The sequence below is a fragment of the Juglans regia genome, chromosome 4 (genome assembly GCF_001411555.2).
Source record: "Juglans regia cultivar Chandler chromosome 4, Walnut 2.0, whole genome shotgun sequence".
NCBI lineage: Eukaryota > Viridiplantae > Streptophyta > Magnoliopsida > Fagales > Juglandaceae > Juglans > Juglans regia.
Window position 1 is genome coordinate 31,399,297 of NC_049904.1, and position 63,357 is coordinate 31,462,653.

General features: G+C 34.6%; 6 protein-coding genes, 1 non-coding gene and 1 pseudogene across 12 annotated transcripts; 3 read left to right on the forward strand and 5 right to left on the reverse strand.

The window, feature by feature from the left end:
- Positions 1-2,569: 2,569 nt before the first annotated feature.
- Positions 2,570-7,815, reverse strand: LOC109008402 (probable methyltransferase PMT7). The gene is made up of 7 exons (XM_018988484.2): positions 7,432-7,815; positions 6,134-6,548; positions 5,330-5,619; positions 4,158-4,541; positions 3,787-4,033; positions 3,513-3,651; positions 2,570-3,036 (listed from the first exon to the last, which is right to left on the reverse strand). The coding sequence occupies exons 1-7, from the start codon at positions 7,598-7,600 to the stop codon at positions 2,878-2,880; spliced, it is 1,803 nt and encodes a 600-aa protein (XP_018844029.1). The 5' UTR covers positions 7,601-7,815; the 3' UTR covers positions 2,570-2,877.
- Positions 7,816-9,425: 1,610 nt separating this feature from the next.
- Positions 9,426-12,413, reverse strand: LOC109008401 (pentatricopeptide repeat-containing protein DOT4, chloroplastic-like). The gene has a single exon (XM_018988482.2). It carries the CDS (start codon positions 12,111-12,113, stop codon positions 10,170-10,172), a length of 1,944 nt encoding a protein of 647 aa, XP_018844027.1. The 5' UTR covers positions 12,114-12,413; the 3' UTR covers positions 9,426-10,169.
- Positions 12,200-12,414, reverse strand: LOC118348341. Its single transcript, XR_004801435.1, has one exon. It is a non-coding gene; the product is annotated as a small nucleolar RNA U3 (small nucleolar RNA).
- A 6,504-nt stretch (positions 12,415-18,918) lies between these two features.
- Positions 18,919-20,114, reverse strand: LOC109008400 (probable calcium-binding protein CML36). The gene has a single exon (XM_018988481.2). The coding sequence runs from the start codon at positions 19,875-19,877 to the stop codon at positions 19,194-19,196; it is 684 nt and encodes a 227-aa protein (XP_018844026.1). The 5' UTR covers positions 19,878-20,114; the 3' UTR covers positions 18,919-19,193.
- An 8,220-nt stretch (positions 20,115-28,334) lies between these two features.
- On the reverse strand, positions 28,335-33,787 carry LOC109008399 (triacylglycerol lipase SDP1-like). Of its 3 annotated transcripts, none has more exons than XM_018988478.2 (4): positions 33,720-33,787; positions 31,351-33,273; positions 30,002-30,145; positions 28,335-29,765 (listed from the first exon to the last, which is right to left on the reverse strand). In XM_018988478.2, the coding sequence occupies exons 2-4, from the start codon at positions 32,767-32,769 to the stop codon at positions 28,776-28,778; spliced, it is 2,553 nt and encodes an 850-aa protein (XP_018844023.1). In that variant the 5' UTR covers positions 32,770-33,273; positions 33,720-33,787; the 3' UTR covers positions 28,335-28,775. The 3 variants fall into 3 exon arrangements, with proteins under 3 accessions (XP_018844023.1, XP_018844024.1, XP_018844025.1); XM_018988479.2 differs by lacking the exon at positions 33,720-33,787 and having other exon boundaries at positions 28,335-28,678; positions 28,760-29,765; positions 31,351-33,713; XM_018988480.2 differs by lacking the exon at positions 33,720-33,787 and having other exon boundaries at positions 28,335-28,683; positions 28,760-29,765; positions 31,351-33,713.
- Positions 33,788-35,938: 2,151 nt separating this feature from the next.
- Positions 35,939-41,358, forward strand: LOC109008397 (calmodulin binding protein PICBP-like). 2 transcript variants are annotated; one of them, XM_018988473.2, is made up of 4 exons: positions 35,939-35,970; positions 36,105-36,903; positions 37,001-40,643; positions 41,072-41,358. In XM_018988473.2, exons 2-3 carry the CDS (start codon positions 36,550-36,552, stop codon positions 40,580-40,582), a joined length of 3,936 nt encoding a protein of 1,311 aa, XP_018844018.2. In that variant the 5' UTR covers positions 35,939-35,970; positions 36,105-36,549; the 3' UTR covers positions 40,583-40,643; positions 41,072-41,358. The 2 variants fall into 2 exon arrangements, with proteins under 2 accessions (XP_018844018.2, XP_018844017.2); XM_018988472.2 differs by having other exon boundaries at positions 37,001-40,638.
- A 2,228-nt stretch (positions 41,359-43,586) lies between these two features.
- LOC118348260 lies at positions 43,587-44,107 on the forward strand (annotated as a pseudogene).
- Positions 44,108-49,916: 5,809 nt separating this feature from the next.
- On the forward strand, positions 49,917-56,357 carry LOC109008398 (putative pentatricopeptide repeat-containing protein At5g40405). Of its 3 annotated transcripts, XM_018988474.2 has the most exons (4): positions 49,917-50,191; positions 50,455-50,512; positions 52,818-53,029; positions 54,049-56,357. In XM_018988474.2, the coding sequence occupies exon 4, from the start codon at positions 54,158-54,160 to the stop codon at positions 56,006-56,008; it is 1,851 nt and encodes a 616-aa protein (XP_018844019.2). In that variant the 5' UTR covers positions 49,917-50,191; positions 50,455-50,512; positions 52,818-53,029; positions 54,049-54,157; the 3' UTR covers positions 56,009-56,357. The 3 variants fall into 3 exon arrangements, with proteins under 3 accessions (XP_018844019.2, XP_018844020.2, XP_018844021.2); XM_018988475.2 differs by lacking the exon at positions 50,455-50,512; XM_018988476.2 differs by lacking the exons at positions 50,455-50,512; positions 52,818-53,029.
- Positions 56,358-63,357: the final 7,000 nt, after the last annotated feature.

Consider the following 63,357-nt stretch of genomic DNA (forward strand, 5'->3'; position numbering starts at 1 on the left):
AATAAGCTGAGAAAAAAGGGGAGAGTAATTCTTTATCGTGAATTGACCTTTTTTTTTTTTTTTCGAAATTCCGAAAATTCAAATGCATGCTAAATCCCATGACACTATAAAAGAAAATACAAATATTTGTGACAGATTATTTGCAATGAGAATGATTATTTGTGACGAAAATAGACTCGTTTTAATAAGAAATAATCATTTTTATAAGAAATAACTGACTACAAATAAACAGTATTTTCACACTTATATATATAGTATATATCAAATTTGAATATATATGCATCCACTTTTGAGAAGTAAATAGACCATTAATTAGGGTATAAAGATCAGTGTATATAGTGATCAGAATCCTTTGATTATCATTAGTTTCACATAAATGTATAGATGAGATGGTTTTCACCTAAAAAAAATTATTCTCCTAATCACTATTTACTATCCTACACTCCACATTCTATAAAAAATATTCCTATATCCTATGAAAAATACTCTCATATCCTATGAAAAAGTTATAAATATATAAGGTGAAAATTGACATCAAACTAGGCTGTCCAAAATTGCCTTGAATTGAAAATGAAGAAATCAGAGAAAAATGCACGAAGAGAAACTTTGTACATATATACAAGTTGTGTGTATATATATATACACACACAACTCATGTAATAATATGTTAGAAAAAATAAAGAAGAGGGAAGAAGAAAACTCTCCGACACATCGGATCACAAAATCTTCACAAATACCAAAAAAATTATACGTGGGGCCTTCCACGCCAAACAACTTTTATTTCTTTGTTTGGTCCAAGCCTAGCCAGACAATTGGTTGTACGGATTGTGGATTTATAGATATCCTAAGCTTGCTGTCTATGCCTCAAATGGAAGTTAATGCATTGCCTTTTGAGTTAATTAAAGAAGAAAAACGACAATTAGACAACATATAAACCAAATTGGCAAGTGGAAGATTAGCTAGCGGGCATGCATTTCATCATCATGTTAAGATCAGTTAGACAAACTTTTTGCGACACCATATTATTCTTTTACTCGATGGTTAAAGGGCAGAAGTGATACGAGAGTTATCAGCATCATTAATCCTCTTTTTAACTTTGAACCTAAAAACATCATGACCAGACAGGCTCTCTCTCTTTTTGTTGTTATGGCCGTCAAAACAGTACTGTATGCAGGTTCTTATCTTATATTTTGATGATTAATTTCTTTTATAAGCATCTTAATTATTTCCTTTAAAAAGGAAACCCAAAAGCTATAATATTTATATATATCTAGATCAGTAATGTTATATACAGTCGTGTAACACGCAAGCGCCGTGCAGTCGTTTTAAAAAAGAGTGGAATCTACTATTAAAAAATTAATTTTTTTTTCATGTAAATCTCGTATTTATTCATTTTTTTTTAAATAATTGCGTAACGTTTACACACTCACGACTATAACTATCATTTCACATATATCTAACCTCGTCATGTAATATGCTTCAAGATGCAATGGTTTCATGGATATTTTCCTCATCCCAAAAAAGTTAATACCATTTATTATATTTTGTCTTGCATGTTTGCAAATATAGGCAGGAATCAAGCAAAATTCTTAATAATATGTTATAATTAACTCCCCAAACCAAAAAGTAAAGTAATGCGCTGAAATTGCTCGCATGCACCAATCGCAAAAGTGTGTACGTACTACTTGATCTTAGTTTAGAAGACTCAGAAAGGCATTAATCAATTATATATATATATATATATAATTAAAAAAAAAGGTCATGTACTTGTTTGAGTAGATCATGCATTGGCAGCCCGAAAATTAACGAAGTGTGAGGTCAGTATGTCTCCAAGAACTGTGACAACATGTATCGATCAGAATACAATTGAAGCAATACATGAGTTTAATTTGAAGAAAATTGGGACTGAGGAGAGGGGTACTGGAAGAGCTAGGCGAATGGGGTAAAAAAACAGAGCAAAGATGCAGCAGCACCAGCAAATGAAACAGTAGGTAAATATATATATATATATATATATGTTTATATATAAAAGAAGGGGGGGAGGGGCAAGGGAGACAAGTGGGGTGTGTGAAATGTCTAGTCAAATCAAACTTAATTTAGTGGGTTGCCTTCTCTTTTGACATATTCAACCCCTTCTCTTCAGTCTGTGGGCATCTGATCTTTCTTTCTTTTACTCTTTTAACTCTCCCTCCTATCTTAATTGTGCATGTCCCGGGCTTGTCGGGACTCAAAACCTTCATACATCTCTCTCTCTCAAAGAGAAGACTTTTCTTTTTCCCCTTAGTTTTTAAATCGATTGATTCGTTTAGTTTTCTTAGGGCGTTTCGTTGATCAATGCAGTAAACTAGTAAGTTATAGCATCCAATGAATCCAGGCCCACCCATCCATAGATGGGCCTTTTGAGAATTTGGCCGAATAATTACTGAGCTTAACGCACAGGAAAAACTAATTGGTGGGCCACCAGAATATGCTGTTTTATGAATCGGGAACTGGAAGAAATGAAAATTTGTATTGTAGAACTGCCAAAATATATAGGCGCAAGTCTCTCAATATAATGTACACCAGAATCGATTGCTAAGCAATAAACAGTGTATACGTTACCTCGCTTCCTTCTAAAAGCAGATACAAAGAAATGAATTGAGTCATCGTACAGAAAACCTACACATTTGTTAATGAGTTCTGCTACGTACAATCACTTTTACATACTCCTTACGCACTTCACTGATGTGATTGGCCAAAATAATTATTTTATATTAAAAGAAAATGACGCAGACAATCACATTAATAGAGCATGCAAAGAGTACGCAAAAGTGATTACACGTAAAATTTTTGTTTGCTGTTAATTTGTAATGGCAAATCTCTGCAGGCAGCTACATCCTAGATGATTGCCCAAAAGATCTTTCTGCAAATTAACACAGTTTCCATCTTCTTTTCTTTGTTTTCTGCTGGATGCGATTTAACCTCCCATAGAAATTTGGGAGCTACATTCCGGATCCTTGATATCATAGCTTCCTCATCTCTAATAATAATAAACCCCTGCACATTGACATTGTCAATAAATTGAACACCAAATGCCAAAGATATTTTTCGATTCAAACCTCGACTAGAGACATCCCAAAATGAATGTACATGTCAACCAACTAGACCACAGCTGAATCATTTTGTACAAAACTAACTGTTGTTCAATTCCAATAAACTAGACACTGTTTTTATGCAAATTTATTCACGAGACCAGGCCAATAAAATATAGTATAGCAAGAGTAAATTGGAACTATATCTAGGTCAAAACATTTTCATTTTCATTAGCTTGGAATGACAATGACTTAATTTGTAATGCATACAAATGGATGCAAGTAAATTGGCACAGGTATCTAAGTCGAAGAAGCAGGATGTCAATTGGCTATATTATCTATACCCACTTTTTCACTCCAATGACTTTGAAGGCTTTTTTATTTTTAAGTTCAGTTTAGAATCTCTGTTTCAAACAAGCAAGATGGTTACAGCATTATTACCTGGGGTCGGATTATACGGTCCATCTCCAGCATGATATCCTCCAATAAGCAGTCTTCTCCACGGTTTTTATAGTGAGAGAAGAGATGGTCGGCATGCAACAGATCGTATGTGCGGGGATAAGTTGAGAATGGTTCACACCTGATATAATTATATGTATCAGCTAGCAATAACTACTAACCTGAATAGAATGAGATAATATAGCAATATTAGCTCATTTTGTTTGTAAAATATTAACATCTAGCGGCACTATGTAATGGATTGAAAATGTTTTACCAATCATGGAAAGCACCACTAAGTCCTCGGTCATAAATAGCCGACAAGGTATTCTTCATGCTTATTGGAACTATGTTCATTACCCAAACAGGCATGGTATTCAAAGCCACAGCAAATCCACCACAGAAAGCATTCATGTCCATTATATTTCGTACATCTGTCTTACTGATATTCATTAAGCGCCAGTAGCGGCGAACTTGATCTTGCCAAAACAGAGTGTCTGAAGTAAATTCCTTTTCACTAATATCTGTTGTGAAGACATTAATCATCTCATCAGACTGAATATTACTGATTTTACTAAATAACAAGAAGGTTAATATATAACTAAAAGAGTAGCTTCTTTAAAGTTCTGCAAAGGCTAGCGGATGGACCTATTCTACTGAGACTCTCTGAATATACCGAAAGACGATCTGCCCTAGTCTGGAGTGTCTGAAATTTTTTTTGTGCACTTCTTTCTTGTATACAGTTCCTCAGGGGCGTATTCCATGATGGTTTAGTATCATCATCGGCATCGCATATGTCCAACCGCTTCTGCTCTGCATTTTCCAGAAGGCATGTCTGATTTTCTGGTTTAATCCAGATTGCTGTCTGAACTTTTTGGGCAATGAGTCTCCAGCACATTGCCGAAGTCAGATTTACCAATTTATTCCAGATCAATGGATAATCTTTATCCTTTCTATATGCAGGTGGAGCCGAATAGACAAAGTACCCATTAGATCGCAGAAGGCGATTCACTTCTTTGAGTAAAATACCATCTGCAAGTAACAAGAGCGGGAAACAAGAATAAGCACTTCACATTGGACAAGCAAAAAACTCAACCTATGGAATCCAAACTGGGTAGTTTTTTAATCCCACTGAAGTGGAAAGCATGCTTCACGTAATCTATTATATATGCATTATCATATCTATCATTCTATTATAAGAAGCTTAGGATATATTCCTTTTTCTTTTGTTTTGATAAGTAAGAAGCTTATGGAGTGAACACACACACACACACACACATTAGAACTTTGTTTTTTTTTTTTTTAAGTGAGTGTATTGAGGTAAAGAATACTTCAAACCATTCAGGCATACAATGTTCACACACACCCAAGAACTTTACTCCCAGAGAGCCATTTTGATAACTCTTCCGTGCTCACACACTCGGCATTCATGATGAGTTCTGTGTGATTATAACAGGAAAGCATCTCCAAAATGATTCGATTTTAGGTGCAGCAGAGGCATATGGGCTCCTACTAGTTGCAACATTGTTGATACAGATTGCAGATATGTATATATATATATATATATATATATATATTCACAATTCAAAATGCATGCAGCCAACAGTTACAAACACATTACAAAAATATATTTGGTAACAAAGCTACCTAAAAACATGTTTCATCCCTGATCACTATATGAAAAATCATTTTTTTGGATACTTCCTCCCATTCCATATAATTTATATAGTTAAATTCATATGTTATTTAGTGTTTTGTTAGTTGCTATTTACGCCAACTTTCCATTTCAATAAAAACTAAATCTTTAGGAAGCAAAGTACCATTCTCATGCCAATCAACACGACACCTTGAACAGTGAACCATCTCAAAGGAGCTACTGGGATATGGTAGTTGTGTTGTGGCTAAAGCAGAAATCATTGCACTAATTCCTCTCTCTAATGCAAATTGTATCTGATTCTCATGCCCGTCTTTTGGAGCAAAAGACATTGTTTGTATATCCAAGGGAAGGAGATAAGCAGAAAAGCTAGCAACCCCACAACCAACATCCAAAACTTGAACAACCCCTGCCGAACGAAGATCACCTGCCTTGTTTGTAATCATATTTCCTAACCTGTAATTGCACCAAACACAGTCAACTTTGAAAATATATGGTGTAAATCAAACCCAAACACTCTGATCCAGACAAAAATATGAAAAGCGTATAATGAACATATCTACAGGTATATACATGGGTAATGAGCTTTCTACCCAAGCCGCCGGTACAAGTGATACAATGATATGTAAATACATATACAGTGGTAATGAGCTTTCTTTTTTCTTTTTCTTTTTTGATTGGTAAGTAATGAGCTTTCTACCCAAGCTTGCGTTACAAGTTAAAACATTGATGAGGCTTCATCAACAGTTTGGATGGAGTTTTCACAGCATGAAACAAAAGGATTAATGGAGAAAAAGGGACAAGATCATCTTAAACTAATGACAGAAGGGAGATTAAATCATTTGAGCAATCTTCTTACAATGCTTGATTTAGAAAAAAAAAAATTGTCAAACGTTAACTCCATGGCTAGTCGGGGAGCTATGAAAAAAAATAAAAAAACTGTTTAAAAAGATTATGAAAACAGGTTCACCTTTGAATATACTCAGCGGCTCCGTGTTTGAAATGCGTACCACCACCTGGGAACCACCAGAGCTGATTCTTCTCATGCACCCAATTTTGTCCTCCCTTGACTTCCGCAAGATGTGTATGATTCACATTGCTTCGCCAGACATAATCCCTGCTGGTTGGCCATTTTATTGATAACTTATAATCTTCTGGTGGTGGAATCAAGCAAAACAATCGATTCTCAGGTGGAGGGCAGTGCCTCTCTAGCTCTTCTTTCCTAGAAACATCCAGGTTAGGGAGCAAATTCCTCACATAAGAAACATCATGGCAGGGAATATACTCATTGAACGTCAATGGGCACACATTCATCCCAGTTTCAGGGATCAAAAGTGGTGTTTTTCTATTAGTTAGAGCAACTATGTTCGTAAATTCAGAAATACCTGCAAGTGCAAAGTACAAAAATGTCATTCACAATGATTCAATGCAGTAAAGTTCAGTAATATACCAGATTGAAAGGCACACCGTATTGAAGTTCATCCACTAAGGCTGACCCCAAGGCACAAATTAAGAATGTACATCACAAAGTTTAATCACAGCTTAAGACTTTCCTCCCACTTTACAATGTGCATGTAGGCAATATAGTTCCTGACTTGGATGGCACTTACGGATAAGTTTCACTAATGCATTTGCAGATTACTAAAGATTTAGAACATTCCGAGATATGACCATAAAATCATCTGCACGCGTATCCGCCAGAATAAGGCTCGGTTCGGATTGAAAAACACTCTCAACCCATCCGATCTCATCTCATCTTATCTTATTATTACAACTTTCACAAATTCTCATATAAAATATAATAAACAATTCAACTTTATCAAATCTCAAAACAATAATAATATTAAAAAATAATATTTTAATAATATTTTATTTAACTTTCAACTTTTATCTCAACTCATCTCATCTCAACTCACTATCCAAACCTAACCTAAAGAGATAATCAGGAAATCATCTAACTCAAAGGGTATGCAGGCATCCATAATTTTCTCTCAAATCAAATCTACCTCTATTACACCACAATGTTAAATTATTTTTAATGAATTCCGATTAAGTTACAAAAACCCAAAGAATATCTATAAACAAGACTTATCAACCAATAGGATAATTCATCTTCTTCCTGTAACCTATCAATCCTAACTCTGACCACACCATGCGTAACTGTTCATATTGTCCAGTTTACCAAACCTACAGCACGTATCTCAACAGAGAAAAAGAAAAAGTTGGAGACCCAAGAAAGTTTGAGAGAGAGAGAGCGGTTACCCATACCAGTGGATGATGAAGAAGAAGACTTGGCCGGGAGCTGGGAGACGTAAACAGATGCATTATTACCGAAGAGGGTGCCAGCGTAGAAGGAGCCCAACATTAATAGCAGAGCCACCATGATCATTCGCCCCGATCTCGAATCGAACGCCGAGCCCAGCGCATACCCACCCATTTCTCAGCCTCGCTTCCTTGTTTTTGCCTTGTCTACTGTGCTAATTGGATCTCTATCTCAACTGGGTTTCTCGTATACAGAAGGATTCAGTCGGACGGTACCGACATATTAGAAATCTGAGAAAGATCCCGAGGGCCAGAGCTGAATCAACTCCACTACTGAGCAGTAATCACCACCCCCGTCTGTTTTATTTTTGTTTTTGTTTACACCGTCATAATTGCACGAGCGATGCACCTGACACACAGATATAAGAATCTTAATTTTTCTTTTCAGATTAATGCTTCGAATAACTGCGTAATGTATAAGAAAAATTATATTCCTAAGCCTCATACACCACGTACCAATTTTTTTATAATTTTTTTAATTTTATTCTCTTACTAAATAAATGGTATATGGATTATGAGTAGAATAATTCAATTATTTTAAGAATACTAAAACTAAAAAAAACTTTAAAAAAATTTTAGTGTATAGTGTATGAGCTTATGAATAGCAATGCTCATACTACATAATAGTTTAAAAAATAGTAAAATTTAGAAAAATTTTATTTGCAGTCCTCAAGTGGAGACTGCATGTGCAGGCATATTATTAAATAAGAGAAAACATCATTTTATGAGGGATAATTTTGTAATTTTAAAAAATTTTAAAGTTAAAATAGTCTAGGCTTGCATTGCAATTCCCATTTGGAGACTGTACCTAGCATTGCTTTAAAATTTATTATTAAAAAATTATTATTTTTTCATTTTACTATCTTATTCTCACTTTTACTCAAAAGAATTGTATTGTGCTTGAATCTATAACTGTAAATATCATTTTTCTTTTTTCTAATACTAATTTTTTTTTTTTTTTATAGATCCATCTTTATACAATGAATAATGTTAAGTATAAGTCTTAAATAAATAATTGAATCTCTCATACTCTTCCATGGTGAGATCCATTTTTTTATAAAAAGGCCTGCACCTAGCTTGTACATTTTGAACTTGTATATATCATTTATCTTTTATGATACGATGGCTATCTCTTAACTTCAAAAAGCTTAGGTCCCTTTTAGTTTCATATATGGTCTCAACATATCTCATTCTATTTTAACTCATCTCAATATCTAAATATTTTTCAATTTTAAATTTCAGTTGTGCTATGTAGCACAAGACCAGTCTCGAGACGAACAAAAGTGTTTATTTTATTTTTTTCATTCATTTTTTTATTTTCTTAAATATTGTTTTTTTAAAATCACATCATCATTAAAAAATACTTCTTTAATCACTAAATAAAAAAAACATATTCGAGACCCAATGTCGGTGACTAGCATTTTTCTTTAAATTTATAACTTCTCAATTTTTTTCATTTAATAATTACCTAATTATTACAATTTTTCAAACTTCTAAACAAAACACAAAAAATAATTCAAATTTTTCAAATTTTAAAACAAAAATTATATTAAAAAATTATATTCTAACAATATTTTAACTTTATAATTCTTTATTCAATTTTTTCTCACATTTCCCAAAACCCCATCAAATATATTCACTAAAACTATTTCACTACTATTCACATATTTTTTATCTTATCTGTATAACCAAACAAGACCTTAATATACGGCCATTTGGCCTATTATAAAAGAAAAAATCTACTAATCATCTTTACATTACACACTATATATAATTTTTTATTTTTTTTTCTTTACTAAATATATAATGTATGGATGATAAGTAGAATAACTTAACTAATTTAGTAACAATAAAATAAAATAAAATAATATTAAAACATATGTGATCTGTAGTGTAAGATGATGTCTAGTAAAACCTGTTATAAAAGGGTCTTTCGGACAGTCACACAAAGTGTTCAATAACATTTTCCTTTTATTTCACGAGCCAACTATTAATCACAATATTACTCTCGTCATTTTTCCTGCAAGTCATTGTGAATCACACACTTTCCATATTGTTGATATGGTGGAATTTGATTTAAAAAAATATAAAATTAAATTTTTTTAGCAAATCAAATCATATCATGCCGCAAAATGAAGGATATGTTGTCCACGCCAATTTGTTAAGTATAATTTTTCTTCTGGGAAATACCGACGCAGAAAGAGCTTCACCCATAAATCATTGTCGACCCACATGAGAAAACTCCAATATCATAACATCTTCCTATCCTATGTTTGGTGAATCCACGGACCTTGGAGTCTTGGACCATTGATGAGCGGAGGATCCTTCCCGGCCAATATAAACTGGTTGGGATTTTCACACGGCTGTCTGACAGACTTACCATTACCATTCTATTTGTAAGTCTATTGATCTTCATTTGCTTCTAGGCCGTAAGGTAATTTGAATAGGTTCTGGCTGCCACAAACTAGAGATTTTTTGTCTTTTCAAGCATCCAACTTACTCCCTACTTCATCCACTAAATGAACACTTGGACATCAGTCCATCTTCTTTTAGCATCAACCTTGCTTTCTGACGACTGCACATCGGCATTAAGCCTGATCTCGTTTCAGCCCCCTCCAGTCTCACCATCCAGACACAAACAAGACTAGGATTATGTCTATGCCTCAGAAATTTCAAAGCATACCTCAGGGAATCAAATCAACCAAAGAATAATTTCCAAATTCCTGAATCATCCTACCTAAACACCCCAATACCTCATAAATCTCATCCACTTGATGGTGTGATCTATCAGCGGATACAAATCCATGAATAATCCCTTTTGCCTCGATACAACTCCACCCTGGTTTCTTCTTCATATACTCCTCGTTCACAACTCTCCTAACTTCTTCAACTTCTTCCCACTGTCCCACACTGGCTTGTACATTACTCAACAGAGTATGATACCCAACATTATCAGGTTCCAGTTCCAAAAGCCTTTCTGCTGTATATTCCCCAAGTTTTATGTCGCCGTGAATTTTGGAAGCTGCAAGAAGAGCACCCCAAATCCGACTATCCGGAGAAATAACCAGTTTCACTATAATGGCTAAGGCCTCTTTAAGATTTCCGTGTCGACCCAAAAGATCCACCATGCAAGTGTAGTGATCCAACTCAGGCTCGATACCATGGATCCATTTCATGAAAAAATAAACTTCACAGCCTTCTCTGATAAGACCAGAGTGACTACAAGCAGACAATAAGCTCAAGAAGGTGACACTGTTTGGTTTTATTCCTTTTTTCAGCATCAGACCAAAAAGTTCTAGGGCTTTAAAACCTTGCCCATGAGTCCCAAAGCCTTCAATCATAGTGGTCCATGTTACTAGATCTTTGACCAATATATCATCAAAACATACCCTAGCTGAAGAAATGCTTCCACATTTTATGTACATGTTTAAGATAGAGGTCTCGAGGTGTGTAGTTTCTTTCTTGGAACTGTTCAACAAGTTTCTTATAAAGTAACAATGAACTGTTTTGCCCAATTGCAGAGCTCCCAGATGTGTATATGCATCAAGAATGATTCTCAAAATTTCTACCCCAGGTTCAACATTTGCAGCTTGCATTTGACGGAACAAATCTATGGCATCCTTAATATAACCATTTTGAATTAAGCCCGACATCATAGCACCACATGTAACAGTATTTTGAAAAGGAATTTCTCTGAACAACTGTGCCGATGTCTCTATTTTCCCACACTTGGCGTAAAAACCCAATAAAGAAGTCAGCAACACATCATCCAGTAAACCAGTTTTTATAGCTAAACAATGCATCCACTCACCTTGAAAAATATCTCTAGACTTCGCAAATGCTGAAATTAGTAATGTTAAAGTCTCAACGCTGAGTGCTGCTAGACCCTGCATTTTACTGAACGTACTGACCAATTTTTCAAAGTCTCTTTCCATGGAATAAAAGCATATCAAAGTATTCCAGGAAACATCATCCCTTTGTTCAACCTCCCTGAAAAACCTTTCAACTTCTTCAACACTGCCTGTCTTGGTATACATTCTCAAAATTGAATTTTGTACAGATCCATCTATTACTAACCCGACCTTGATCGCATAACCATGAAGTTGCCTCCCTTTGGTCAAGCTTTCACCGGCACAACACGCCTGCAACATTACGATCAAAGTCACTGAATTGGGCTCAAGCTCTACCCTCAGTTGCTGAAACAAATCAAAAGCACCACTAATGTTTCCTTCTCCAGCATAGCCTGCAATTATCGAAGTCCAAGAAACCAAGTCTCTATAAGACATCTCATCAAACAATTTACGAGCATAACCTAGACGCCCGCATTTCACATAGACCTCGATCATCGTATTAGAGAAGTATACATCAAATCCAAACCCCATTTTCGTCGAAACACAATGCACCATCTTTCCATAAATGACATCTCTCTGGAGCGATGAAACAGCTCGGTTTACTATCGGAAACGTAAAGCTATCATGGGCAACACCCAATCCTCTCATTTCCTTGTACAACAGAAAAGCCGAATAAAAAAAACCCGAGTCGACGTGGGATTTGATGGCTGAATTCCATGCCAAACTGCGATGCAGTTCTAAGGAATTAACCACCCGAAACGATGCTCTCAAGGTCATAGACCTTCTCACATGCAAAACTCATGCAGCACGCGTTCTATTAAAACGAAAAATCAAACAGAGCGCAAAATAAGATAAAATTTGGAAGTCTGTCAGACAACCGTGCGACCATCGCAGCCATTCGGAAGAGTAGCTGAGAACGATCCTCTACTGATAGAACGGTCCAAAGACCGCGAATCTGTTATTCACGCTCTGATCGCACGGTCATGGCTCATCAACCAGACTTGGATTCCTGTCTTCCTTAGAACTCAAGGAAACAGAAGTACAACCTATAGAACAGATCCTGTTCAAGTAAGGTCGTGCCCTCTTCAGCTGCACTCTCGCACTATAAACCTTTCTTTTACTTCTTAAGTTCCCAATGTGGGATTGTCAGCTGCAGACAAAATAGAAAATAGAGGATTCTATCATTGTGGGCTGATGTTCTTCAAGTAGTCTGTGCTACTCCTTATGAAGCCCAATAGCGTGGCAAAAATATTTTTTTCTGGAGGAAGACAAGTTTGTGGGGGGAATGGTAAATTAGGATTCATTAACATTCAAAATTCCGATCATATATTAGTTTTCTGGATAATTTTCATTTTTTTCTAATAATTTAATCTATCCTTTCGATAGCACTTTTCCGAAATCGATCGCAAAATTTTATTTTATTTTATTTTATTTTTATTTAAATATATTTACACCACATATTACCTACATAAATTTATACTATTTAAAATTTTAAAATTTATATTACAAATAAAATTATATTGCTGAAATTAAAAATTTTTAATAAAATTATTATTATTATTTTTTATGTTTAAACAAAGAGTAATGCTAGGCAGTCACCTAGCAGTGACTGTTAGGGGTGGGCAGCGGGGCCTCGCACCTATCTGCCCCGTCCCACATATAGCGCCCCTAGAGAGGATGGGGCAGGTTTAGGCCCTCCCTGCCCTCCGCCCCCACTTACATGTTTATATATATTTGTTTATATTATATATATATATAAACATAAGTATATATTTATATTTTACAAATTGTGTATATATAAATATATATTACAATTTGTTAGACTTATTCAAAAAGTATGCACTAGCAAATTTAAAAATTATAGTCATATTTACAAAATTTAAATTTACAATTTGGGTTTAAAAATATATTTTTAATCACTTTTGAATCTAGAAATAATTTTTAAATCTAGTAAAATGTAGTCTATTTTTTAAGTAAAGATGAGGCGAGACGGATTCCCAATCCGCCCTGCACCCCGCCACCTGGATGCAGGGGCAGGGGATGGGGGTGAAAACCCCACGGGGCTGGGGGCGGGGTGGGGGCTACCCCGGTGCGGGTAGCACCCCTAGTGATTGCTAGGCGTGCCACCTCGGCAAAACTCATGTATTTTCTTTTTTTATTTTTATTTTCCCATTTTTTTAACATCTTTAAACATTTTAAAAAATATATATATATATATATCAATATATTGATAGTTATTTCTTTAATTAGTAAATAAGAAAATTAAATACATAAACAATCAAAATAAATGATCAAAATGAGAGAGTAAAGTAGATTATTCTTAAGAGCAATTCTACTTTGCCGTCTAAGTAATACTACTCTATTTGACCGTTAGGTCAAATTGATCTATTTTATTTTTTTCAAATTTTTTTATTTATATTTTTTTATCATTTTAAAATATTTTTATAAAATATAAAAAAATATCAATATACTAATAATCAATTCTTTAACTATTAAATAAAGTAAAAAAAAACACATGAAGTACAAAAATAAAGAAAAAACTTGAGATGAGCTGAGATGAGTTGAGATAAGTTGTGAATAGTAATGAAATGGGTTGTGAATAGTAATGAGATGAGTTGTGAATAGTAGTGAGATTTGTGAGTTAAAGTTAATGAATAGTAATGAATAGTAGTGAGATGAGCTGAGATGACTTGCGAATCCAAACATTTCCTAAAGGTAACAAAGTAGCATTTTTCTATTCTTAAATAAAATCTTCGGAGGGTACAATGAATGAGCAGGCAAAAATCCAAATCAACTGTCTTGTCGCAAACATAGAATTCCAGGCAAGATTTTTCAGTCCATAACTGACGGGGAAATGTAAGGGAAATTTCTGGAAAAGTCGAGATGCAGGAAAAGGTGACAAAAATGACGGCCAAAATATTGGAAAAAAACACCATCTTAATGTAAAATTTTCCTTTTGTCCAAACAAGACTATTTCTCAATCCTAATCAATTAAATAAGAGCAATTATTAACATGAATTTTTTAACGACCAAATTTGTAGGGATATATCATATATGCAATTTCCTGTACATGCATCCTCCTTTTTTTCCGGCACACCCGCACACTCCATGCCAAAAACCGCCCATATTCCTCGACTTTTATATGTTAAACTATACATGGGCTGTTGGATTATTTAAGTTTTGTAATCCGTGACTAATCAAATAAAAAAATTATTTTATTTTCAAACTGATGTGTAAAGCATATCATTCATAAAATCATATCACATAAATAATGAGATTTAATTTGTAACATTCAAATTCATAGTAATGATGTGAAAAATATAAAGATATGACAGTACTAATTTTTTATGATTATAATGAACCTCACAACATATAATGTATTAATACGTCAAACCGGTTCATGTTCAACCTCCAATCCACTTCCAAATTCATCCGTTCTTCCCCTAACTCATTTCCCTCTCTCACAAATCTTGAATTCTTGCCTCACTCTCACCCTCACCATCTCTTGCCTCTCTCTCCCCGACACTCCCTCTCTCGCCTCTCCATCCCTAAATCAACTTTTTCCTCTCTCAAGACTTTGACTACCACTACCACGAAGGCAACTCGACGGAGCTCGACTCCCAAAATTGTGACAACGGACTGAGCTTGACCTCGAGAGAAGCTTCCTACCGCTGTTAGATAATTTTTTCAAATGTCGTGTAATTTTTTGAGTGATTGTATCTTTTTATTATGGTGATTGTAGTCTAGACTATGGAAAGATGTGGGGATATGGATTGATAACGCCACTTTGAGAAATGAATAGCAAATGTTTGTAATAACAATTCAAAGAAAATATTTTGCCCCAATACTCACGGACGTTGAATGTAGAGGTGAAGACTCATGGATGCAAGCTGATGTCGGCGATGGGTCCGTCATCACTAGGTTGGTTATGTTAAATGCACGTTTAATATTAAAAAAAATGCTACATCATAATTCGTATGGAGTATGAGAAAAAGTGGTAGGTGTATAGAAGAACTCATAAAAATATCCTATGGCCATTCTAGAAACCATTACCAAAGTCGTGCAAATAGCAACGCATCATGGTATAAAGAGGAATGCACCTTTATTTTTTTGTTTAAGGAAAAATATCAGTCTTACTTGCATTTTCTACACACGATTTGATTACTTGGCAACATGGTTATTTTTATTTTTTATTTTTTATAGAAAATTGACTTCTTCTATTTATGAGAGAAAAATTACATCTATAATCAGATACATATAGAAAAATTCTCAAATCACAAGTCAATTACTGCATTTGGAATTTCACCAGTACACAAATTACTTTGTGTCTGATATAGTCTTGACTACTGTTGTTGCTCTTCACAGATAAATTATCTAAGAGATAACACTCTACCTAAAATAGAGACTCATACCCCATCATTCATAGTTAATTGGTTACTAGCATTAATGTCTTGTCCACGTGGATTATATATATATATATATATATCATGCTTAGCATTACTCATACATATGCATCGTGCATGGCACTTTCCCATCTGTTCATTCGTCGCACAAATCACGCCACAAACGTAGATATATATATTGTAGCAGATGGAATGTCGTGTTTCATGGCATTTTTGTATCATAAATAAGATAATGTTTTAAGTAGTTTTGTATGATTAATAATCCGTTGACAATATGTTAAAAGAAATATTATTTTTTTAATCTTAAATTTTATTTATTTTTTCATTTAGTTCAGTTACCTAAAATATATCACATTAATTAAAGTGATAGGATGTAAAATAACATTATTTATACAATAATTATCCTCAGATTAATGAGGAATCTGACCTGTCCCAACTTAATTTGATAACTATTATGCCCAGACTCACCATCTAAATACATGTCACTAGTTAGGAAAGATAATATTTTCCATTTTTTCTTCATAAAATACGGAATTGACTTATTGATCTAAAAATTAAAAATATTAAATGAAAGTCACGCTTTCTTGTACCATACTTCTATATATAAGACGTGTTAGATAGGGTATATATGCCGTGTTTTTCATCATATAATCCAGTCATGCGGTTCATACCTGAATATAAAGAATAATGTTAGATACAATTATAAGTTGTACAACCATCACACATAACTTTTGAAAAAGAGTGAAATATATCATTTAAAAATTAAATTCTTTTCATATAGATCTCATATTTATTCAGGAGTGTGAGACGCTTGCGCACTCTATAACTGCGAATATTATTTCTCAAATCATCTTCACAAATTAGTGCAGTACCAATAAAAAGTGAAAAAAAATATATTTAGATCTGGTTTGTTTTAAAAAATAATCTCATATCATCTAATCATTACAACTTTTTTAAACTTCTAAACAAAATACAAAAAAAAAATCAAAATTTTCAAATTCTAAAACAAAAATTATATTAAAAAATTATATTCTAATAATATTTTATTCAACTTTTATCTCATTTCAACCAAACGACATCTTTATATAAATACATAAATACACCACCCACAAAATTAATGAGATATTCTCTTTTCTATAGAAAAATTATACTCACTCACACCACATACCACACATAATTTTTTTTTTTACCAAATGTGTGATGTATGAATTATGAGTAGAATAAATCAGTTAGTTTAAAAAGAATAAAACAAAAAATAAATAAAAATAAGTATGGTATGTATGAATGATGAGTAACAAATCTCTTTCCCATATAAACAGCAATATTGACAATATTTTTCACTCTCGAAACCCGCCCCTTGACTCGGTATATTCGTCGCCTCCCTCCTTCGCATCTACTTTCATCCTTTCCTCTCATTGCATATATAGAATTCATTCACATAGAATTTTTTATTTTTATAATTTATCTTTCTATAATGAAATAGCTTATTTATCACCATTGAGTCACCTCCAAATAACACGCATCATACCATCATTCTCATGCCTCCAATTTACAACGTACCTCCATTGTAGATTTTCTTTTAGATATGTAACAGTTCATTAACAAAGATAATAAGAAAAGTTATTCCTTTAATCCCAACTTCCCCTCCTTATAATTTGTTTTTATATTTTTTGATTGTTCAATACTTAGGTCAAAATGTTTTGGAGAAGAGTCCCCAACCCCCCCACCTACTCTAGCTTTATACATCAATCGTTGCCCAAACTAAACACCCATACAAACCGTCCCATATATACGTCTCCAACAATTGATCTCTAGGTATTAGCTAGGAAGAATTGTTGTCAAATGACCAATGTGTGAAACTAACATATCACCTTAAACCACGTTTGGACTTCACGCGCTGTCACTTATTCACGCTTCTAATGTCGATACACATGACATTGATGTACTCATCATCTTTTAAATTAGACTCACCCATCTTCAACCTCCAACGTGTAGACTCCACACGCTGATATAGTTGTAGCTTTCTCTAATTATGAGTGTCTCCAATCAATATCGATTGGTTTCATCTCATTCTATCTATCCATTTGTAGCATTCTCTAATTATAAATTCTGAGGAAGAGGAAGTAGAAAGTAGAAAGAGAAAGCAAAAATCTGCATTAGCTAGGCCAACACAACGAAATACAAAAATTACAAAAAATTAATACAACAATAGGCTTTAAAACCACGCACAAGGGAGGCTTGCCCCTGAATCTTTCAAGAATTGTTGGATAAAGAGAAATTATATTTACAATTCTAAAATGTGTAAATCTCGCGCACCCTATTTAAAAATAATAATTAAATTTAAAATTCACATGAAAAATTTATTTTTTAATAATAGATCCTATTTTTTCAAAAAAAAAAAAACCTGAAACATTATATTTTTTTAAGTACTAATTCCTTCCCCTAAGGTTGTATAAGAAATCGATCTAGAAAAATTCAGATCAGCCGCCAGAGCTCAAAACCGGCCATAACTAATGGAGAATCAGTCGGCATGCGACAAAAAATAGAGAGAATCAAAATCGGCAGGTTCAACGTCGGTTCGAACCTGGTTTAAACACTAAACCGGCCAATTAAAGAAATTATATATATATATATTTTATTTATTTTGTACTCAAACTAATGCCGTTTTACTTAAATTTAAGTGAAACAATATCGTTTTAAACTTGTAATTATGTTTTAAACAGAACTAAAATGACGCATCATTTTATTCATAATATATTAAAAAAAAGTAAGTAGAACGTCACCATTTAGTTTAAACAAAATAGCTATCTCCTCTGCAATACTTTCTCTCTACTCTCTCAAACAAAGTTCACCGATAAATCAATCGAGAACTGCCGATGTCAAGACGACCGATGTTTGTCCTCCCCCATCGACCTGTTTCGATCAGTTTTCTCCCCCAAAAGACACGCCGATGGGTCAGTTTTCACTCTTAGGTTGTGTTTAGATGTTGAAGTGAGTTGAGTTGAATTGAGTTGAGATGATAAAATATTGTTAGAATATTATTTTTTAATATTATTATTATTTTAAGATTTGAAAAAATTGAATTATTTATTATATTTTGTGTTGAGATTTGAAAAAGTTGTAATGATGAGTTGAGAGGAGTTAAGGAATCAAACGAAGCCTTAATATCCCCCATTCAATTATTAAAATGCTAGCTGAAAAAATTTATTATATATTTTCTCATAGTATATGTACGTAAAAGTAGAACACAACTCCTCAAACTTAAAGTTCGACCAACCAAAGCCGTCCTATTCGACCGTCTTCAAGATCTCGATACCCTTGACTGATCTCACCACAAGAAATACAACAAAATTCCCCATCCCACCCCCAACCAAATAGGAAATACCCAAATCAAAATACAAAAGAACTGTGGATTTATCCTTAACATCAGGAGCCACGTGACATGATGATATGATCATCTCTGCAGCTCCATCATACGCGAGAAGTCCTCGAAGCACACGAACCCGTCGCCGTTCTTGTCCACACCGGCTATCATGCGCCTGCAATCCTCTATCGTGCACCTTTCGTCCCCTATAGCCGTAAAAAATCCCAACAGCTCCTCCGCCGTGATCATCCCGTCGTGATCCGTGTCGAAGAAATCGAACGTCTCGCGCAGTTCCGAGTCGCAAGCCGGCTCGCTAGCCGAACCCACGCTACTCAGCAGCGCCTGCAGGCTTATGCACCCGTCGCCGTCCCGATCCACCTCGCTCAGCATCATCGTCAGCTCCTCCTCGCTCGGTGGCTCGGCTCCCATCCTACTCAGCAGCGCCTCCAGCTCTTTCCTTGACACTCTGCCGTCGTGGTAATTGTCCATGAACTTGAACGTTTGCACGAGTTCCGCATGCATATCGGCCGAGGAATCGGACCAGTTACCCGATATCTCGGGCAGGACGCTCTTGGGGGTCCCAAGATCGGCGATGCCGACGCCAGAACCGGGCTTATGGATCGACGTGGAGGCGTCGGAACCCGAGGACGACGAAGTTCCGGATCCAAACGAAAAAGGGTCGGACCCGGACACGGAGGACCGGTCCTTCTTGGACCGAAAGAAGCGCTTGGGGCTGACAATGAGGTTCTTCGGGTTGATCTTGATGAGCTTCATGGCAAAATGATAGACCCAAACAAGCAGAGGAAGGGGGGGAGAGAGAAAGTGGAGAGGGGAAGAAGAGTGGTTTGAGTGGAAGGAGGTAGGAAGGACGGAGGGTTAAATGCTTGCGATGAGAGCAGTGCCATGGCAGCTTCGAGGAAGCTTCCTTTCAGCTTTTCAAGTGGGTGTATATATACGTGACTCATATTACTGCTATATCAGTATAGCCGTGGAAAAACATATCATCTTCAAATATTATATTTATATTTTAATAGTATAATGCACGTTATACTATTAGAGTAATGCTACGTACAGTCGTGGAATGCGCAAACGTCGTGCAGTCGCTTTGAAAAAGAGTGAGGTCCACTATTAAAAAATTAATTTCTTTTCAGGTGGGTCCCTTATTTATTCACTTTTTTCAAAGCGACTGCACGGCGACTGCACGCTCACGACTGCAAGTATCATTTCTCATACTATTATACATTCTTTCTGAATAAATTTTTTTTAAATAATACTACTCTTACCAATTAGTTTTACCAATAATTTTTACCGCTCTACTTTTTTTTATTTTTTTATTATTATTTCTTTTTACTTGATGATTAAGTAAATATTTTTTAATAATATTATAAATTTTTTTATTTTTTAAAAAATATTAAAAAAATACAAAAAAAAAATAAAAATCACAAAATCATTAACGGTGGCTCCCAGCGGTAGCTGGGAGCGGTGGCTCTAGCGCCGCTCATTTTTTTTATAATAAAATCTAAAAAATTAGTTTTTTTTTTTTTTATTTTTTCGGATAGAGTTCATTTATAAAATGTCTGCACCAAATTTAGATATGCCTGACATAAGCAGCTTAAGGGTGAGTTTGAATGTTGAAGTGAGTTGAATTGAGTTGAGTTGAGATGATAAAATATTATTAGAATATTATTATTTTTTATTATTATTATTTTGAGATTTAAAAAAGTTGAATTGTTTATTATATTTTATGTTGGGATTTTAAAAAAATTATAATAATGAATTGAGATGAGTTCAACTTTCAAACGAAGCCTAAGTTTGGGTGTAAGGAATTCTCAAGTATTATTTACTTTTTCATTAGTTTGAGTAGCGAGTAATCATCACTATTATTTATTATTTTATTAATATTTTTTGTTATTATTAACTGTTATTTAATATATATTTTTTATTATTTACAGAATATTTTAAAATACCTACAATCCAAACGGCAAATGTAACTAATTTAAGACTTGTATAGATCACTATTCAAAATTACTATGAGGGGCAATTTGAATTTAAAAAAAAAAAAAATACTAAAATCTTAGCCATAATATTGACCGGAATCTAAGGAAAATCCATATTCGACGTTAAACCCAAATACATATAGAGTATTGAACTACAGCTCTTGACTTTATGCTCTTATCATACATGCTAAATTGTTTGAAATGTTATATCGAGTACAATTAAACTTTATTAAGACCTATACAATATATTTATTATTTACATCATTAAATTCAATTTAAATAATAGAAAAGTTGTGAAAATTAACTGAAAATAAACGTTGAAATCAGTGAAAATGACTCATTACGTGAAAAATTAATAATGTTATTATGTAATCATTTTATGATCAATTTCACAATTAATTAATATAAGTATAAAATTATAGAATATTTAAATCTTAAAACTTTGGATAGTGCTACATCCACGGCTCTCAGCGGGTTAGATATAATTGTATTTTTTTACATATATTTTTTATACTTTTAAATATTTTTTTAAAAAAATAAGAAAATCACAATATTAATAAAAAAAATATTTTCTTAATCACTAAGTAAAAAGATTAATTAAAAAATAAAATAAAAAATTTCAACAATAATATCGAGCTGTAAGAATTAGTGGTGAGAATATCATTTTCCTTGTTCCCACTAGTTATTTTCATGTTTTTTTTTTTTGCTTTTTTTTACATATATTTTTTAATACTTTTAATATATTTTTTTAAAAAAAATTTATAACATCATTAAAAAATATTTTCTTAATTATAAAGTATAAATAAAAATAAACAAAAAATAAATAAAAAAAGAATGTAAACGGTAGCTCCCAACATGAGCTGAGAGCGGGACGCTTAGCATTTTTCTAAAACTTTATACACCTGCCTTACAATTAAAATTAGTTTATAAAAAGAATTTGAGAGAATTATGAATATATTATCAATCAAAATAAATTAATAACAAAAAAGTATATTGAATAATATTTAATTGAGTTATTATATTCTCAAGCCGGTATGCAGAGTACATGATCATTCAAATTATAAGATTTAAGTTTTAAAATTTATATTTCAAATCAAACGATATAATGTAAGCACTTTACTATGCGTATGCTCTACACATAGACATAATAATAAAATTTTGTCAAAAAAAGATTAAATATGATTTAAGAACTATGGAAGATATTATATTTATAAAATGTGATACAAAAAATGAGATAAAAACGTGATATGCCGTACTTGAATAAAAAAAATTGTGTATTGTAGATAACGGTACCTAAGAAAAGATTTTTTAATGGGTGAGACACTGTAGGTGACTATAGTCTATAGCCACTTTGTTTGGTCGTCGTGTATTTGGTGGGGCTCCTTTGAGTTTGATGTTGTTGGGGGTAGCGACTACCAGAGCGAGCGATGCCAATAAAAATCTGTTCAATAAAATTAAAAGTTGCGTTTAAAATTAATCAATTAAGTTGATATCAACGTGGCATGCTTTTAAGGTTATAAATAAAATATAATAAATAATTTTTAATTATTTAATATCACGTTATGAAATAATAATAAAATAATAAAAATTATGATGAAGTGTATAATTAATCATTAATTAAAGGTTCTGTTTTTAAAAATGTGCAGGCCGCTGCTGGAGAATCTTTGATTATTTACCCAATTAGGAGATAATAATCGAATCTGAAGCCAATCGGCATTCGGCTAATTCCCTCAAGTAAGCTTTAATATATATATATATATATATATTTATCTTTAATGGCTAGTCTGTTATTACTTGTTCAAACGGCTATTATGGAATTTAGTAAAATGTAATTCTCTTTGAAATATATTGATAAGACATTGATGGACCAAGACAACTACTGACTAGAGTTGTCTAGAAGATTCATTCATGCACTACTACAATGGACATGCCGAAATTTCGATTAAGTGAATTTATAAAAATAAATCTATAAATTTATAATGTAATTTGATATAATATGTTAAATTATAAAATTATTTTTATTATAAAATAAATCTAATATATTATACGAAATCACGTCAATTTAAGAATTTATTTTTATAAAATTTATGCTATAATACTTCTCACGTAATAATAATCACTTGTAAGTAATTTATAAGTAAAAAACAAAACTATGTTCATGTCCATTGCGAGTCTTGCGACATGCAGGCTATGTTGTATGCCAATGCCATCTTTGTAGAACTCTGTGGGTTAAGTTAAATATGTGTTAAATATATATATATATATATATATATATATATATTTATATATAATCTAACCTCAAGCCTCTCTGCTTCCTTAATTTATATACAAAGGACATGATGAACAAAGGCAATGATGAGGGGAGAATAAGGTTGGTCTGGCATGTGGACTATTTAATCATTGGTAGGTATCATGGGTACCACCACGCCGATAACAACATTCACGTATAGCCCCACTATATAATTATGGAAAATGATTTAAATAATTATGCAATATATTATATAATGTATTGTATATATATTATTATTCTATAATTATAAAATTTTAACTTCATTTAGATTTAAAAAGTGCTTCGTCATATTTTATATAATTATTATAATTTTTTTAAATTTATATATAAAATATAATAAATAATTTAATTTTTTAAAATTTTAAAAATATAATATTATTAAAATATAATATTTTTTTTAACTTTTATTTTTTATCTAAAACTACATTCATCTCAATCAATGGCTGGTCAAAGTGCAGCTCCAACACGTAGCCTACTAGCCGAAAAACCCAGTTTTTGTCTCTCTCGAAACGGACAAACATTTACAAATGATAACTCATTTTGATTACTACCAACAAATAATTTGTAGTTTTGTACCAATAAATCCATACAAGAAAGCTTGGTTGTAATAAAAAATAAAAAAATAAAATTGGAAGGAAAATGTGTTCCCATTTATCACAAAACTCTAGTTTATTTTGAAAAAATATCTCACCTCATTTTATCTAATTATTATAATTTTTTAATTTTTAATATAAAATAAAATAAATAATTCAACTTTTTCAAATATCAAAATAAAAATAATATTAAAAAATATACTCTAATAATATTTTATTTAATTTTTTAACTTTAATCTCATCTCATCTCATCTTCGAAAACAAACGAGGCCTTACAGTTTGATAGATAGATGAGATGTGATAATTTTAAATAAAAATTAAAAATTAAATAAAATATTATTAAAATATTATTTTTTAATATAATTATTATTTAAAAATTTAAAAAATTTAAATTATTTATTATATTTTATATAAAAATTTAAATAATGAAATACTTTTACAATTAAGGAAACCTAAGTTGGGTTGGATATTAACAGAAGAGTGGGCTATCATGCCGCCCCACTCTTACCGTAAGGCGTATTGTCTAATATATATATATTTTTATATTTTTTAATATATTTAAATATTTTTAAAAAATAAAAAAAAAATATCAGTACACTTAAAAATCACTTTTTTAATCACTAAATAATAATAAAAAAAATTTAACCAACTATCAAATATATCTGTCAATATAGAGAGGCAAAATAGTTTTATTCATTAACAGAATATTCCATCAACACCATGAATATGCATTAAAGTTGCATGGACCAGAACGAGGGTCGGGTCGTACGATGATTCCCTCAATTTCAACTTCAATTCATATTCGTTTGCAAACATCTCTCAACTCATCTCAACTCATCATTACAATTTTTTTAAATTTTAAAATAAAATATAATAAACAATTCAATTTTTTTAAATTCTAAAATAATAATAATATTAACAAATAATATTCTAACAATATTTTATCATCTCAACTCAACTCAACTCAATTCACTTTAACATCCAAACGCAACCTAATTTCCGTTTAGTTTAACACGATGAAATATTTAAATTATTTCAAACTTGAAATGAAATGACTAAAATATCTATTATTTTACATTAAATGGATATTATATAATATATATAGACCTCATTCCGCTACAATCTAGTAAAACCTAATTGTCATGTGCAGGGAAATTGCTATAGATTTAACAACTAGTTAGGAATTAGTTTAAATGATACATAAAAAAAATAAAATTAAAAAATAATATGACTTAATGTAATATGTCAAATTGTAAAATAATTTGTATCTTAAAATAATAAATCTAACAAATTATATAAAACCAAATCAATTTATAAACTTTTTAATTAGAATACCAGTCTTCCAAGTAAAAGGTTAGAAGGCTGTTTTTTAAGTATAAATTCAGTGGGAACTTGTTGAATAATGCATAATTTTAAAAAAATTTTAAAAATTCGTTTGTTTTTTTAGATGAATTAAGATTAAAGTTAAAAAGTTGAATAAAGTATTATTAGAATATATTTTTTAATATTATTTTTGTTTTAAGATTTGAAAAAGTTGAATTGTTTATTTTATTTTGTATTAAAAGTTGAAAAAATTGTAACGATTAGATGAGATGAGATTTATCTCTCCTCTAAATTTCTTTTCATACTATTCGAAAATTATCATATTTTCATTTCAGTCATTCTCTCTCATTTGATGGCGTAATACTTAACATTTCATGACACCACTGTAAAATAAAATCATGCACCTTTGAGTGTAGCTACATTATATGACTAGCATTTTTTTTCTTATTTAGATGAGAATGTGGGTATACAATAGAAGGGTTGTTTTGTGTATTGTATTTTCTATTTTCATAATATATTTTGAAAATATTATCATAAATATAATTTTTTTATTTATTTTTTGAATCAATTTATATTTTAATTTAACTTATAAATTTAGATTAATTTAAAATAAAATAAAATTATATGATATTGTATATGAAGAGATATTTTAAATATCAAAATATATTATTTATAATTAGAGAAAATATTTAAAAAAATAAAAAAATAAAAAAAATAAAAAAATGATATAATAATAATATATTTTAAAAGATTGGAGAAAGAAACTGTGAATGCGGAAAAGGCAGAGAGGCAAAGGACCGATTCGCCGAAAAGTCTGACCTTTTTGGTTATTCTGCAAAGCTGGAGTCAGCATTCATATCTATCAATCTATAGACTATGGCGCCGACAGAATGCGGCACGCTGTAAAGGTTGAGCACGCGGAAATTTCTACTCAGAAATTGCATTGCATTGCATTGCACAAAGTTCAAACACGCACGCCACACGTATTTGGATCCTACTTCTCCTGTTTACAGGTCAGGTCAGGTCTTGCACATTGTATAGTTATTGCGGATAACATCCGTTATAATAAATTATTTTTAAATACCAGCCTTTTTATTAGACTAATACCGTATTTGGTACGTCAACAAGCACTCTTATAAATATAAATCGCTTAAAATATTATAAGAATAAAATAAGATAAATGAAGGTATATTTTACGCATCGATTTTAAAATAAAATAACTCAAATTTGAAAGTAAATTTTATTGAAGTGTTATGTATATCTTTTTTTATTATAAATTAGGAAGGAAATTCAAAGAGATTTTATGTCGACATATACAAAACACAGCTGGACATTCACTTCATCTGTCACAGAGGTTTTTAAAGTGACAGCCCACTCCAAAATATTCCCCCAACTCAGTGGGCATTAATGTTGCACCTCCTAGCTACACCACATATCATATATATATATATGCAATTTGTTTGATGTAATTTTAACAAGCATAAAGGGAAATGATGTTTGACTCCAATGTTTTTTATGTGCCATTTAATTCCTTGCCTAACAGCCAAAGAAACTTTTGCCACTTGGCTGACTCTGTAGATTATATACCAAATCACCAATCCATACTTATCATCTATTTTTTTATTATCTCGTGACGTAGTATTAAATCATTAGATATTATTTATTATGTTTTATTTATAAATTTTTTATTTAATATCACATTATGTAATGATAAAAAGTTTTATTCAAACCCAAGTCGGGGGGCTGCATAAATGGATTGGGGCAGAAATAGTGCAAAATTTTGAGACGCAAGGATAGGTAACTATTTTTGACCAATAATAAACTAAAAAAGAGTTGGTATTTTGTTTACCATGAAATAAACTAATAATTGTATCCATTCAGACTCTGAAAAGTGATCGTTGTGCAAAAGCTTCTCTTCTCTCTTAGTACAAGTAACTTAATGGTCATTTTAAGAAAAAATAAGTTTTATTATTAAAAATTATTATTATTTTATATAAATTATATATTTATTTTTTTTAAATAATTATACGACACTTACATATTTATGATTATAATTATAATTTATTAAATATTTAATACTAGATGGTTTACCTACTCCTGGACGCAATTGTTTATTGCCGTACTTGACGAGTATTAGTGACGAAAACTTTCGGCTGACTAGTTTGGTCATGAACAGGTTAATTTTTAATCAATTTCTTTTAACAAATGTTGTGTGCAAAGATAAGAGGCATGTGAAGTCGATCATAAATGCTGACATTTTTCTTTCTTCCTTTTGTCCCTCTTTAGTCGGCTTAAAAATATAAAAAATAAAGAGTAGAAAGAATAATTCCTGTACGTCATACACTATTCAATATTCATTATATAATTTAATTTAAATTTAAAAATTTAAAATTTAAATCTAAAAAATTAAATTATACAATATAAATAATGTGTTGCGTAAAAACATTCAAATATCACTGCTAACAAGATAATCCTGAATTTCTGGGAAAGAAAGGAAGAATCTTCCCAAAAGACAAGCTCCCCCCGTGTACGTTCTGCATGTTGACCAGGAACATGAACTTCTTAATGTTGAAGGACATCGAAATTATTCAAATCGTCCACATATGCAACAACAAAAAATTAACAGGTGAACTGCACTTTTGAGCGGCAGATAACAATATCATGGGGAAAAGGATCCCATGTTTCCTCTGGGTGGGTTATTGGGTCACCACTCACCAGAATTTTCGCAATAATAGATAACAATAACATTGCCTAATATTAATATTGGTTATGGAGATCGACACTGTGCAAGCGATAGAACCTGATGCTCCATTTAATTTGGTATTATAATATGGGGCATAAAAAGAAATAAACCACTAATTTCTTTAATTTTCTTTTTCGCTTGAATGCTTTTTAGGCAGTAAGCATACGTAGAAAGAGGAGCATTTCACACTATAGACACCTGGGAACATCTACTTTTAAGTTTTCCATGTATATATATAATGAGATTCAATATAATTTTCACACAATAGACACGAAAACTTGAGCATTAATACTAATTATGTATTATATATAGAAGAGAAATCAAGAACTTGTCAGTTGATCTTTGCTCAGCTATGCTTTTTGTACAGTTTGTGAAGGATAAAAGATAACAACATAAAAACGAAGAGAAGTTTGTTGCTGCCATTCGAAGTAGATAATCATGTGCTCTACATCATTTGTTGATATATAAGAATGACAGTATCAACTATGGTGTTTACTTGCCTGGTTGTATCACACATTCATCGCCTGATGTTTGCAGAATCAAGAATCAAGAGACTTCCTTGCCAAATGACTGGGGACTGGGGAGGAATGAAGCGCATTTGTAGCCTAGCCCTTTTAGAAGTCATGGTCCTGCACTTCAATGGCAACAGAAGAGCTTCAAATTTGTATAATCTAGTACTGATCAACTGTAAAATATAGAATTGTCGATACCAAGTTATTGTCAAAATCAGCTATCCACAACATGCTGACTGCTGCCACCATCTATGCCAGAATGATCCCTAGAAGTAGATTCTGGAATATTAAGACTGTTTGTTGTAGTGACATTATCGTCACCATATTCAGATGCAGAGCTAGCATCAATCTCTTTTTCAAGACAGTCAAGTTGCACACATTCAGGAACGTCACTGTCGTAACTTTCCGCATCATGACTCCTAGTTGATACTGTTAAATCTTCTTTCTTAACAATATTAAACACAATGCCGTCGTGGGTCGTCTCTGGCTGCAAAAGATCACCTTCCGCCACCGTTAAGCTGGAACTATTACTGGAAACTCTATTGAAAAGATCCCTCTGATCAAACTCTGCGCTTTTTGGGCTTCTATCCGGTGTTGTTACCCTTGAGCTATGATAATATTGATTGTTGCCTGCTATTTGAAGTGCAGCTGAGTTGCGATTAGCTATTAAACCTCTATTTCGTTCAGCATCAATATCCATATTTTGGACAAAATGAATAAACATTTCAGCTGAAGTAGTCCTCATCAAGGGCCCACCTGATCTTGTCCAAGAATTTAGATCGACACTGTCGGACTCACTATCACTTCCATCATGCATGTTCCGGTGTGCTCGTAAATTTTTACTAGAAGGTCCCCCGCCTGTGGATCCACCAACTCCTTGAAGAAATGAGGCAGAAACATCTGCAAGAAGGTCTTCTTCAAGGGAGCCAGTGGAATTCTCCCGTGCAATGCAGTTCCAAGAAGGAATCCTTTTGGAAGCATTGAATTTGGCTGTGCCAGCTAGGCCATGAGAAGAAGCAGCAGCTCTCTCAGCACTCCTTTTGAGTCTTCGCATGTGGTTGAGAATTGCAACACACTCATCAAGAGCGAGCTCAATCCCACAGTTTGCTTTTATTGCCGAAAGCTTCTCCCAAGTGCACCTTCTCCCTTGGTTTGCTGCCTTTTGAAGCTCCACGGATGATGGGTTTTGTAAAATTTTTGAGTACTGGAACAAGAATAAGTGGGAGAAAAAAATTGCTAGTCAATCGGTGTCATCAACAATTTTCCAATTGATGAAAACAAATACGAATTTGAAGCTAGGCTTCCGATGCCCAACTTTCAAGTATTCAACAACTTTCATTTTAAACATTTGAGTGTTTAATTAAACAAACTTCTGAGAAAGTTTAGGTCATTCGGATGGAAAATACCGATCTGCAATTTAAACCTTTTCTTTGCACATACCTGAGCAAGAGTGGCAGGCATAACAACGGTGACATCACCCTCCCAATCTTGAGCAAAGAGCTTGGCAAGTCCACCTAAAGGGAAACCAAGTTCCAGTACCTGGTTGCATCTGTGTTTCACCTCCATCTCGGTGAGATGGGCAAGCTACACCATCAAACATTAAGAATATTACTTTCATTTTACAAAAATGATAGAATAAATTAAAAATAAAAACAAAAACAGATTAAATGACTGAAATCAATAACCACTAGGAGGTAGATCAATGAGCCCATAATTCTGACAAAGTTTTCCCATGCTCCAAATCAGGTGCAGCACAATGAAACAAAATAACACACTGCTACAAATTATCAAGACTTTTGGAAAACGTATTTGAGCTGGAGTGCATTTAAGATGTGGTTTGACATTCAGTGATCCAAATCAACAACAATGTTTTCTGCTGTTACATTAAGACCGTGCCATGATATTCCACTCAAGTGGAGGTGCTATGACATTCCAACTGAGTGTAACTACCCCATGTATCACATATAAATAAAATAAAATAAAATCTCTCCGACCTTTATCAACTATTTGTGCCTCAACCTAACCATTTGGACACAAATTTTCTTCTTAAGACTATATAATGTAACCCTTGCACATCAACTCTCAATTCAAACACCAAGTTATAAACTTTTAAAATAACGCCCCAATAAAAAACAATTAAATGAAGAAAAACGAAATGGAAAGAAAGGTTGCCACCCTAGTACAAGGAAGAACAAAAACAAAATGCCTAAAGAAGAAAGTGAAACTCTACGATATATTAAAACAGGGGAAGAAAACTGGAAAGGGAGAAAGAAAATGTGGATTGTAATCATTTCGGAGAACCAACCAGTCACAATCAATCTCCTTGTACCTATGAGATGGTTTGGAGGGGAGGAAAAACTATGATTACCTAAACAAAATGTCAGCCATGCAACTCCAGAAAGCTTTATTCTACTAGTACCAAGTAGCAATGACTCATTAAATGCATCTATAATCATAGAAACAGAGAACCAGTCCTGATAACGTTTACAGGAGATCAGATAGCTATGTGTTGAATGGTCAAATAGGAAACTTTATTCCAAACTCAAGCACATTGTTTGTTACTCTCATTTCTTTAGTTTTTTCACAAAGTATTATTAAACACCACAAAAAAAGGGGTTGGGGTTGGGGATAAGGGACGAAGTAAAAGTAGAATTGAGAATGGAGGAGTCGAGGACCATTTTTATGAGGACTTTAAGTTGGCGATGAACACTATAATCCAGAATATCATCGACGTATGCAGAAACATCAGCCAGAAAAAATAGAGATACACCTGATTGATATTTATATACCTTGGCAGCAAAGTTGCCTCCGTAGGCTCTCACAAATTCCTTCATCCTCAATAATGGTGCTATATGAGGATTTGCCTGACTGACAATAAAATGATTCACATTGAACAGTTCTTTCAATTGCATCATAGGTAAATCTATCTCTAGGCTACCATCCCTCCAGCGACGCACATGAGTGCCAGAGCCCTCCTCAGGATTCAGATGGAATGGTGGATGATAAGGAACAATCTCTCCGCTTCTATCCTTAGCCATCAGCTCCTGGGCCTCGAAGAGGCCAGGGAAGGCACAAGAAGCAGTCACTGCACTCCATATGACAACATGAGGTGAAGTCAAGTAGTTAAGGCATCTAGGCGGTTCATGCTTCCTTGGGGAGCAAACCGTTATACCAAGAATTTGACCTGTCATGTCATAAGCTTCTTGAAATGTAAGGTTACTTGTTAGATGCCTCAGCATCATTTGCAACTTCCTAATTTCATGAACAACCCCTTGTGTCATGACCCTCTTCACTACAGTAAAAATCCCACCCATCTGATCAAAAAACTGCAATGAGTGCAGAGAATCCTCAAAAAAACTTTGCAGCTCAGGCCACGATCTAGTGGCAACCACAGCGCACACAATGGATCCTACACTAGAGCCAGCAATTATCCGGGGCAAAAGCTTATGCTCAACCAGTGTTCTAACCACGCCAACATGAAAAGCTCCTAGGGAAGCACCCCCACTCAAAAGTAAAGCTGTCCTCCCAAAGGCATGCCTTGTTTCATGCATGAAAGCAAGCTTCTCTTCTAATAATAGCTCCTCTGAATCCGAATCACAAACCATTCTCAATTGAGTTGAGACCTCAACGATGTATTCCTTTATGAGTTTGGGCACTTGAAGCCTTTCTTTGTGAAGCTCGGGGTTGCACATATTGCCAAGATTTCTGATAAGGTCGGCTCGCATGCAAAAGATTATATCTCTCAGAGATCCTTCTTGGCGACGATGGCGGAGCTCTTGAAGCTTGTTCCTCATCAATTCTTCATCATATAGGTCAGATTCATTCATCCTTGGGGTCTCTTTATCTAGCATCTTCGCAGCATGAGCCCATTCCTCATAGGTCAATGCAGTTCCCATCATATTTCTCCAAAAATTTCTCCGATAAGCCATTTCAGCTCTCTGTTTTACATTTGTGTATCGTTTCAGCAAAAAGGCAATTATTGTCACCATTGCCAATATCCCTTGCGGGTTCCGGGGATGCAACCATGCTAACATGGGTGCCACAAAGTCCCTGAATCTATAGAAAAAATTCAACAACACGCGAAGTATTTGATGTCTCGTATGTGAGATTGACTTGCAGAACAAAATTCTAAAAGCTATTGTCCGACCAACAATGGTTGAAGGTCCTATTGAAAAAGGATCAACAGTGGCCTCGTTACTAATATCCATTTCTTGGTTAATATTACAGGTCTGTGTCTAAATGAGTGGTTGTGTCACGACTCAATCTGCTCAATGTAAAGAAAACAAATTACAGTAGTTCTAATAATTGCGCAGAAGGACACCTGGCAAGAGACTGAAGTAGAGCTCGCCAAAAAGAGCGATTAACTCTGTTTCTTTGATTGCGGAATGAGGAATGCCTCTCTCGGTTTGTCTGGTCTTGCCCCGAACCCACAGACAAGAGTGGTATTTTTAGTTGTGGAGTGAATGATTCTGTTAAGGATCAAACTTTTGGTATCCGCAGCTTCGATGAAGGTTCTTCTCCGGTCAGGTACCTTGGTGTCCCTTTGGCTTTTGATATTCTTTAGGCTAAATAAAAGTCTGGTTGCAAGAGGAAAGGAGCTGGCTTGTGTAGCGTACAGGCCGTGTTTGGCAGTGAAAATTAATGAAACATGAGCGAGGTAATAATGCTAATCGGTTTGATTCTGCAAACTCGTATTGGATATCTCCCAAGAACTAAAAACCAAATTAACAAGAAAACACTTTCAACCTCAAACTCAAGAATTATGAAAAATAAATATAAAAACTAAAGTTGTACGTTGCAAATTTATACAAATCAGAAATCGGAAAAGAACTCAACAAAATCAACAAAAAGAAGCCTAACTGCACATTTGATTCGGAACCAAATGCCAAAGCATACGATTTGACCCCAACCACACCCCTCGGTAACTCAACAGACAATTAGATCCCATATCAGAGGCCCCGAAATTGTCATGATCGTTGGAACCTAAAAGCTCCAGAGATCAGATTCCCCAATTCACAGCCTAATGGGTTTCCAAATCAGAACAGAGGACCCACAATACCTACCCAAAAAACCCAGAAATGAAATCCCAGCGAAACACAGAAGGGCTACAATTATAGGAGGAGTCAATAGAGAGGAACGTGAGAGAAACTGATATTACCAGAAAAATGCAATTATGTGAAGCATTGGGATCCGGGAAGAGATAAAGATACAGATAGGGTGACGCCGAATTTGGAGAGAGGATTCGGATAAAGCATGCGATGGCGTAATGATTACAAAGGTCGAAGAAGAGGAGGAAGAGGAGGAGGAGAATGATGATACGGAACACATTGGCGCGCTTCTGGACAAACTTGTTAAGTCGTCGGAACTTCTGTTTATAGAAAGTGACAAACAAAAACACGGGGGGAAATGACATTATTGGGAGATGCATCATATGGGGGTGGCCTCTTCCCTCTTTCATGGATAATAGGATTATAGGCTATTGAGCTTTCTAAGAATCAAGATACTCTGTCTGTTTCTCAGCAATCTTGATCCGAAGCTAATTGACGAGCTTCGGCCCCCGGCACAACCTTTCGGGCTACGGCCCACGGCACAAGGGATTTAAATTTGGTTTGGTTTGGTTTGGTTATAGAGTTTTTTTTTTTTTTATATAATTATTATAATTTTTTTTAAGAGAAATGCTTTATAACAGTCGGTCTGCTATTGACCTATAAACATTCTCTAATTAAATTTTGACACATCACTTATTTTATATTAAGTCAATGGAGTGCATCACACTAGATTATTCATTCGTATGATCTCAGACCCCTCATGTTCCATATTCTCAGTCCTTTCGTCTTCTCTTGTCGTCGTCGCAAGCATCTTCGCCATTGGCCATCTCTATTGCCGATCTCTCCCATCTCTGTCGATCATCTCCATCTTCTCGCCATCTCCTCTACAAAATCAACCCACAATCAAACCAAAATCAACCCGTTCTTGCAATCCTAATAGTACATATTGCATTCACTCTTGTGGAAATCTACATGTAACTTGCATTGAACAAAAAAATTCTCACTGAGTAGAGGCTTCAGCCATGGCGGCCGCCTATTGTCGTCGTGGTCAGGGCCTCCAGCACCCAATTCAAGAAAAACCTAAAAACAAAATAAGAAAACCAATCTTTCACTTACCTTTTAGTGTGTTAATTCAACCATTAGATATAATCAAAAGAAAATAATCAAATTTTGAAGAGAAAGAAAGGAATATAAGCAAATTCGTGCTACTATAAACGAATTAGGGCATACCAGAGAGGGACCACGTCGATGTTGTCCTGTCCTCTGAGTGTCATGGCATTAACAAATACTCGACAGTGGCGGCTTTGAACGAGTGAGGAGGGTCAGGTCTAGTCTCAGAGGAGGGTGGGTTTCATGCGAGAGGATGGAAGATGGGGGAGGGGGGAGAGTACTTCGGCGGGTTCTGTGGGTTTTGATGTAGGGCCGGCGGCGTTGGCAGCGGCTTTCATGCGAGAGGATGAGACGGGGGGAGAGGGGAGAGGATGAGTTCGTGGGTGTAAGTTTTTACATGGAATGCAGGCGCATCAAAATTAAAATGGAGGGTCTACTTGTCAACAACCCATTAAAATGCTGTTATTTGAGAATTATTAGACCATCAATCTAAAGTTATTCTCTATTTTTAAATTTTAATACAAAAAATTAAATTCTATTTAACTTTTATTTTATCTTATCTCATCTCAACTCAATCCAACTTATCAGATAAAAATAGTTATACATCTGGTATCTCCAGATATGTTCTTGGACTAAGCTACTGCCCCCACGTGAAATTCCATTTAGTAGGACACAATACATCAACCAAACACCGAAACTTGTGAGTATTTATGTTGGGGGGCTGTGCTGCGCATTAGCTGGAAGCCGCAGCACACCGCCCAAATTTTTTTTTTTTTTTCACTCAATGCATTAGGTGTGTGCCGGCTTCCATAAACAGTAGGCTTACGTTTATATTTTCTCTTATGTTGGGTCCCACGAAAATGCGATGGCTTTTTTTTTTTTAAAAGATGATGGTATATAGGAGGAGGAAAGGAGGTCCGTCCGATCCCCGGTAATTGCGCTTGGAATAATTTTGGGTCCCAGAGCCAGCAAGCTTTTGTTGGCCCTACAGCTTTATTTCTGACTTTCTTTTGCTTGTCCCAAGGATTACCAATGTCAACGCGTTTTGTGCTCACCTCCTGTCTCCATTGTTATGATCTATTGTTATGATCTTTTATTACTCACAGATCACAACGATCCTAATAAATGCACTTGCCTCCGGCTCGTGACAGTGGATTATCGTCGCAAGATTGAGATATATTTTTCTTTAGAAAAGAAGAGAACCCTAATCTATTAAGATAGGTTTACTTGGTGTTGGACTCAGTACTGCAGGTTTGACATAAAAAATTGGCCTTTAAAAACACTGGTTTCATATAATTTATTGTTTATTAATTAATTTCAAGTTTTTATATTAATTGTGCATTTAATGTGTCAACAAATTCATATAATCCATGTGAATGTTACAGGAAAATGCAATCTTGTGGGAGTGAGGTTCAAGAGCTGAGCATTGGTCATGAACTTTCCAGAAAACAACGAGAGTAGTTTACACAAAGGCATATTACTGGTCGGTCATATCTAAGGATTTTTCTTGACCTCTTTCTCAGAAAATGATATGATCTATGTGGAGAAGAATGATCTGATTTTGTCTTAGTTATTTGATATATGTAAAGTCGTTATCACTCTTTCTTTTGTACAAGTCAAGGCATCTTCGTTATGGAAGTTAAGAAGAAGAAGACCAGTCACCATGTCCAAGCACGGGCTCTAGAACAACTGGTTTCTTAGTCATAAGAATACCTTCTTGGCAAATACTTCGAGGGAGGGAGTCCAACCTCCATTACTTTGACATTACCATATTCAAACCTCTTCTTTTCACTTCAAATATCCAAACCCCTCTGTGTAAAGATTCGAATAATGATTCATAACAAGCTCGAGGCTGGAGTTCATTACAATAGTGTTGGTTCTGCAGAACCTGAGATGCAGTCCCTAACCAAGGAATCATCTTGTTATCGGATTCAGGACAGTGGTGGCAGGGGAGAAACAGAGCCAAAGAAGAAGCCAAAGAAACTGTGGTCAATCAAGCTCTCAAGATTACCAAGCTTAAGATCATCCACGAGACGAGCCAAATCCCGACATGATCCCCTTCCCATTGTCTTGAATGCTAATCCATCAAGCCCACCACCGCCAACTCCAATTGAGATGTCAGATGCGCCACCGTGTTATACCAAGGCCACGAGGAGTTCAGATGCAAGGAGGGAAAGTTTGCAGGCAAGTTTTTGAAATTTTTTAATCTAGTTTTGGTGGCAATGATTCAAGTAAAGAATATTTAATTTGTCTGATACCAAATATTACTTATTCTGGGCAGAAATCAGCGATTACACCAACAAGAAGATCGATTTTAAAGCCTGGAAAGAGTTTGGCAAGAATGTCTAGTTTGAAAATCAAGAGGACTTTGATGAGTAAAAGCTATGGAGGGACCGAGGTGCAGGGGAAAGTGAAGAGGTCGAGATCAATAAAGCAGGCAAATTTCGAGTGGTCGAGTACACATGCAAGAACATTAGAACCCCGGTATCAGGCAAGCCTCCGTAATTCTGAATCTAGTTTTATTAGCAAAAAATTAAGTGGTTCAAAGCCAAAATCTGCTTTGTCTGGTAACAAATCTGTGAGAGTTACAATAACAAGAACATCAAGTTTGAAACCTGTGAAAGTCTTGACAAACATGGGTACCTTCAAATTAAAGAAGCCCTCTATGGGGAAATGTTATGAAATATGTCAATCTCCCGACTCAAGCATACATAAAGCTACCTGTTCTTCAATTCTCAAAGATTCAAAATTCCCTGATTCCTTGGAGCTCGAGCTTCAGCCTGGTGAATGTGAATCTGAAGGAAAATCAGTCATGAAGGTTTGCCGATATACTTATTGCTCCCTTCATGGCCGTAACCATAACAAAGCTCCTCCATTGAAACGCTTTGTATCTATGAAGCGGAGATTCTTGAAGACCCAGAAGAGCATGAAACGGGAGAATCAACTTCATAAAGGCAAACGTTATAGAAAAATGAAGAAAGGAATTCAGTCAAGCAAAAAACTCCATAATGGAGATCCTGCAGTTGATAATGCGAGTAATATAGCTATCTCTCCTGTCAAACAAAAAGCAGGACGGGACTTGCTTGCAAATTCCCATGCTGAAGAACCAAATGGCACAGCAAATGGAGTTGGCAGTTCAGGTAGAGAAGATGAAGACCTCAGCGATTTTGAATATGAGGCTGAGTGGCTGCCTAGTGAAACTCTATACAATCATCCATCAGAAGCCGCTGATGAAGACAGAAAGCAAGAGAAAAGTGCTGTATATAACCATAAAGTTGGGGAGGCTAATTCCATTCTCATTGAGGTCTCGTACAATGGTGACTCCACATCATTTGGAAAAAATTTAAGGGTCAATTTTCCAAATGGAGAAACACCAGATAAAATTAGAAGACCATCTGATGATGAATTTGTGGAATCAACAGGAAGTAACAGCATGGTCTCTTCTGATTTTGATATTGAGCCACTGGAGAATCAAATTACAGGCCATGAAGGAAAGAAAGGAAATTTGAAGCCGCACCATGGACTTTTTCAAGGGTCCCCTACCCACAGGGACTCTGAGCTCATCATGACCAATCATGTAGAACACAAAACACAGTTTAAAAATCAAAAGTATATCAGAATGTGGCACTTGATATATAAGCATGCAGTGGTAGGTGTTTTTAGAAAAGTTGGAAACCAGGTTCCACTAGATGGATTGGATGAAGAACAGGTGGAAGATACAAGCACCTTGCTTGGTACTAATGACGGCGGTTCTTCTGAGGGCTTTTCTGAAATTGGCAAGGACATGGTCAAGGAAAATCATGATGCAAACCGCCAAAAGAATGAGCTCAGCCAGATTGATGCCATTCAGCTGGTACAAAAAGCATTTGATGATATCCTTCTGCAAGAATTTCAAGACCACTCAATGGAGGATAAATCAATTGCTAGTAGCATCAGTTCAGACCACGACCTCTTAGAAAAGAGTCATGGTGAGGGCCAGGAATGGAGCATCTCAGCTTACAGTGAGCCTGCTAGAGACAGTATGGTACAGGATCCAGAAGAAACATGGCTCAAAGCTGATAGTAATAGCACTCCCACAGAAGAGAGAACAGCATCAAATGTGAAAAGTGAATCTGACCAGAAAATGCCCAAGAGCTGGAGCTATTTGAAAAAGTTGATCATCCTCAAGAAATTTATGAAGGCATTGGAGAAGGTGGGAGATTTCAACCCCCGGGGGCCACGATATCTGTCCTTGAAGCCTGACCCAGAAGCAGAAAAAGTCCATCTAAGGCACCAAACAACAGACAAGAGAAAAAACAACAAGGAATGGATGCTTGATAATGCACTTCAACAGGTCATTTCTAGACTAGCTCCAGCTCAAAAACAAAAAGTAGCGCTGCTTGTAGAAGCTTTTGAGACGGTTCTTCCACTGTCAGAAATCGAAATTAGCCAGAGCTCCAATGCAGCAATTTGTACTCGAGCAAATCCTGTTCACGCCAGTAATGGTTCTTCAACTCAAAGCACAGGAGGAGCAGGTCAAGAAAGTAATTATGAAGAGTCAGCTGAAATATTCCAAGGTTATCCAGACCAAGTCAGTGATTTTCTCACGAACAAACAGCTACCTGCAATGAAATTTTCTGAGCTCACAGAAACTACTTTGGAATGTTGTTCCATTAAAGCAGAACAACACATAACAGCCTGTCAAGACACTGGTAAAGACTGGAAGGAAAAGCAAATTGTTGCCATCAATATTGATATGGTCGACAGCAAATTACTTCTCACTGAAGATCAACCCGATTCCATCATTAGTTGTTCATCAGAGATCAAAGATCCCAGCTCATGTAATAAATTCTCCTTGAAGCCAGAGAACATTGTAAGCACCTGTCATGAAGAAGTTGGAGAGAATGGAAAAGCCTCCAAAGTAATTACTCCAAGTTCAGAACTCTCAAACAGTACATCTGAAACAGAAGGCGAAGATTTAGAGACAAATCCAGGGTTTTCTCCATGTGAAGAATATAAGCCTGAGGGCACCATTGATGTAGCAAATGAGGCCCGATCGGAAAAACGGAAAAACAGGAGACTGTGGTACTTAGTGTATAAGCACATGGTATCAGGTATTGCAGCAAAAGATAGAGCCAAGCCATACCTCAATGAAGCAGATAAAGAAGAACCAGTGGATGATGCCAACTCATTGCCAGAAATGGGCATTTCCAGTTTAAGTCAAAACTTCTCAGAAATGAATCAAGACATGGACGGGGATAATGAGGCAGATGAGCAAAAGGTTGATCTCCACCGTACTGAAGCCATTAAGCTGGTAGAAGAAGCGATTGATGAAATCCTTCTTCCAGAAATTCAGGACCACTCAACTAATGATGAATTTAGCACTAGTGAGATGATTCAAGACAAGGGACTCTCAGAAGAGAAAGTAGGTGAGGGAGGAAAACCATTCATCTCAAATTGCAAGAACAGTGTCATGGAATCCCACAGAACAGCTCCAGGAGAAAAATGGCTTACATCTGGTAATATCAGTACCCAAGAAAAAGAGAAAACCGAGTTGAATGTGGGAAAGAAATCAAACAGGGAAATGCCAAGTAGCTGGAGCACTCTGAAAAAGTGGATCTTGCTTAAAAGATTCATCAAGGCATTGGAAAAAATAAGGGAATTTAATCCAAAGGGGCCTCGTTATCTGCCTTTGGTGCCAGACCCTGAAGGTGAAAAAGTTCATTTAAGGCATCAAGAGATGGATCAGAGAAAAAATTCTGAGGAATGGATGCTTGATTATGCACTTCAACGGGTTGTTGCAAAACTAACTCCTGCCCGGAAAAGAAAAGTGGAACTTCTTGTTCAAGCTTTCGAAACAGTCATTCCAACTATAGGATGTTGAAAGGCACGATGCAGCAGCTTCCAATCATGCAAACTCTGTTCAAGCCAAATATTCAAGTAAGGTTAAAGCAAAGAGCTTCAATTTTCCTTTTCACTTACATAAGGAAAGACAATAAGCCACACAACATACAAAGGGAAGTATGACAATGGCAAAAAGGAGCTCACAAAGCATCATCAAAGTAATCTAAAGACGTTGGACAGAAGAATCTAATTATAATGGGGAAAGATCGTCCACTCAATGCCCCTGTTCTTATTTGAATCAATATCCATCGGATTCCACATAAGAAGATCATTTCCTCAATGTAAAAAGTATTAGAGAAACCCAAACAATTTTTTTTTTTCTTTTGCTGAATAAACTTTCGAGAAACCCAAACAAAATATAAATGGTAAACAAAAGAAATGCCCAATTGACATGTTTTTTAAGTGACATTTTGTAATCATAATGCATTTATCTTCTTGGAGTCTCATTCTTCTTTTTAAAAATGTGCAGGTAAGGCAACAAAAAGCAACTATTTGGTAATGATCACTGGAGATGGCTCTGTAGCATCAGTCAGAGGAAATGTTCTCAGAGATGACCTTTTAGCTGAATAACTAACTGTTGTTCATGCCGTCACTTAGGACGCAGCAGTATACAATGTAGATGCAAGTTGTAAGTCTAAGATTGTAGGTTCATACCTTACTTTCTTTTGTGATTAAGGCTTCTTGAAGTCATTAGAAGTTATGATGTATGAATAGATATTATTCCATGAATAGATCTTATTCTTATTCATTTGAACCTGGAGATGCATTATTTCCAATCCTAAAAAGTTTCAGCTGGTTTTAAATGGTATATATTATCCCAAAAACTGCAGATAATTTGCTTGCGTCTCAATACAGACCGTCTCTTACCGATGACTGCGGATGTAATATTCTTCTAGAAACGAAAATGTTTCTTCTACAATAACATATATCAAGAACAATGAACAGATAACCATGCAGGTGGTTTTTTACTCTTGCAAATAAAAGAAGATTGTCATATCAAGGCGTCTCAATTTAGCGGGTTTAATTTTCCAATTTTACAAAACTAAACAGAGAAACATTTAAAAATACAACTCTACTTCTACCTGTAAACATCTCTCATCATTTTTCTAACTTCTTTTCATATAAATGGCACGCCGCACGCCTTTTATTAGGTGGGAACCGGATCCTTTGGCAACTCCATACTGGGAAGTCAAATCGAATATCGTCTTTTTGTATTTTACAACTTAATTGAATATCCCAAGAAATACTTTCCTTTTTTTCTATCTAGTCTTTAAATTCTCCTTCTTTAATTTAAATTCTCCTTGTCAGAGACAGAAGGAGAGAGAGCAATGCAAATTAGGTAAAATCGAAGGAGCACAGCTCAAACCTCAAAAGTCAAAACTGTATGTAAAATATATGAGCCGGAGGACACTCTGAGGCAACATAGAAAAGTGAGAAAAATAAACAATTTAATAAACAAATGAAGTTCAGGTTTTATTATTATTATTTTTTTAAATGGGCGGAGAAAGAATTCAGATGCTGAACATAGCAAAACCAACCGTACCTCCTCCTCTATATAAGTAGACGTGAAGTTGTGAGAGGCATATCAATAAGACAGATTAGGTGCGTTTTCTCCTCTTCTCAGTCGGTGCTTTCTTAACTCCTAAACATTTTACATCGACTTGGGAAACTATCAGAAATGGCTGGCCTTCAGTACAACTTCTTCCCCACTGATTTCTTTTACCCTCGTCCACAGTCTGCAGCCTCAGACGCCACTCGCAAAGCGGTTCTTCCCATCCAGCAGCAGAAAGACGTGACCACCAATGATTCTGAAGGACCCAAAACTTTGGTTCACAAGAACCTTGTCAAGTTTCAACCTTTAGTGCAGAAGCAACATGATCATGGCCAAAGTCTCCATCTTTTGCCGAATCAGCCGCTTTCTTGGTTGCAGTGGACTCCACAAGAGCCTACCGAGACCGGGGTTGTTTAGTTTTGAATTTTGTTCAGTGCATACATCAAGCGGAGCTTGAGTTCTTATTTTGCTTTGGAGTTGTGATAAACAAAATTCTCACTCTCTGAGGGTAAAAAAATAAAATAAAATTAAAATATGAAATTTGAGAATAAAAAAATAAAATTATATATTTTTAAATAGTATGTAAAATGTGAAATTTATGTTCAAAATATTTTGTTTTGGGAAGAGAAATTTTGTGGTAACAAGCTGTTCCTGTAACTGTGTAACATACAAGTACTAAAACAAATCAATCTCAGCATGTACAATTTCCATTTGCAAATTATTTTTACTTCTTTTCTGTATGGTAATTGATGAACAATTTGAGAAGTGTGCAATTGAAACGCCTTATGCCATGTAAGATAACCTGAAATTTACCAACTAAAATTGCGGTGTAAATAAGAGTAGGGGTGAACAAAAAGACCGAATACCCGACTCGACTCGAATTACCCGACCCGCTATTGTTTTAAATCGGAAACGGAATACCCGTTACCCGATTCATTTTTAAACGGGTAATACCCGTTTACCCGTTGCGTCTAATATCACCGAAAACCCGCTTGACATTCTCTCCCTCGCAGCCGCTCTCGTCCTCGCAACCGCTCCGCTCTCCTCCTCGCAAGCCCACTCTCTCCATCGCAACTCTCTCCATCGCAACTCTCACTCTCTCCATCGCAACTCAGAATCAAGGTTAGTGGGTTTGTGGTTTGGTTTATGGGTGTTTGGATGGTTGGAAAACAGACTCAAGCTGTGGGTTTATGGGTTTTAGTGGGTTTGTCGTTTGATCACTTTTATTCATAGCATAATTTGCATGCCTTGAGTCAAGGAATTTTCTTAGTTTGGAATAGAGGAAAATGGTGGGTTGGAGAGAAAATAAACGGAATAGAGGAAAAAACTAGGTATTGTTGGTTATGTCACATTGTTTTTTGTTCTACTTGATGTTGTATGCAATGCATTTGCTGTAATTGGGTTTTCACTTGATCTGATTGTCTATGCTGCTATGATGGTTGGGCTTGTTTTCTCTATTATTTTTGCCAATGCAATCATTATTTGCAACATTGCTATTGTGATCTCAGTGTTGGAGGATGTTTCGGGACCGCAGGCAATGCTGCGGTCCAGTGTGTTGATTAAGGGCCAGACTCAAGTTGGGATTTCTTGGATCCACAATTGGGATGGCCTTTATTGAGGGGTTGTTTGAGCACAGAGTGAAGACCCTGAGCTATGGGGATGGGTCTTCGAGGATATGGGAAGGGCCTCTTTTAGTGATCATGTATTCCTTTGTGGTGCTCATTGATTCTATGATGAGTGCAGTTTTCTACTTCAGTTGTAGATCTTCCAACATGGAAGCTTTGGACGGTGAAGGGCACTCAATACTAGAAACAATGGCTGTTTCTGCTGAAAGGATGGTCATTCACTGATGTTTACAAATCTCAGTAGAATACTTTTGATTGAATAACATGATGATGGGAGCACCAAGAAACAATTAGGATTTGCATGATCTCACCAGTGATGAGGAACAATATATTGACTTCAAATGTATAATGGATATACTTCTGTCATTGTTGATGATACATAATTGTCTTCAAAATCATTTCAACTTCATTTGTAGAGACTACATATTCTTTTAGTATTCATTTGTAGAGTCTGCACACTGAAATTCTATTAACCAAATAGATTGTATTAGATTAATATCATCAAAGAATTAGGGAGGATGGGCATTAATGATTAAACAAAGCTCACTTCTTTATACCCTGTTAGATTAACATTTTCTGTTTTATGCTTATTGGGCTTTATATAATCTTCTTCTATCTATAACTCCTAAAGATTGAATTAACCCTATCCCGAGTGGGGAATGGATAAATCTCTTCAGTGCAATGGGGGATTCTTTTTCATGAATGGATACTGGAAAGTTTTTTTTTTTTTTTGGGTATGATCCACAGCTTTTGTATTGTGGTTGGAAGTCTTCTTCAAAACACCCTTTTAAATGGCAACAACTCTTACCTCTTTGGGCATTTGACTTATCTACCGGTTACCCTTCTTTGTTATTCCCTCAAGTGAGAAATTTCTCTACTAACAGTAAATTTCTCAGCAAAACCAACTCTCAACTCCTCATCTAAAATCTATATGCACTTCATTTTTGCTACATTAAACGATAAGCACTACTAACAGTCAAGTTCTTGATTATTATTATTAAATAATAATTGTTCTATAAACAAAGATTTTAAGACTCACAGATTTGTAAATTATATTTTGAGGTCTGAGACTCTGAGGTTAGGCCCATCAGTAGCCCAACAAGAAGATATCGTATTCTAAATTCCTAATTTCAGACTTAGACATGATCAGTACCTAAGCCCAAAGCGCATGCATAATCATATTCTAAATTAGTAATTTTACTCTTTGCCTTTTATCTTGTTTGAACTACATGAGCTACATTGTTTAGCTAATAATTTAGTTTAAATTATTCCTCAATTTAATGCAGGATTTCATTCCTCAATTTGTTGACTAATGGATGAATCTATTAATAGTTTAGTTTAAATTTAACAATTTTCTTTTTATTCAAAACACATACAGCTTAAGTCTCTCTTTGCATCCTTTTAAGGGAATATGTTTTATTTAATTTGCAGGTATCTTACTCTATTTTTTTTTTAATTTGCAGGGAATATGCCTTCATCTGGGTCTGAATCAATGCCCAATGTGATTCATTTGGATAGTACTCAGCCTCCAACTTTGGATAGCTCTCTCCCAACAACTAGTCCTCAAGTTCGCCCTCCTATCACAAGAAAACGGGGAAGATCAGATGTATGGCAACACTTTACGAGGATTGAGAATGTCGAGGATCCCAATGAGCCCAAAGCCACGTGCGATTATTGTGGTAAGGTTTTGTTATGTTATCCTAAAAAACAAGGTACTTCATATTTGAAGTACCATCATCAAACATGTAAAGTCTTTAATGCTAGTGGAGTTGGAAGGGATAACCCCCAATAAAAAATGATCGGGACTAGGAAGACGGGGGTGGATGGTACAACTAGCAGTCCTAGTGTTGGACTTGCTAAGTACAATGAACAGAAAATACGATCGGCGGTAGCTAAAATGATAATCATGGATGAGCTACCGTTTAGATTTGTAGAAAAACAAGGTTTTAAAGACTTTATGGCCGTAGTTGAGCCTAGATTTCCAATCCCCTCTCGCATTACTATTATGCGAGATTGTATGAAGATGTACATGTTAGAAAAAGATAAGTTGAAGAACATGTTCATGGCATCTGATTATAAGATTTGCATCACTACTGACATGTGGACATCAATTCAAAATCTTAACTATATGTGCATAACAGTCCATTTTATTGATGATGATTGGATCTTGCATAAGAGGATTATAGATTTTAAGAAAGTTCCTGATCACAAAGGAATAACAATAGGAAAAGAGATTGAGTCATCTGTACTTGGATGGGGCATAAAGAATATATTTACAATCACAGTCGACAATGCATCCTCTAATACTACGGCCATTGATTATTTGAGGAAAATTGCCAAACTTAGGGATTGTATGGTATTAGAGAATGAACTTATGCATATAAGATGTTGTGCATATATTTTGAATCTCATTGTTCAAGATGGATTGAAAGAAGTTGATAAATCAATTGTCAAGATTCGAAATGCAGTAAAATATGTGAAATCTTCCCCTGCAAGACTTAATAAGTTCAAGTCATGCGTAGAGAAGCAAAATATTTTGGGTGGTGGGCTTCTTTGTCTTGATGTTCCAACTAGGTGGAACTCAACATATTTAATGTTGAGTGCGGCTCTCAAATATTATGCGGCATTTGAGGTGATGCAAGATGAAGACAATGAGTTTGGCCCATATTTACGTGAGATTGGACAAGGAATACCAACTTTACATGATTGGGAAACCATTAAGGTTTTTGTAAAATTTTTGAAACTTTTTTATGATACGACTTTGCGGGTTTCAGGCTCAATTTATGCAACTTCGAATTTGTTCATTAGAGAAGTATTTACAGTCTATAATTATTTGAACAAATTTTCTATGAGTGAGAGTAATATGCTGAAAACCATGTCGGAGATGATGTTGTTGAAATATGACAAGTATTGGGGGGATTTTGAGAAATTGAACAAAATGTTGTTTATTGCATCTATGCTTGATCCGCGCTTCAAGTTAGAAGTTTTGGAATTTTGTTTTAGAAATTTTCTTGGGAATGAGCGAGCGTCTGAACTTGTTGATTGGTTAAGGAGGATCATTGAGCGGATGTATAAGCAATATTCAAAATCTAGTGTAGGTTCAAGTAGGAGCCAATCAAGTATTGGTGAGACCCAAAGTAATACTTCTTATGATAATGTGGATGATATATTAAGTATGTTTGAACAATATCAAGCATCAAAGGGTGTGGTAGAGTCTAAATCAGAATTGGATAAGTATTTCATGGAAAGTGTTGAAGGATCGACACCCGACTTTGATATTCTACTATGGTGGAAAGTGAACTCAATCAGATATCCGATCCTTGCCAATATGGCTCGAGATGTGTTAGCTATTCCCATATCTACTGTTGCTTCTGAGTCGGCATTTAGCGTTGGAGGTCGTGTCTTAGATTCATTTCGTAGCTCATTGGCCCCAACAACAGTTGAATCTCTTATTTGCACACAAAACTGGTTAATGGCTCCCTCTATTAATTATGACTCCCAAGATGTAATGGAAGATGCTGAAAGCTACAAGTTAGAAACCGGTAAGATTTACATTTGAACTTTATTTTCATATAGTCTTTTCAATTAATTATATGTTTAACATAATTTTTTTTCATGTAGAGATAATTTTGAAGAATATTTTAAATGAGATCGATTGAAGATTACTTGAAGTACTTTTAGACCAAAACTAGCTAATCCAAGAGTAAGACCATTTTTTCTTTTTCTTTTGTTTTGTTTTGTTTTTTTTTTTGTTTGTGGGCATGTTCTTCAATCTTCACTTTCTTTCTTAGCAATAGAGGATGTCCAATTTTAGTATCATTATCCAATTTTTTGTGGGCATGCAGATTAGCTAGTTTTGAAGACAGGAGGAAGATTCATGAACACGCATGGATAGGATTCATGTGGACATCAATTTTTTGTGGGCATGCAGATTACTTGAAGTACTTTTTTGTGGGTCCGGTTTAATTGATATGTATGCCAAGTGTGTTTGTGTTGGAAGTGCTCGCTAAGTGTTTAATAGGATTAAAGTAAGAGATGTGTTATGGAAGTACTTTTTTGTGGGTCCGGTTTAATTTTTTTAGTTTTTTTTTTATGTGGATATTTACAAACATATTTTTTGTAATTCTTGGAGTCAGAAGATTAAGAGACTAACATATACCTATTTTCCAAAAAAAAAAAAAAAAGGATAATCGGGTATTCCGAAAACACTGTGCGGGTCGGGCAATCGGGTATCGGGTAATTCGGGTAATCGGGTAACGGAATGGGCTTGGGTTCGGGTCGGGTCGGAACAATGAATTTCAGGTCGGGTCGGGTCGGGTGAACAGTGCTAAATAAGAGTATTGTTTAGAACTTTTCAATATAGGGGAGAGACTTGCAGTCCGAGCACTGATATTAAACTAGTTAAATGTTAGTGAAGTTTAAATTTTGACTAAATTTTCTCAAAATTAATTGTAATAGACTAGTCAAATCATTTCAAGTCAAGTTATGAACTAGTAATAGGAGTGTAAAATAAATTGGGAAAACCGGTCCAGTCTGTTCTAAGCTTTTTAGGCCCGGACCGGTTATATTTAATATGTATTTTAAATTATTTTTTAAATATTATATATAATATTTTTTATATTATATATAATTTTTATATATAATATATATAATAATATAAATTATAATTATATATAAGATAATATTATTATAATTTATAAAATACAAGTTTGATCTTAAACATTAAAATTTAATTGATCATATGCTTTGAACATAATATATATATATATATATATATTAATAACATTTTATCTTAAATTAATTTAAAAATAAATTGAAATTGTAAAACTTTAAACTGAAATTGATAAATCACATCAATATTTTGTTTGCACTTAAAATCAGTTTAAAATTGGAAAACAAATCCTAAATATCAAAAGATTTGATATTTATAATATACTAAAGTTGTAAATAAGATTACTAAAATATTATTTACCAAAAAATAAAGAAAATCACTCAAATATCATTACCAAATTTGTATGGTCTAATAAAATATTAATATATTCTTTTTGATAAGTATATAATATATTAATAATTTAGTAATACTAATATACATTACTACATTAGTATATAATGTATATTAATTACAATTTACATTTTATGGCCTGATACTAATAGTCTAATACTATATTACTATTAGTAGTATGCTTTAAGTCTATATATAAATTAGTATATAAATCACTATACTAAATAATTACATATGAAATAATGATATAGTAATATTGATACTATTTGTAATTTAGCATTAGTATACTAATACTGTCACTATAGTGTATCAATAATGTAGTTACAATAAATTAAACTCACTATAACAAATATTAATATATAGTTATTCTAATATATTATATAGCTATTAACAAATACTAATAGTCTAATATAGACTATAGTTATAGTTATACTAATATAGTTATACTAAATCACTATAACTAATACTAATATATAGCTATACTAATAGTCTAATATATTATATAGTTATAACTAATATTAATATATAGTTATTCTAATATTAATAGTCTAATATAGACTATAGTTATAGTTATACTAGTATGATTATACTAAATTACTATAACTAATACTAATATATAGCTATGCTATTATTCTAATATGAATACTATTATATAATCTAATATATTATATAGCAATAACTAATACTAGTTATTCTAATATTTTTTTGTTTTGTTAAGTCTGAATGTAAAAGTTAATAATCTAATATATACTATAATTATATTTATACTAATAAAGTTATACTAAATTATCATAACTAATACAAATATATAGTTATACTAATAATATAATAATATAATTATTATATAATATATTAGACTATAGTATATTACCAATATAATATTAGACTACTAGTAAATTCTGAGGATTAGCTCAGCAAGTTTAGTTTTGGATTTACTTTCCAATAGTCACCAATTTGAGTCTTTTTAGGGCCACTGAAGATTTACCATCGTTAACTTCAGAATTTCCTGGAATTAATTAAGTGCACGTAAGTTGATCTGGACACTCGCGGTTATAAAGAAAAAAAATATATATTAGAAAACGGCGCCGTTTCCTCTCCAGTATCCCAAATTCCCAATTGAAAAAACCGTCTAAGACCCGCCCCTCTTCCTCACTCTCTCACTCTGCCCGTCGACCCTTCAGCCTGAGTCCCCTCCCTCTCGCCGTCCTAAAAAACATAGACCCGCTCTCTCGCCGTTGCACCTCCCCTCACGGCCTCACCTCTCGAGCCGTTCCCATCGCACACACAGCCCCTCGGCCCCTCTCTCAACGCTGCTCTGCCCTCTCTGTATCTCACCGTCTCACTCTCACGCAGCCCTCCCTTCTCTGACGCAGCCAGCAGCCCCTCTCTCACGTCTCTCTGTCTTTGACGGTAATTTTTCACACTTATTTTTATTTTTTCATTTTCCTTATTTAAGTTATTTGAAATTACTTTGAAATCTGGCATGAATCATATGAACAAGCTTTGGACCAATCTCTGATGTGTATATCTCATACCATAATCAGACTTTATATATAGCTAGTGATCTGTAATTTCTGTATACGTATGTGTATATATATATATATGTAAGTGTTAGTTGTTTTTCATGAACTTGGATGCAACTTTTTATAAATGTTTGTGTTCATCCGATGTAGTTTGCATGGTAGCCCTTCAAATTTTCAGATTGCAGGCTGCCTATATTTAATTATAGAGGTAAGTTATTTTGCTATAACTCTTTTTACAACCCTGTTCCAAATGGAGGGTAGTTATGTAAAATTTGAATTTAAATAAATTTGAATTTTAAAGTTTTTAATGAAATGAAAGTATCACATTAAGTTGTAAAATAATTATATGAATATTATTCTTATTACTTATAATATGTTAGTAGCAATGCACAACATTTTGAGGTTGCTAGGAATTAATTTCTACAAGTTCTAAGGTTCAAGTAGCAAATGTTAAACCATAAACATGAATGTTGGATTTAGTTAACTGATAGAGAGAAGATCTATGTACAGTGCAGATTGCAACATAACACTTATTCCATTCCCTCCATCCATTTTCATGCACAACACAGGCCTCAACAGTCTCAACAAGTCTTGGTCTTCAAACCAATTCATAGAGAGGATCTGGCTAACATGTTTTATTGCATAGAGAGGATCAATTCATTTGGATTTATCAGGATAAGCTAACATGTTTTAATATAAATGAAAGGACCCTCTAATTAATAGTAAAATAATTAGTTTAATCTCTTAAAAGTGATGATCGTCTCTATAAAGTCAAAAACAGAACGAAGAAATTCTTGATAACATGTCATAACAGACATGGTGACTCTGAAAGTCATTTATTTATGAATTTATTTCTGTTGTTGAACATGAAAAAGGCATTAAACTATTCAGCTGTTGATTGCAATAACACACCCAAAGCCATGAATGAGGCAAGTTGCCAACTTCAGATGGAAATAGACAGCTCGCTAAATGCCACTCGTGTCATTTTTAGTAGAAACCGCGTTCCATCGAATACGTTTCAAATCTACAGTACACCAGAAAAGTAAGTAGGTGCTGAAACCTAACAAAAATATATGAATATGGTTCTGAAAAATATCCATTGAAGTCACGAGAGATGGACAACTTGGGGAGTGGGGGGTGAGTTTTTTAACTTGGGGGCTCTGACCCTGCATGCACAAGTTAGCTAGGGCCAGGCAAACAGCCATTTCCCAGGTTGGGTATTCCCCTAACAATTAAAACCTGCAGCTTGCTTATATATATATATATATGTATGTATGTATGTTTAGACAACATATGATATATTAGATTTGACTTTTTGTACTGGTCATGCATTTATATTGCAATTCTTTTCTTGTCATTTATATTGCAATCTTCTGAGTTCTTTTAAACATCAATCTTCTGAGTTTTTTGTACCGATCAGATTTTGGAATAAAAGTATAAAACAGATTTTTTTAAAATAGTTTTTTTTTAAAAAAAAATTTATAAACTGATTTTTTTTTTACAAATTTACATTTTATTAAAATTGGAAAACTGGACCGAACTGGTAAAACCGGAAGTACCGGTTTAGTGCGGTAACTGGTGCGTAATCGGTTTTTGAAAATGCAAAACCGGTACATACCGGTTCAGTCTTAAATTTTGTTCAAAGTCAGACCAGACCGGTTATACCCCTATGAGCTACAGTTAATGGAAAAATCAAGTCATATTTGGTGAGTTACTATTCACCAACCAAAATAATATTTTATTAAAAAGTATTCCCTTTCTCTTCCTTTCTTCTTCATGTTAAATAATTTGTTTGGACAGTAAAAGTTAAATTATTAATTAATATATGGAGTGTATTTATAAAATATAAACAAAAAATTATTAAAATATATAATATTATATTATTATTTTGATTTTAAAATGGCTAGTCTAATGTGGATTAACCTTTTCAAAGATTTTAATTTTAACCAAAATTTTAAATTTTAGTCAAAATTTAAACTTGACAATACCAATTTAATAAAAAATGACTAGGCATTGCTAATGTTATACTGCAGACATGGTTGAAGAGGCCATTACAAAACAAAACAATAGACAAAGTCAGTACATCAATCATGCATGTATACTGCAGACATGCATCGTGCTTGTGTCATGACACTTTGTCCGATTCTAATTTAAAAAAGAAAACACAAATTTATTATTAATATTTTTTTTAAGATATAGTTGAAGAGGCTAAACTAGCATTTTGCTCCTTTTTTTTAGTAATACTACTATGTCGCTTCATTTTATCTCCTCATTTTAATTGTTTATATATTTAATTTATTTCTATTTTTTTTTACTTACTAATTAAAGAAGTGATTATTAATATATTACTATATATATATATATTTTTATTTTTTAAAAACATTTAAATATGTAAAAAAAATGTAAAGAAAAAAAAAGTGAGATTTGTATTAGTTGACACGCACAATGGTCGGCACACTAGCACTGCTCTTTCTTTTTTCAAACTCTTTCCCCGTTTTCTCTCTTGTTTCCAGAGAGCATATTTTTCAACCTTCACAGTAGGCAAGAGCTGCGGCAGACTCGCAGAGCGCAGCTTTTGGAGGTGCTTTATATGGGGCCGCCCGCCCTATATAAAAGTCCGACCCCTCACGCTCAATGCTCAGCTCACGCGGCACATGTATCGTTCATTCAACGGTAACTCAACGAAGAGTGCGTGAAGAGAGCTTCGATTTTCTTCGATCTCGAGGTAATAATAATAAAAATGCTTTCTTCCAGTTTCCAATCTTTCCGAACGAATAAATTTGCGATTTGCATGCATTTTCATTCATCTGTGTGATAGAATATGATGAATTTTGACGGTCTGTTTGGTTGCTGACAAAGCAAAGGAAAATAAAGGGGAAATGACTTTTTTTTTTGTTTTTTAAAAAAATTAATAAAATCTTGCTGCAATTTCTCATAGATCATACGAACCTCGACGGTTTGAACCAATTCTCTAGGTAGGGAAATTGAACCTGATAACATACTGCAGATTCAACTGGATTATTCTTGGTTACTGATTTTGTTTGGATTTCTAATTTCAAATATGTTTTCAAAATTAAAATTACTTCTTTTCGGTGTATATATCATTTGCTGTATGATCCGATGGAAATAATGTAGGCTTTTTTGTAACAATATCTGATATAACAGCTACGGAAGATTTTTTCAACATGTTTGATGTTATATTGATGTGAAAAGAAATTTTAATGTTCGGTGCTAGTGGTACCTGATTGTGAGATTCTCAAAGTTCATTTTGATATTTTTCCTGATGAATAAATCCTTGATGCTTTTGCTTTTGCTACCCTGAACTTATTGCTGATTTATGATTTCAGTTTTGGTGAAAATGATTTGAGAGTGTGAGGTAATGGTACCGGAATAACTATTGATGGGATTTAAGTTTCTGGTCTTGTGTTTTTCATTGCATGATTAAAAATGGTCCCCCTTTCTTCGTCTTATAGTGGTTTTATCATTAGGAAACAGCTTATCCGTTCACCAAATGGGTTTATATCTTAGGTTGGTTTGAGACTTTTAACCTTTTTCTAATATTAACAAAAGATAATTACATGAATCAGGCCAACTTGATTTCAGGTCGCATATGATTCAACTCCAACTTAATTTATTTAATTTTAATGAATTAGGCCTCTAACTTTAATCTGATTATTTCTCGTTGGAGTTGCAATTTGTGTTAAGAATTATTAACACAAAATTATGAACTTTTACCTTTGGCAGATCCTGTAATTTCAAAGAAAATGCCGGGAAAGAAAAACAGAAAAATGGTTTCAAAGCCGAGCCAACCGACTACAAGTGCCTGCTCTTTGTCAGCTCTGATTAGCAGGTCATGAACTCCGTAAGACTCATTACGAAGCAACACCCCATCATTTCTCTGATAGAATCAGACTCCACCTTCAAAGAGCTCAAGCAAATCCACTCCCAACTGCTACTCAACGGTCTTCATCACTACCCTCACCTCCTGGGCCAATTTGTAGCCACCGTAGCTCTCAAGAACCCCATCAATCTTGATTATTCTCACCAAGTCCTCGACCAATGTGGGAACCCTACCCTCTTCCCCTTAAACTCTATGATCAGAGCCTACTCCAAGAGCCCAACCCCTCAAAAGAGTTTTCACTTCTTCAACAGAATTCTCCAATCCACTCACAATGTCTCTCCTGATAGCTATACCTTCAATTTCTTGGTTCGTGCGTGTGCGCAGCTCTTGGCACGCGAGACCGGTCCGGCGGTGCATGGTGCCCTTATTAAACACGGGTTTGAGCACGACCCACATATTCAGAGTGGGTTGATTTTCATGTATGCTGAATTAGATTGCTTGAGTTCATGCCACCGGGTGTTTGAGGAAATTTGTGAGCCAGATTTAGTGTGTCAGACTGCTATGATCAGTGCTTGTGCGAAACACGGTGACGTTGGTTTTGCAAGGGAGTTGTTTGATATAATGACTGTGAGGGACCCCATTGCGTGGAATGCGATGATTGCAGGGTATGCACAGTGTGGAAAGTCTAGGGAGGCACTAAATTTATTTCATTTTATGCAGATGGAGGGTGTGAGGGTCGATGAGGTGTCTATGGTTTCGGTCTTATCTGCATGTACCCACTTGGGTGCATTGGATCAAGGGAGATGGGCGCATGCATATATAGAGAGAAACAAGTTAAGGGTGACGGTGACGCTGGGAACAGCACTGATTGACATGTATGCAAAATGTGGAAACATGAATAAGGCGATGGAAGTTTTCTGGAGAATGAAAGAAAAGAATGTGTATACTTGGACTAGTGCCATGGGTGGGCTAGCTATGAATGGATTTGGTGAGAAATGTCTTGAACTTTTTTCTCTCATGAAACAAGATGGGGTTCTACCAAATGCGGTCACGTTTGTCTCGGTTCTTAGAGGTTGTACTGTGGTTGGACTGGTTGAAGAAGGTCATGAGCATTTTGAATCAATGAGCAGAGTGTATGGTATTGAGCCTCAGCTCGAGCACTATGGGTGTATGGTGGATTTATACGGTCGGGCTGGCCGGTTAGATGAAGCCCTAAACTTCATCAATAGCATGCCTGTGAAGCCTCATTCGGGTGCTTGGGGAGCTTTTCTTAATGCTTGTAGAATGTATAAGAATACAGAACTGGGTGAACTTGCCTCAAGAAAGATAGTGGAGCTGGAGGCCAAGAATCATGGTGCTTTTGTAGCCTTGTCAAATATGTATGCTGATTCCAAGAATTGGGAAAAGGTTAGTAGTGTGCGAGATATTATGAAGGCTAAAGGTGTGAGAAAGCTCCCTGGTTGTAGTGTTATAGAGGTAGATGGTGAAGTTCATGAGTTCTTTGTTGGGGATAAGTCCCACCCAAGGTATGATGAAATTGAGATGAAGTTGGCAGAGATCTCAAAGCGGCTAAAACTATCAGGTTATGTGGCTATCACCAACCCTGTGTTGTTTGATATAGAAGAGGAAGAGAAAGAGGATGCTTTGTGTAAACATAGTGAGAAGATAGCCATTGCTTTTGGCTTGATCTCTTTGAAGGAAGGTGTACCCATTAGGATCGTAAAGAACCTCAGGGTTTGTTGGGATTGTCATGAAGTAACAAAAATGATATCTAAGACTTTTAACCGAGAGATTGTCATGAGAGACAGGAATAGGTTTCACCATTTTCAAGATGGCGACTGTTCTTGTAAGGGTTATTGGTGAAATAACTCGACGTTTTCAGCTTTCCATTAATTTATTCAAGGCGAGTTTATTTATTCTCTGACTGTGATATCATTTGTAATTTTTTTGGCTCTTAATCATAAATAAAAAAGATAGATAATATACTTAATTTCCTGAGTTTCCTCTCGTTGTCTGTGTGGTGTATGCCATTGGAGCCCATTCTTGTACAGTGTAATGTATTTGGACATTTAAGAGGATTTTAAAGAGCGAGCTGGGGGTTAAAACATTCCACATGTCAAATAATTGCCTCACATGTTGTACATTGATCTAGATTCTGAAAAGTTATTTGATGTACTGCAAGTGCAATCGAAGATCAGACTGAATTCTTGAAGATGCATGTACGCTGTCCTGCATTAAGATACAAACCACCTCTTGCCTGCACAGTCACTTCAGTCTCCTCCTTTGTTGAGTTGCATTAACCAAGTAAGCTGAACACTACTAGCTGTGTTTGGATGTTGAGGTAATTTTAGATGATTTGTGTTGATCTGTACATAGTAATATTTTGTAGGTTCTATTGAGATGTGTTTGAATATATGAAATGGATTGAAATAAATTTTAACTTCTTATGAGAAGTTGAAAAAGTAGTGGATCCCATCAATAATTGATTTAAGATGAATGAGGTGATTTCATCTTCCAAACATGGAATCAAATTCTTTCATTTCCAATCCAGGTGTAATTAATTTTCTCCTAGGTGGTTTATCTTGAAAGACCTTCTACTCAGAAGTTGGTTTGAGTACACATTCAATATCGACATAGTTTGATTTGTAATAAAAGTTTAAAATTGAATTCACATATGAATCAATTTCTATCGTGTTAACGGTGTGAAGGATCGAATATGTGTTTTCCACACCAACTTACAAGTATAATTTTTCTTACTTAGATTCTGCAGATTTATTTAATCTATTACAATTGCAATCAAAGATGAGAGTGTTTACTTGAAGATGGATGTATGTACTGTTACATTAAGATTTAAATCAATTCACATAAAACTGCTCATCCAAGTTGGATTTTTTCCCGATTCTAGATGCGGTTTTTGGCCAGGGTGACACCCAGGCCGGAAAGTAGATCGCCACACCCGGCTTGGATACGGTTATAGAACTCAATATCCGGTTTATATTTAAAAAAAAAATTTATCTAAGTATTAAAACCACCTCATTTCATATAAAATTATTACTAATGATTTATAAATTATATAAAAAACATTTATACATATCATAATATGCAACACCAGGAAGAAAAGAGGCCTTGATAATTCCTTTCACATGGTACATGTCTCTCATGTACTCTATTCCTTGAATGTCAGTAGTTCTTCAATTTAATTTTGGTAAGTTGCTTCTCTGATGCTTTGATAAGTTGTTTCTCTGATGTCTTCACTTGTATTGTTTTTTTGCTGTCAATTTTATTTATCGTATCAGGACGCTTTGATTATCAAAGATTCTAAACTGATCCGTGACAGAAAGGAAATAGCCCCCCCTACATTTATGGATCACGAATATATACATCTAGCCAGCCAAGAATATTTATCAAAATACCCCCTCCTTCCCCAATCTTTGTGCATTTAAATTTTTTTTACGTGCCCCACCCAGTTGCCGTCCTCACCACCCAGTTATCCATCAGATTGCACATAAGAAGATCATTTCCTCAATGTAAAAAGTATTAGAGAAACCCAAACAATTTTTTTTTTCTTCTGCTGAATAAAATTTCGAGAAACACAAACAAAATATCAATGATAAACAAAAGAAATGCCAATTGACATGGTTTTTAAGTGACAGCTTGATATCATAATGCATTTATCTTCTTGGAGTCTCATTCTTCTTATTGAAAATGTGCAGGTAAGGCAACAAAAAGCAACTATTAGGTAATGATCACTGGAGATGGCTCTGTAGCATCAGTCAGAGGAAATGTTCTCAGGATGACCTTTTAGCTGAATAACTAACTGTTGTTCATGCTGTCACTTAGGACGCAGCAGTATACCATGTAGATGCAAGTTGTAAGTCTAAGATTGTAGGTTCATACCTTACTTTCTTTTGTGATTAAGGCTTCTTGAAGTCATTAGAAGTTGTGATTGTAGGTCATTACATGAACAGATGACCATACAGGTGGTTTTTTCTTGCAAATAAAAGAAGATTGTCATACCAAACCGTCTCAATTTCGAGACATATATTAGTAATCATCAGGAAGACAGCTTTACAAAATTATAACTCCACTTCTACCCGTAAACATCTCTCAACGATTTTTCTAACTTCATTTCATATAAATGGCACGGTGCGACCTTTTGTTAGGTGGGAACCGGATCCTTTGGCAACTCCACACCGGGAAGTCAAATCGCATATACCCTTTTTGTACTTTAAGTATCCCAAGATATACTTTCCTTTTTATCTTTCTAGTCTTTAAAAGTTCTCCTTGTCAGAGTAGAAGGAGAGCAATGCAAATTAGGAAAAATCGAAGGAACACAGCTCAACCTCAAAAGTCAAAACTGTACGTAAAATATATGAGCCCGAGAACTCCTTGAGGTAACATAGAAAAGAGAGAAATATATACAATTTAATAAACAAATGAAGTTCAGGTTTTATTAATTATTTTTATTTTTCTTTTATGGGCAGAATTCACGTGCTGAACATAGCAAAGCCAACGGTCCCTCCTCTTCTAATTTAAAGTAGATGTGAAAAAAGTAGATGTGAAGTTGTGAGAGGCGTATACGAAAGACATTTTTAGGTGCATTTTCTCTCCTCTTCTCAGTCGGTGCTTTCTTTAAATCTTCTCTTCATTTTACATCGACTTGGGAAACTTTCAGAAATGGCTGGCCTTCAATACAACTTCTTCCCCACTGATTTCTTTTACCCTCGTCCACAGTCTGCAGCCTCAGACGCCACTCGCAAAGCGGTTCTTCCCATCCAGCAGCAGATAGACGTGACCACCAATGATTCTGAAGGGCCCAAAACTTTGGTTCCGAAGAACCTTGTCAAGTTTCAACCTTTAGTGCAGAAGCAACATGATCATGGCCAAAGTCTCCATCTTTTGCCGAATCAGCCGCTTTCTTGGTTGCAGTGGACTCCACAAGAGCCTACCGAGACCTCTTGATTTAAAGGGCAGCTTATGCCATGCAGATTGATCCTCAGGCAACAGGGGTTGTTTAGTTTTGAATTTTGTATAGTGCATACATCAAGCGGAGCTTGATTTTTTATTTTGCTTTGGGATGATAAATTTTGTGGTAACAAGCTGTTCCTGTAACTGTGTAACATTCAAGTACCAATAAAATCAATCTCAGCATGTTCAACTTCCATTTGCAAATTATTTTTTCTTCTTTTTTGTATGGTAATTGATGAACAATTTGAGAAGTCTGCAACTGAAAAGCCTTATGCCATGTTAGATAACCTGAAATTTACCAACTAAAATTGCGGTGTAAACCAGAGTATTGCTTAGAACTTTTCAATATAGGTGAGATACTTGCAGTTACAGAACAAAACAAAAGACAAAGTTAGTACATCAATCATGCACGTATACTGCAGACATGCATCGTGCTTGTGTCATGACACTTTGTCCGATTCTAATTTGGCCTGTAATGAAGACATGGACATGAACGGGGGGGATTCCTCGGAGTACATGAAAGCGAAAGTGGTAAAATAATTTGTTTGTAAGATCTCTTTGTATAGTATACATATGCCTTAACGTTTTTTCTACACTTTCCCGCTTTTCTCTCTCGTTTCCAGAGAGCATATTTTTCAACCTTTACAGTAGGCAAGAGCAGCAGCAGACTCGCAGAGCGCAGCTTTTGGAGGTGCTTGATGGGGAAGATGCTTGAATATGCCCAAACACAAGATTTTAAAATCTATTTGGGAAAATTTGTAGTACAATAATTTAGGACAGGCATCATCAATTCCCCACGATTTATGGATAGGAAAAAACTTTGATTTCTCTGAAAAAAAAAATGAAAAAATAAATATTTAGAGGGTGGAAACCTTTTAGGCTTTGAAAGGCTTACTGGAATCATAAGTGGATGGATGAATAAGTTGTGTGGCTCTCAGCCATGAAGACAAAATACAAAGTCAGCTTATCAATATCTTTTTCAAAGTAAAATGAGAGATCATATTGTAAAATAAACAAAATAGTTCTCCCTCCCTCTCTCATCATATCATTTTGTTTATTCTCTGCACCTGCATATCTTACGTATAACACCATCTGCCACAAACTGTCTCCAATAGGAATGCATGGACGGCGGATCTTGAGATAGGCTGACGGCCATCCTAACACTATTCTATTGAAGAAAAATATTGAATTCTTAGGATCCTAGCCACTAAACACCAACACAAAGGCCATGCTATTGCTATCAAAAGCTTGCATTTATTTGGAGAAAAAGACATGCCCAGAGCCATTGGCATTACTTCAAACGATAGTTTATTCAATCAATGTTCCAAATGCATGCCATTAGGAGTGACAACCTCCCCTAATACTTTATCTTCCCTCTGGATTACCTCTCTGTACCAAATCCCAGGATTCTGCATATTTATAATTGCCCTGCATAAATTTGGTCCTGAAGTAGTGAGATTTAAGGAAACTGCTCGGTTGTCATTAGTAGTTGGAAAATGAATAATTGTCGGAAGACCATAAGTGGATTTTTTTTTTAAAAGAAGAGAGACGGTATCCTCAATTTTATTCGAACCCACAAGTGGATTGTAGGGGTATTAAAGAGTGTATCTAAATCAGCTATACAATTGGTCCTGTGCATATTAACACTGATAATGTTAGCTACTGTTAACAAAGGATGCAACATGATACAAAAGTCTGATATGCTTTATACAATATCTTAGGGTCCAATTATTTGACTGGACCTGCCTGTCCCAAAAGGGGCCTGGCCTTCCCTATATGACTTGATTTAAGGCACAAGTAAGAAATTCAGTTCTGAATGGAAACAGCTCATACAAATAACTACACCCACTATGACTTGCAGTTGTAGCCCAATAACTACACCCTTTCTAATGTATAGTTTCTGATGCATGAGGTTTACCAAAATCGCCCACAAGGGAGTCCTGTTCTGCAGAGATGCCGACTGTGTGCATGTTTCTTTAGCTAAGACCAACTGTTGATACGAGAGACTTTTTGTTTCTGTTTTGTTTAGGCTTTTAAGTAGAATGGGAGACTGTCTTAAAATTTATATATACTTGTGAAGTTTCTGTGGAGAAATGAAACCAGCATGCTAGGTTAATCTCTCCACTTGATTACACTGCAAATTAATCTCAGAGGGAAATCTTCTTCACTTCACCAACCAAAGGAAAATTTTGACACAGTCAAGTGTAGCATGAATGATACTAGGAGATAATGACTTCAATCAATGTACAGATAAAGCTGATATATTGATTGGTTGTGTTCACAAATACTATAGAAGATGCAGAAAACCATTTCAGCTGAGCAGGCCACTACTGCTAAGATCTACAGCATGCTGACCTGGTATAAGAGCTTTGATTTCTCCTGTAGGAACTTGGGGATGTCACATTTGTGTTATATAGGAAACCCTGATAAAAAGCAGTGATATCACTGCAGATTCACTAGCCATATATATTCAAACAATTTATAGCGCTACTTAGGATTCAATCTATAATCATTCAGTATAACAATTTTTTTTTTCTTTATGCAGAGAGATAAAAAAATCCATAAGCACCCAAATGAGTGCTACTATTATAAAAAAAAACTAAAAAAAAGAGAGTGATCACTGGCATATTTCTCATCTACAGTAGAATCCTAGAACAGACCCCACTAAACTGCACTGAAGTTTGAAAATGTGAAGCAACAGAAACAAAGTTGTTTTTGATCCATTCAAAACGTAGGGATATTATATCTGAAAAATGATAGGGTTAGTACCCTCTTACTACTCATTTATTATTTTTTTTATATTTGATTTTTTTTATAATTTTTTATTTTACTTAATAGTTAAAGAAGTGATAATTAGTAAGTTTATATATTTTTTTAATTTTTTCTTAATGATTAAGGATGTTAAAAAAAGATTTAAAATAAAATGATAAAAAAATAAAAACACTACAAGTAGTAGATGGGTAGTAGATAGGTAGTAAGCCTATCACTACCCATTATATCTAATGTGGTGGTGTGCCTAAGGTGGACCATATGATGTGAACAAAATGGGGTCTTCCACTCAGCAGGTTTCTGAACTGATCATTCCAGTATGTGTCTAATGTCTTCTAAAAGGCTCTTTGCCCGCCACTCTCTGTATTGTTTTAACGTTTATTAAAAGGAAAATTAATGTATTACTACATGTGATTCATGTTAAACAAACCCCATATATCAAACCGGTAATGTTGTAGACATGTTACACTGCCACCACCTTACGATTACTTGCAATCAAAGACTAGAGAGCTTGGGGTTCGGGAGAACGCTTCTGATACAATATTTTGAATACCGTACCGGACGCTGTACCGATCAAGATACTGGAACGAAATATTTCGATATCGGTATCGTTTCGGAATAGTCGATATATGAATAAATTATATATATAAATATATATATAAATTATATTCCAAAATAATAGTCTATATATGAATAAATTATATATAAATACATATATATAAATTATAAATAGTTTAGTCTGAATTGGAGGTCAAAAAATAAACTTATAGTTTGAAAAAATAAAAAAATAAATAAAATAAATAAAGGCCGAAATATCGGCTGATACAATTCGAAATACAGACTAGTACAGGCCGAAATATAGGCCGGTACGAAATATATATGATACCTATACTGGCCTAGTGGCCGGTACGGTACAAGATTAAAAACACTGCTCCAATGCCTAAGTCACTGGGTTCATCTCTTAGCAGATTTGAATGATAGCCTTTTTTATCATTTGTCACCAACTGGATAGTTATCCAATCGGTATTGGCTATGAGTTAGGTTTCCTTGGTATTGAGCTGAGCTTCTTAGTAATGATACAGGCTTTAGTTATTAGTAAGAGCCCAGGCCAGCTTTGGGAGCTAACCGGTCAGGATATCCTCCCTAGGTAAAGTTATTACTTGTTTAAAAAATCTAAATTAATGGATATCGTATAAAGTTAAGTTTCGAAATCATTAATTTAGTGTCTGAAATCACAATCTCTGTTACGATATTATGTAAAATTATTATTTATTTAAAATTTAAACCAATAAAAATATATAAATTTAATTATTTATATGATGTTATTATCAAAACCATTCATTCATATTTACTATAATTAGAATTGCCACCTTAAAAAACTTTCTCACATCATTGCCTCTTGTTTTTATCGTTCTTAAGAATAGAATTGCTGGATCCATTTTGGTTGCCTCTACTGTTCGTGGATCGCACACATA

Bases quoted from the DNA above. Each gene is read 5' to 3' on its own strand.
- LOC109008402 (XM_018988484.2), bottom strand. From the start codon at position 7,600: ATGGGTGGGTATGCGCTGGGCTCGGCGTTCGATTCGAGATCGGGGCGA. The intron at 5,620-6,133 runs GTGAACCTGTTT...GTGCAATTACAG, and splicing joins GCCGCTGAGTATATTCAAAG to GTTAGGAAATATGATTACAA. The intron at 3,037-3,512 runs GTAATAATGCTG...GTCAATGTGCAG, and splicing joins ACCGTATAATCCGACCCCAG to GGGTTTATTATTATTAGAGA.
- LOC109008401 (XM_018988482.2), bottom strand. From the start codon at position 12,113: ATGACCTTGAGAGCATCGTTTCGGGTGGTTAATTCCTTAGAACTGCAT.
- LOC109008400 (XM_018988481.2), bottom strand. From the start codon at position 19,877: ATGAAGCTCATCAAGATCAACCCGAAGAACCTCATTGTCAGCCCCAAG.
- LOC109008399 (XM_018988478.2), bottom strand. From the start codon at position 32,769: ATGGATATTAGTAACGAGGCCACTGTTGATCCTTTTTCAATAGGACCT. The intron at 30,146-31,350 runs GTATATAAATAT...TTGATGGTGTAG, and splicing joins GAGGCAACTTTGCTGCCAAG to CTTGCCCATCTCACCGAGAT. The intron at 29,766-30,001 runs GTATGTGCAAAG...TTCTTGTTCCAG, and splicing joins TGCCTGCCACTCTTGCTCAG to TACTCAAAAATTTTACAAAA.
- LOC109008397 (XM_018988473.2), top strand. From the start codon at position 36,550: ATGATTCATAACAAGCTCGAGGCTGGAGTTCATTACAATAGTGTTGGT. The intron at 36,904-37,000 runs GCAAGTTTTTGA...TATTCTGGGCAG, and splicing joins CAAGGAGGGAAAGTTTGCAG to AAATCAGCGATTACACCAAC.
- LOC109008398 (XM_018988474.2), top strand. From the start codon at position 54,158: ATGAACTCCGTAAGACTCATTACGAAGCAACACCCCATCATTTCTCTG.